At 45.1% G+C, this 72,089-nt stretch overlaps 1 protein-coding gene and 1 pseudogene across 1 annotated transcript; one reads left to right on the forward strand and one right to left on the reverse strand.

Annotated features, from left to right (window-relative positions):
- Positions 1–22,385: 22,385 nt before the first annotated feature.
- Positions 22,386–33,762, forward strand: Banf2 (BANF family member 2). Its single transcript, XM_042666562.1, has 3 exons — positions 22,386–22,528; positions 25,588–25,716; positions 33,616–33,762. Exons 2-3 carry the CDS (start codon positions 25,591–25,593, stop codon positions 33,760–33,762), a joined length of 273 nt encoding a protein of 90 aa, XP_042522496.1. The 5' UTR covers positions 22,386–22,528; positions 25,588–25,590.
- A 14,651-nt stretch (positions 33,763–48,413) lies between these two features.
- Positions 48,414–48,511, reverse strand: LOC122096155 (annotated as a pseudogene).
- Positions 48,512–72,089: the final 23,578 nt, after the last annotated feature.

Here is a 72,089-nt window from a genome sequence, read left to right on the forward strand (position 1 = left end):
TGAATCCATGAAATGTGTAGCCTACTAGTCAATAACTATTTGTTCATTCAGTCTGTAATTTGGAGGCACCTTTGGTATCCAAGGCTGGAGCTATGTTTATGAGCAAAACAGACAGAACCTCTCTAACAGAAGGGAGATTTTTGAATGGGAGGTAGACCATCAGAGCCAAACAAGCCAGGTAACTTCAGGTTCTGAATTGTCCCTTGATCAGCACTTTCGCTTTAATCATGGCCAATGGAAGTCCAAAAAAAAAAGGAAAATTGCAAAAAAAAAAAATTCATGAGTTTTAATTTGCATGTTGTTCTAAGTAGTCACATAGATAAATGAATCTCCACTTTGTGCAAAGTAGCCAAGCTGTATAGGCTACCCTCCTGCTAGTCAGAGGAGCCTGATGTCACATGGACTGCCTCAGCACCACTATGCTTGTGTTTGGGTAACCTCTGCTTAATAATGCTCTGAGCACAAGGACATTGATGCAGTGGAGGCACCTGGGTATAAAACGTGGAAAGGATATAATTGTCTCTAGTACTGTGGGATAGCATTGCTGGGCACAAAGGAAAAGACGCCATATTTATTAGAACAAGGGAGGAATGCTTCTAACTACAATAGAGAAGCGACAGAGAACCATGTGAACGTGAGGAGGTACATGCTTTAGGAGGCTTAGGCACAGTCTCAAGAGATATTGGATCTAAAATAAAAATCAGCTACAGGGAGATGTAGAAACAGGAGTCTTCCAGGTAGGAGTAATAGTGTATGCAGAGGCCCTGAGGTGGGAACATAATTGACCATTTCAGAGAACTGGATGAAAGTTGACAAGGAAGGAGTAGCAAAGAGCAATGAATGAAAGAGGCCTAAAAGAAAGGCAAAGCCTATATTTATTATATGAACACTCTATATACCACTGTGTGTTTACTAGTTTATATAAGACTTTCAACACACATCCTCAATCCAATGATCCCAACCACACCGCTGTATAAATAAGGAAACAGGGTGAGGAAATGACTTTCTCAAGGCCAGAAAACTAGGAAGTAGTAAGACAGAAATTTTGAGCAAGGACTGAAAAGATTCTCTTTACATAGCAGGAAAAATCATTCACATCAATGCTTGGAGTATAGACAGTGAGGAACCAGTGCTACTGTATAAGTAGATTTGTGCCAAATTAGACTTGTTTCCTCTAAATTATTATGCTAAAGGTGGATGGAAATATAAAGAATAAAGATTTATCCTTTGGGATGATGATGTAATTGAGTAGTTAGGCTACCATAGCCTAGCATGTGTGAAGTCCTAGGTTTTGATCACCAGAGACATAGACAGAGAGAGAAAGAAGACAAAGAAGAGAGAGAGATATAGGAGAGATCAGTCCAGTCCAGTCCCTGATGAAGACATGATGTAGTTACAAAGCAGCAAAGTATAGAAAGTTGGTGGGTGACATAACTAAGACAGGAACATTATGGCTGACTTTCTAAGGGATTCCAGTCTGCTTTGAAGTCTTAGATCAGGCGATATCCAGAAACAAATCCATAGGATTTTACCACACAGAATACACACTGAACATGTAGTATCCTGGAGACCACCATAATACCTTCTTCCCTCCACGTGCAATAAACAGGGACATTTCTCTTACTATTACATAAGAGAAGAATCATGTAGGTAGAAATTAGATAAAAGAACCATCTAGAATACCATCCATGAAACACAAACCTTTCCTACTTCAGTGTGTTTCCTTTAAGAGTTTCCCTAGATAAGCAATTTGTGTATTTGCCTGTATGTTTAATAAATAACATAATATACCGACAAACACACTTCTGTGCATGCATTTACCTTTAATAAGGTATACATTAGACTTTTAAGATTGTTTTCTTTTTTACTTTTTTCTTTTTGTCAGTTGTGGGACTTGAAACTCAAGGCCTAGGCATTGTTCTTGAGCTTTGCCCTCTCACGTCTAGTGCTTTACCACTTTGAGTCACAGGTCCACTTGTGATTTTCTGGTGGTTAGTTGGAACCACCAGTGAGTGCCTGGCTTCAATTCATCCATTTAATTGTATAGATCTGTGTTGCTGTTCACACAGCGGGACCCGGGAACTCGGTGTCTGGTAAGCAGAAAGGGACCATACCTTGCAGGTATAGACAAAGTTTATTAAAAACATCATACACTTACATAGGGCATAGGAGCAGAGAAGATTAAGTCTGTAGTCAGAGGACAGTCACAGGACAGTCACAGACAATCACAGGGCAGAAAGTAGACCTTCTTGGGGAATGTGGACAAGTAGCAACCTTTAATCGGTGATTGGAAAGAGTCCTTTAAGGTAATAAAAGAGGAAGCAAGGTGCACGTGGGCTCCATTAAATAGACAAAAGGAATCTTGAGACACTGTTCTACACAATTAACTAGGAGGAGCACCAACAGCACTTTCCCAAAACCATCACTTGAGCCTGGCAGCGGGTGCAGGACCTTTGCCCTGCATGGAGGAAGGGGCTTTCCTTCCCCCCCTCCAGGAATGCATGCCAGCATGCACCCTCATGGCACACCGGAACTCAGATGGGGTCTTACTCGTCAATGTCTCCTACAGATCTGAATATTAAGCAGGTGCTGGTGGCTCATATCTGTAATCCTAGCTACTCAGGAGGCTGAGATCTGAGGATATTTGTTCAATGCTAGCCTGGTCAGGAAAGCCCATCAGACTCTTGTCTCCAGTTGATTTCCCCAAAAAGCTGGAAGTTGAGTTGTGGCTAAAGTGATAGAGATCTAGATCTAGCCTTGAACAAAAACGCACAAAGACAGTGCCCAGGCCCCAACTGCAAGCCCCAGAACATTCATATTCTCTCTCTCTCTCTCTCTCTCTCTCTCACACACACACACACACATACACACACACACACACAATCAAGAATATTCCTTACACCCAAAGAATTACCTGTGGCAGCTTTAGCCCATCCCCCATCTCCCCCACTCCTTCAAGCAACTATTGAACTTACCTCTGTGGCCTCAGATTCTCTTGTTCTAGAACTTCCCATAAATGAAATCCTGTTGGTACTCCTTTATTTCTGCCTCTATTGCTTAGCTGGATTTGAACTCAGGGCATGACACTTGTTAGATAGTTGCTCTAGCACTTGAACCACACTTCCAGCTCTTGCTTTAGTTACTTTTCAGATAGGATCTCTCTTTTTTTCTTGCCCAGGACCAGTCTTGGATTGTGATTCTCCTAAGTATACTTCCCATGTAGCTCACATTACAGATGAACAACAATCATGCTTGTAAGGTATATTAAATAGGTAGGTTTCATTAGGTAGCTGATGAAGACAACACCATGTGCTATTCAGGGAGAAGTTTATTTACCAAACTGATGACCCGGCCATGCATGGTAGAGAAGCATGGCTGAAAAGGAAGGGGCAACCTACCCCTGGCCAGGACTTATCTAGGCCAGGGACAGGAAGAGGTGTGGCCAGGTGGGGGGAAAAGTGTGGCCACACTGGATTCGGATATGACCTCAGGGTCTGGGACCCTCCTGAGGTCAGATAGGAGGCATGTGACCAGAGGTGGCCCAAGATGTGACCTAGCAGGAGGGGAAGGTGACTGCTTCCAGGTGTGCCAGTTACCTAGGTAACAGATACTGGGCAGAAACTTAGCCAAGAGGTAGGGAGGTGTCCCTGTGCAGACCTTACAATGCTCTGTTTATTATTTTGAGATGAGGCTCGATAATTTTTCGGGGGAGGGACAGGGCCTTGAACCACAATCCTCCCTATTTCTGCCTCCTGAGTATCCTAGATTATAAGTGTGTGTCACCTTTACTGGCTTAGACTCCAACCTGAGTTCTCCAAATTGGGTCTAAGGGCTGTTGGTAGCCAGTGACCTTGTGAATCCTGGGTGTGACTGAAAGGTAGACCCAATACTCCATCACTATAAGTGTCATGCTCCCATTAGCCAGGTTGAAATGTGGGAGAAAAAAGAACCCTTGAGGTACCTTGTCCCCTAAGAATGACCTCTGAAGGTGGTCGGTCCATCAGCAATTGGGTTTGTCAGTGGCAAGTCCTTCATTTCTATGAAGTGCCTGATTGGAGAGACCTGGATTTGAATTATATTTTTCTTGCCATTTTTCTTTGAGGAGGTAAGGAGGTATTGGTGGGAGATGTGGGAGGAGTTAGGAGTAGGAGCCTGGGCCCATGGCAAAGGCAATGGAAGAGCTGCACGGATGGGGCTGTGGCTAGGTGTGAGGCTGGATGTACCGTGACATTGGCCCAGTTCTTAGGAAAGCGCCCTCTCCAAACATCTGATGCTCCCCAAAGTGTGGACAAGAGCGGAGCTCCATACATTTTGCATATGCAAGCCCCCACCCCCACCCACGAGCATTCTCTGTGGCCACCTTGATGATCCTCCAAAGGGCAGGCAGCAGAGGGCCTCCATCTGCCCCGAGACCTGGTGCTCCCCAGTGAGTCAGACATGCTCCAAATTGTGCTAAGCCAGTTTCTATGTTTCCCCTTGTAAATGTGACCTTACCAAGGGCAAGAACTAGCCCTGATTCATTGTCTTAGTTCAGTTCCCCCAAAAACAAAGCCTGAGACAAGGATTCTGGTGGCTTCAGTGTGTTTCGGGGCTGGTGCCAGCGTGAGGAGGTAGGAACTAGAGACAGGAGGAAGGCTGCAGTAGAAGGTGTGTCCTCAAGGCAGTTACCACCCAGGCCCCCTCCTCCCTACCCAGACATGAGGGGGATCCAGGAGACAGTGCAGAGCAGCTCCCTTCCCCCATTCATTTACCAGAACAGGAAGGAGCTGGTGATTGGTGCCACTGGTGAAGGACATTCCTGGGGCTTCTGTCCTAACACTTGTAACTGCCCTGCTTGTAGGCAGTGGGGGCGCCAGGAGCAGCAGAAAACCCCAAGTAGAGCACAGGGATGCTGGCAGCTGGAAGTCAGGTTGTTGACAAGAGGGTACAGGCTGGGCCCTGACAATGTCAGCAGGGGCCTCCAATGCCAATTCAGTCCCGGCAATGAATAGATACTACAGCACATTGGCTCAACCCAAAGGGCTCAGCTAGCTTTGGCCTCAAAGCCACAGCTCCTGTTTGTTCTTCAGTAACCTCAAAATACTGCCATCAGCTGGCAGGATTATTTTAGGATCAAACCCAGGATACCAGCACCCCTTCCTTCTCAAAGTATAGTCCCTGAACCAACATCGTCTCCATGGCCTAGTGACTTGTTCAAAGTGGGAATTTAGGGCTCCCATCTTAGATCCAATAATCAGGATTTCTGGGAGTGGAATGTGTTCATTTAACCACCGCTCCAAGTGACTGTAGCTTGCTCTAAAGCATGAAATCCACTGTTTAGACTCTAAAACTTAGAGTTGCCAATGTCGCTCTAAAACTTAGAGTTGCCAATGTCGCTTGGAGCGGTGGTTAAAAGAACACATTCCACTCCTAGAATACTAGGCCTCTAAAATGTTCTCGACTTTGCCATATTTAGGGAGTTTTTTTTTTTTCCTTTTAGGTGTTTTAAATATAAATTGTACCTAATTATCAATTTCCAACAGAAAAGTAACCCAGGCACATCTACTATCCGAGATAACCTATGGGACATCTGTGTTGGGTGTTTGTTTTCCTGAGCTAATATTTAAATCCTGTCTTGAGGCCAGACCAGGTGGCAGAAAGGAAAATTACATGTATTTCTCAATCAGTAGGAAAATTTAAAAAAACAAAACAAAAAAACATCCTGGAGTTTTGAATGCCTCATAGAAATGGGAAGAGTTGGGGTACCCCTTAAATCAACTGGTATGGAAAAATGTTAACAAAGATGAACTTGGGGCTGGGACTTGGTGGCTCACGCCTGTAATCATAACTACACAAGAGGCTGAGATCTGAGGATTGAGATTCAAAGCCAGCCCCAACAGACAAATACAAGAGATGCTTAACTTTTTTTTCCTTTGGTCAGTTATGGGGCTTGAACTCTGGGCCTGGGCACTGTCCCTCAACTCTTCAGCTCAAGGCTAGCACTCTACCACTTGAACCACAGCACCACTTCCTGTTTTGGGGTTTTTTTTCCTAGTGATTTATTGGCGATAAGAGTCACAAACTTTCCTGCCCAGGCTGGCTTTGAACCGAGATCCTTCAATCTCAGCCTCCTGAGTAGCTAGGATTACGGGCATGAGCCACTGACACCTGGCTAAGAGATGCTTAACTCTAATTAACCAGCAAGAAGCTGGAAGTAGAGGTGTGGCTCAAGTGGTAGAGCACAAATCTTGGTGGTGGTGGGGAGTCACGCAAGAGTACAAAGCCCTGGGTTTAAGCCCCAGTACAGGCATCAAACAAACAAACAAAAAATCATAAAGATGGTTTTGCTTTCAGGCAGGAGCAGCAGGACAGAATCGGCAATGGCTTCATCTGCCATGTCCTCTGTGTGGTAGACATTTCATTGCTTCATTTAGCAGTGTGATCAAAAATATTACACAGACTAGTCCATTTCTTCTAGAAGGACAGCCCTCCTGCCCTGCCCTGTGCCTTGATACCAACCAGTCACAGAAGACCTTCCTACAGGAACACCTCAGTGGTGTGACATCACAATGTAGTCCATTCTGAATCTTGAGACTGATTTGTCCCCTTGGGCCCAGGACATTTGCTTACCTGTAAGAGCTCCCTTCGGTTACTGAGGCAAGCTGTCTGTGCTGTCTTGTCAGATATACCTGGTAAGTACTGAACCAGTCAGAGCACTGAGGGAAGGGAGAGACAGCCACCGGCTGCTGGTTACTATGTACCATAAGATTGGATGGGGCCACGTTGGTGACTGGGAATGTGTGAGGATAAACCCCCAACTCTTCCTGGGAAAGCTGCCTAGCTCATGTATGTATCCCCTTCCTCCCAGCCTCTTCCTGCCAAGTAGCCATCCACAGGAGGCAAGACTGGAATGGCCTATAAAGCTGAATTGTCTACGTATGCCAGCACCCTGGACAAAAGTCATTTGTGGTCATAATATTTATTTTTTTTCCTTTTACTATTTTTAATGAATTTTTTTATTGTGAAAATACTCTACAGAGGGGTTACAATCACATGAGCAAGGAAATGAGTCCATTTCTTATCAAGCATTATTGCCTCCTCTGTTTTTCCCCTACCATGCCTTCCCTCCCATCTCCACAACTACATTCCTGTACCCCCTCCCCCCAAGCCTAAATTGTAAAGTTTGTTTTTCGACATAGCGTCTTATACATCTCATTGTTGCAATGGGTTAACCTGTATTCCTATTTAAACAAGTTGTTTTTTCCCTTCCCCTCCCCAAATTATACCAACATCAAATACAGTGAAAACAGGGATTATACTGTGGGGGAGGGACATACAAAGTTGATTTATGATAGTAGTTGGATTTGAACTTATACTTATTAGGTAGGTTCTCCTCCACTTGAGTCACATCTCTAGCCATCACTTAAGTTCTGTGTGTGTGTGTGTGTGTGTGTGTGTGTGTGTGTGTGTGTGTGTGTGCGCGCGCGCGCGTACCCATATTGGGACTTGAATTCAGTGCCTGGGCACTGTCCCTGAGCTTTTTCTCTTCCCCCTCAGGGCTAGCACTCTACCACTTGAGCCATGGCTCCACTTGCAGCTTTTTGGTGGTTATTTGGAGAAAGAGTCTCACGAATTTTCCTGCTTGGGTAGATCTTGAACCACAATCCTCAGATCTGTTTCCTAAGTAACTAGAATTACAGATATGAGCCACTGGTATTTTTGATAGATGCCTATGACAGAAAAATCTGGGTTCTCCCATGGCAAATCCAATAGTGTGAGCAGAGGTAGCTTTGGAGTACCAAGCTAGGGCTTCAGAGGAGTTTGATGGTAGCTGTCATCTGGAGAGGACAGAGGAAGAAAACCGTACACATACTTTGTGCCAGATGTGGTAGCAATATTACTACTTTTCATTCCACCCAGGCTCTGTAAAGTGCCTTATTCTTCTGCTTATCTCCATTCTGGACCGAATGCTTTGTTCTACACTGGGTGTGTATTAAAAGAGGAATTAGTTGAAAGCTACGTACATTCTGTGTTAACTGTCCCCAACAATAGAATACCCTGGAACTAGAAGAGGTGCCTCACATCTGGGAGAGCATTAACACGAGCCAGCATTCATCAGCACAGCTGGAGACCCAATTCTCACCACCACTCTGGTGGTAAGGATCTAGAAGATCCTTAAAGGCCATTTCCAAATCCAAGATTGTAGGAGTTTGTGTCCCAACAGTTTACTCACTTTATGATGGAACCCACATGGGCCAGGCTTTCCAGATTGGCTGAACATTGTTAAGTAGGGAGAATTGTAAGGAACCCACAATCAGCCATACCAACCTCATAGGCTCCAGATGACTCACTGAAGCACATGCTGACTAAGGTGTCCCAGGCTACAGAGTGAATTCACAGAGTTAAAATGTGTTCAGAAAATAAACAGAGGAACCAGCCTGGGCACTATTCAAATGTCTTGTGCTCATCCATTTTCCTTCCCTCCTAACAAGATTATGCTTAAGGCCTGGTATGATATTACACATCTGTACTCTTAAGCACTCGGGAAGAAGGATTAAGAGTTTGAGACCAGTCTGAACGTATACAGTAAGTTCCAGGTCAGCCTGGGCCACATAGTAAGACCTGTCACAAACATCAAATTATGATTCAGCCATCCCTGACTCAACACCTACTGTATACCAAGTATGGGTCCAGAGGTGTGTTACTTATCTATTCACTGACCCCATCAAGTGGATGTCACTGCTCATATTTCTCAGATGACAAGATAAGATGACAAGATAACCCACCTGAGGTTGTCGTACTAACTGTGTTGTTTCACAGGAGTAAATGGCAAAGCTAGTCTCTCTTGCCTGCTTGGAGGAGAGCTTGCAGGCCCACTCAGGTCAGTTGCCATTGTCTGGCTGGATTCCATGGGATAGTTTCAAGCCCCTGCTGGGTTTTGCCCTGCTTGCTTTGGGATTCCCTGTGGACCTTCCTGGTTCATCACGCAGGCCCCTGATTCTGATGGGACCAGATAAGCGAGTGGCTGTTTCCCACCAACAGATGCTCTGTGCCCAGGGAGAAAATATGCTAATAGAACCCAGCTTCGGCTAATTGTGGCAATTTCCCTTCTGCATGTCATCCTGAAATAGTAGCCAGGCTCTTTTTTTCACATCAGGGAGCCCCAAATGAGCAGCTTAGATGGAGTTGCAGGCAAGTCGGTGAGCCAGACCTCCCTGCTACCAGTTACACAGAAGAAGCCTAGATAGGGGCTTCAGTGAACGCTGGGTTCCGCTGTTGGCAAACTTGGTTTATTGCAGTGGATAATTTGGACCTGCTGTTAAGCTGGAAGAGCCTCATTTAAACCTAAGAGGAAAGTGGTACCTCAAGGCATTTAATAAAGGGCCAAACCCAAGGACATGCAGTCTGACCTTGAACTCAGATCCAGGCCTACATTTGATTTGTCCTAGAGGCAATGCTAGCCAATAGAAGAACTGTCTACAATTGTGAGAAGGTTCCACATGAATGATGTCCAGCCTGGAAACCACTAGCCTCTTATGGTGGCTGAGAAAGCAGAGTACAGGGTCTATGCAAGTTCTAGAAAGCCCATAGACCTTCTGCCCCAGGACAGCTAAAGGCATGTTCCACAGAATCCTGGCTCAAGGGATCCTTACTGATGTGAATTAAAAGTCTAGATGCTTAAGGAATGTTAGGTGATGATGGATTAGACCCAATCAGCCACTGTGCAGGACTTGTAAAGCCATAAATAGGCTGACTTAGATTTGAATCTTCAAGAGATAGGAGGGAAATTAGAGACTATTGCTTAGAAAATTATTAACCTAACTCTGTTGTGTTGGAAAACAACCTGACTGGTTTTCCTTTGCTCTCCCAGCACAACTATAACACTGAAGACGTCTGTAACCCCAAAAGGTATGGGGATTTTTTTTCCCCCACCAGCAAGCTTGCATTGTTAGCAAAATTGACCCCAATGTTCACTTCTGATGCTCTTTGCCTGAGGCGGGGGGGGGGGGGGGGAGGAGGGGGCATTGTTCTGAGGCTCCCAAAGGCCACAGATGAGGAGGTGCACAGGGCAAGGTATAAGGGAGGACCCAGAGCTTCCTTGCCTTCTTTGTGTGTACCACCTGGCAGGAGCCTCCATTATTCAGTCAGGTGGGAGCTGTCTGCAGCTTGTGCCTTGAGATGAATGGAGACTTGTTGCATAGGCATGGCTGGAGCCTGGGCAATGGTGGAGAAATGGGATTGGCACCAGAGGGTCCGATCCAAGGGTGTGGGTGTGGAAACACAGCATAGCAGTCTTATTTACATTCTTCCATGGCCCCTCTCTCTCAGCAGTATTCCTTCCTCCAGGAAATGAAGCAGTGACCCTCCAGCATTCAGAAGGTCTTAGGACAGAAAATTTCCTTATAGCCAGCTAAATGCAAGGGATGATACAAGTTTCTATGACCCATAGTTGGGGGATAATCATATACTAGCAACTTTGGTTGAAAATCAATATACTGTATTGATGACATTGTAATCCTAACTCCTGGGAAGGCAGAGATATCATGGTTTGAAGCTATCCCCAGGCAAAAAGTTAGCAAAACCCCATCTTATCCAACAAGCTTCAGGGTGCCAGTAGCATATGCCTGTCATCCTAGTTACTCAGAAGGCTGAGATCAAAGGATCATGGTTTGAAGCCAACTCGGGCATAAAATCTGTGAAACTCTTTTTTTTGGCGGGGGAGGGGGTCCAGTCGTGGGGCCTGAACTCTGGGCTTGGGCGCCGTCCCTCAACTCTTCAGCTCAAGGCTAGCACTCTACCACTTGAGCCACAGCGCCACTTCTGGCTTTTTTCTTTTTGCTTATGTGGTGCTGAGGAATCGAACCCAGGGCCTCATGCATGCAAGGCAAGTGCTCTACCACTGAGCCACCTTCCCAGCCCAAATCTGTGAAACTCTTAGTTCCAATTAGCTACCAAAAAGCTGGAAGTGGAGCTGTGGTTCTGTGGCAGAATGCCAGCCTTGAATGAAAAAGCTAAAAGATAACACCCAGGCCCTGAGATCAAATCCCAGTACCAAAAATGAAGCAAGAAACCTGGATGTGGTAATGACCACATTTGTAATTTCAGCTATGTAGGAGAAGGACCACACTCTGAGGCTGGCCCGGCAAAAATGGAAGGCCCTGTCTGAAAAAAATAATAATAAAAAGACTGGACAAAGGAGGATATGGCTCAAATGGCAGTGCCTACTTATCAAGTATGAGGCCCTGAGTATGTATGGGGAAAAACCATCATATATCAAAATATTACGTCTGCTCCACTGCTTTTATTAATAAAGAAACTGAGGCCAATAGAAGAAAAAGTGACTTGGGCAAGGCTATGTAACTAGTTCTTGCTGGGATTGCCCCATATACTGTAACAAGGTCATCCTTCATGCTGTGTAGAAGCGTCCTCAGGACAGCTAGATCCACGTATTTCTGCCCCTTCTGCCTGGAGGGTGTTTTGTTTTCTTCTCTGTAGACCCCCTTGAAGCAGCTCTGGGCTTCTTTCTATAGCAGGGTCCTGCAGGGAGTCCCCAGAGTACCCCAGCCTGGCACATGGCCCTGGGACAAGGCCCTCAACATGGCAGCAGGCCTGCAGGAAACACAGAAGAGTACAGAAGAACCTGTGGCTCTGTCTTAGGAAAACATGACCACCCAACCAGCAAGACGCCACACTGGCGAGGCTGAAGAGGCCCCTGCTTAGCTTGGCCCCAGCTGCAGGAGTTGGCGCCAGTCAGACCCTTGAGAGGGCCAGGCAGGAGGGGCCAGAGGGGAGGTGTTGTTGTTGTTGTTGCTGGAACCAGGCACTTTAAATCCAGAGAGATGGTGGTGCATCAGGGTTGTGCATGCTGACGTCAGGGTCACTGCTGTGATGACATCACTCTTGAGACTCTCCTAGGCCTGGATGTTCTGTGTGGGCTACTCAGTGACCCAGCCTAGTGATGCTATGACCACATAGATCAGAGAAAGGCAGTCCTGGATGAGTTGGCTGAACTCACAGGTGTTTGCTAAGTCTGAAGAGAGCATGCTCTGACGCATTTCCTTGCTAAGATCATGAGCATGTTGTATCCAACTGCTCCAGCTTCTGTTTCCTCATCAGGCAAACTTGGCTAGAATGAGTTCTTGCCTTGTAGCTCTGTTGTAAAGAATTAATATGATCTTTGTGAAGCAGTAAAGTTCCTTGCAGTGGCCGGAATGGAGAGGTAAGAATCAAGGTCATCCAGCAAAGGACAAATGAAGATCATACATCCAGCCATGTCCTGTTAGTGGCATCAGGGAGAAGCAAGCAGCATTCAGTGAGCAGCCAGGGATGGTGCTGGATACAGGGCTGTGCACAGGGGTGGTATATGTATCTTTTAGCCTGATCCTCTAGGGCTCAGCCAGAGTGGAGAACAATTTCCAAATGCCATCAGCACTCACAGGCCACCGGAGGGAAGCACTGGGGATAGAACCTGGCATTCAGTCAGGTTTGCACAACATCTCCATGCCAGCTTGGAGTTGCAAATCCCAGTGGGAATTTAAGGAGATTCTAGAAGTGGTACCTGGCCACTGACTGCAAGAAAGAAGGGGAGGTTTGATGGTGGTCACCTATTGGTAGATATTCTTCATGGGGAAGGGCAGAGCACATCCTGAGAAGCCTCACCCAAGACAGAACATGAAAACCAGAAGGCAAAGGTTTCCTAAGCATTGGAAAACTCTTGATTGTGCAGGTTCCTAACCTGCTGAGTGCCCCTAGACCACAATACTGGGACTTGTGGTGTCAAGTTGTATTTATATATGCAAGTGGGCATTTTTCTGGAAGGAAAGTCAGCAGCAACAGAAGTAAATGGGTGATATGATTTGTTAGAGATACACAGTGCTACAAATATGTGAATTATTGCCCAATGTTAAAGAATTAGGAACTCGATGTTGCACACTGGTGACTTGTGCCTCTGAATCCTAGCTACTCAGAAGGCTGTGGTTCAAAGAATTGAAGTCTTGGAGACGCCATCTCCAACATACCCAACAAAAAGCCCAGACAGAGGCATGGTTCAAGTGGCAGAGCCCCAGGCAAGTGAGCAAACCAAGCAAGTAGGAGGTCGTGAGTTTAAATCCTATACTTGCAAAAAAAAAAAAAAGGGAGGAAGAGGAGGAAAAAGAAGAAGAGGAGGAAGATAAAGGAAAAAGAAGAAGGAAGAGGAGGAGGAGGAGGAAGAAATAAGCCAGACACTTATTTCCCTTGCACTGTTGTTCCTCAGTGACTTGTTTCTACTTGCTTGCTTGCTCCCCGCTCAGACTTTTGTATCTGTAACTCTTTGATCTGAGATCTTCATAGATATTAAAAAGATGCCCCATTTAAAAAATAAGTTAATAAAGCTAAGATCTCTTCCAGGTTAAACTTCTTGACTAAGAATTTTGGTGTTGAGATTGACTCTCAGCAGGAGTAAAACCCACTCTTCCCAGGCCAGGCAAGTTCATTTATTCTGAGCAATGTGTCTGAGCTTTCCTAATAGTGTACATAGGAAGAGGCAAATTTAACTAGAGCTCACAAGGTATCCAGAAATGACCAGCCTCATTCCTATAGTCTAATAGGAGTGATTGCTAAATGAAAGAAATATAAATCTTTGGGAGATCCTTTCACTGTGATATCAAAAACTTGGCTTTGAGTGGAGTCCAATCAAGAAGATAGAGCTCTCCTGCAGAATCCTTTTTCTGAAGCCACTGCCAACTAGCCTAGTGATGAGAACAAAACAAAATAAAACAGGGGTAAGAAAGACTCTTAAGTAGGTCTTTGGATCAGGGAAGAAAAGTTCTGAACTGAGATGCACAGACGCACATACTCCTATCCTCACAGAGAACTGTGCTAACTGAGGCCCAGGAATCTGAGCTTCCTTGGTCCTTAGAAGGCACTGGAACTATTGTGCTGGGGGCCTCAGCAGGCTGGAGGAAGCAGTAAATGTGAGAGCAGAGGAGTAAAGGAAAATGGACCCTCATGCAAGCCGTCCTGTCTGGCAAGGAGCAAAAGGAAAACACATGAATGGAATTAATGTGGTATTAAAACACTATGAAGTTGCACTGGCCCATCTGTGCCTCAAGATGTCTCCTTGTCAGCGACTGTGGTCCCTTGTTTATATCTGCTTCCAAAGTAGAGGCATTCAATCCTTGGCTATGGAGCCCCTATGGAAAACCTTCTGAATGACTCTGTCAGTGCAAGCACAGCTATCAGCCTGTGCCATCAGTATTTAAGGGCCCACTTACTGTATCTTGTCTATGAAAATGGGAATTATGATAAAAAAAAAAAGACTTGATGGACGGATTCAATGATAGCTTGGAGCAGTGCCTAAGAACCTGGGTAACCTGTGTGAGCATTTCCTGCTTTCTTCGCTTGAGACCGAATCCCTGATTTTCCATAGCTCAACTTGACAATGGCATGACTGGTTCCATTCTGAAGAAATCATACTCAACCACTGAGTATATGCCGATACTCAGCAGATTCAGTATCCTGAAGGCATTTTGTCTTCTGGTGGATTTATTGAGCAGTGGTCCTTTTGGAAGTAGAGAAGCACCTGTGGTTGGCCTGAGGAGGACCCGTGACATGTGAAAGAGGATTAAGGAAGTGAGATAAGGTAAAGAAGGCCGGCACAAGCAGGCTACCTCCATGAGCAACTGAGGCTTATCCCCACTGGAGACATCTGGAATGTGGGAGGACACTCCAGCATTGCCCCCTCTGAGGGGATGCAACTCACATCCTTCGCTGAGTGCAGGCTGCTCCCAAGGAGGTCTTGCTTGTCCCCTGGCACTCCAGCCTTGTCCAGTCTCAGGGCAAAGAGTCATAAGTCCTTGGAATGGCTGTGGGTCCCAAGAGGACATAGTCAGGGTCAGGGAGAGCATCTTGTTCTAACTCCTAAGCTAGAGGGGAAAGAGCTGGGCTCTGAAGCTGCCCCATCCTAAACATCCACCTCACCACTGCACTGATAACCTAGGAGACTCTCTTTGTCTCTCTGGCCCTTAGTTTGCTCATCTGTCAAAGTAGAAAGAGCTCTCTGGTCTTGTCGGATTCATTCTGAAAATTAGGAGTGATGAAAGTGGCAGGGACAATGTATGTTGTAGGCATTCTGCCTGCATAAACCCTTCAGTTCACAAGTGCAATTTGGTTTTGTGTTTCCCACTTGTCCATGATCCTTCTGTTTCAATTTCCAGGGTGGGTCAGGTTGGCAATAGAGCTTTCCAGATGAGCAGGGACACCCTAACTTCCAAATTAGTGTTTGCCTCCAAGGCAACCTAAGTGATTTCTGAATGACATATTCTGCCACAGCAACCTCTCCAACCAGGCATTGCTGTGGTCTCCTTCATCCCTGAGCTCCATCAGACCCAGGGAGGGAGGAGAAAGTGCTGGACAGGGCCAAGCCAAGAGTAGAAACCCAAGAGGAAGAACTCCTTCCCCTGGGGTTCACCCCAATGCCTGGGATGCAGCAGGTTCTGGGGACTTCTGAAGGTCTAGCTGTGTGACACAGGGTTGCACGTATAAAAATGCAAATCACTTAGTTAAATTTCAGTTTAAAAAAAAAAAAAAACAAGGGCTGGGAAGGTGACTCAGTGGTAGAGCGCTTGCCTTGCATGCCTGAAGCCCTGGGTTCGATTCCTCAGCACCACATAAGCAAAAAGAAAAAAGCCAGAAGTGGCGCTGTGGCTCAAGTGGTAGAGCGCTAGCCTTGAGCTGAAGAGCTGAGGGACAGTGCCCAGGCCCAGAGTTCAAGTCCCACGGCCTGACCCTACCTGCCCCCCCCCCAAAAAAAAAACAAGGGCTGGGAAGTTGGGTCAGTGGTAGACTGCTTGCCTTGCATGCATGAGGCCCCGGGTTCGATTCCTCAGCACCACATAAGCAGAAAAAAGCTAGAAGTGGCACTGTGGCAAAAATGGTAGGGCACTAGCCTTGAGCTGAAGAGCTGAGGGACAGTGCCCAATCCTAGAGTTCAGGCCCCACTACCGACAAAAAAACATAGCTTGTCAGATCATCATACTAAAGTGTTTTGGAGTCTTCATCTGAAGTACGACTTTATACTTTTTTTGGGGGCAGGGGGTCCAGTCATGGGGCCTGAACTCTGGACCTGGGTGATGTCCCTCAGCTCTTCAGCTCAAGGCTAGTGCTCTACCACTTGAGCCACAGAGCCACTTCTGGCTTTTTTCTTTTTGCTTATGTGGTGCTGAGGAATCGGACCCAGGGCCTCAGGCATGCAAGGCAAGTACTCTACCACTGAGTCACCTTCCCAGCCCCTATTTATACTTTTATTTCTTAACTGTGGCTGTTGCTAGGTGTCCCAGGCTGGACTGGAACGTTTGATCCTCCAGCCTCCAACTCTGTGTGTGAAATTTGAATTTAATAGGTCATCTTGCAGTTTGATTTTCTAAGTCTGGAAACTTTGGACTAGAAGACCAGAACAATCTCCTAGAAGGTCTGGGTTAGAGGTCAGCCCAAGACCCCAGTGCCCAGCCCTATCAGCAAGAGAGAACACAGATGGCCATCTGCCCCCATTGGTCCAGAGCTGGCAACCTCAGCAGAGATACTTTACTTGATGACCTTGTTCAATTACACAATGGCTCATCCCCACTGTACTTACCTGTGCAAAGATTCTTAGCATCTCCACCCAAGGGGTAAGAGGCACACAGCCTAGTTAGCAAAACGTTTATGGCTTCTCAGAAACAGAGGGAGAACCAGAAATCAGGTACACATGACTCAGCGAGGGGCTCAGGGGAGGAGCTGGCCCTCTGGGGTCAGGTGGGATGACTCAGCCCTGTCTGATGGCAGAGAATGCTCTCTGGTGCCAGTGGGCCTCACCTTATTACAAGGGAACCAGACTACTGTGCTTGTGTATCTGTCATTAGCTGCCTCAGGCAGGGGCCTGGGCCTCCCAGCCTCCCCAGGACTCCAGGTGTGGCGGCTTCTGTCTCCTAGGCAACGGTTCTCAGCTGTGAGATTTGCTATGGTACCTGCTGCAGTCAGGGATCCAGACGCACCTGCCACATTGTCCCTTCAGTTTCCCACTATCTCCTTGCAGTATGAAATGTGGTCAGCTTCTTCCTCGGCTGCTGTAAAGTGTCTGCTGTGAGATGCAGTCACCTTGGAGATGGCTCTGCCCTTCTTGGATTTTCCCAAAGGAGTGATGTAGCTGTTGGGGGTGGAGGGGGGAGTAGGTGAGGACAGATGCTCATTGTGTCTTGGAGGCAGTGGGGAGAGGGTAATCTGCATACCTGTGGAGTCTGCAGGATGGTGGCTGATCCTTGAGGTAGTTTCTCTGTTCTAGACTAGAGTGCCCATCCTGTCTGCTGTGCTACTGACACTCATCACCGACTCCTGGTCCCCTGCTCTTGGTAGTAAGGTCCCCTCTCAGGACTCTATCCTCCACCCAGCATCCTCAAGGCATCGTCGTTGGCCTTGTCCTGACTGTATGCTACAAAATGCCAAAGCCACCTCTCCAGAGCCACAGTCTTCTGCTGCTCTGTCATGTCCCCACAAGCCCAGGGAAGCAAGCCACTAAGTCCCCAGACTTAGTGTCCCCAGACCCCGCCAACATCCTTGACCCTTCTTGCTTAGAATCCCAATATCTACATTTGTGTCTCACAGAGTCACAATATCAAGGACCTCGCCTCTATGGTATGCCTCCCAAATATCCATCCTCCCTCCTCTCCTATCCCTGGAAGTATGGTGTGGATAATGGGGTGAGCTTTCTCCTTTTTGGAATCCCTGGGGCAGAAAAGGTAGACTTTTGCATTCCTTTTTCCCTCTCTCTGAGACAAGAATGGCAGAGGGAAGAGGAACCAACATGCTCTAGACAGAAGACACTATATTTAGAGATTTAAAAATGTCTATTCTAGCTGGGCATCGATGGCTCATGCTTGAAAACCTCGCTGCTCAGGAGGCTGAGATCTGAGGATTCCAATTTGAAACCAGCCCCACACAAAAAGTCTTCCAGGCTCTATCTCTAATCAACCAGCACAAACGGTAGGCTGGAGACTTGGCTCAAGTGGTAGAATGGCAGTCATAAATGCAAAAGCTGAGAGAATGCCTTTGGAAGGCCTTGGTGTGCTTGCAGTCTCTTCCCACCCTTAAATTCATACAGGGGAAAAGGGATCCTTAAAAGTCAGATCCCAATGTCCTGGCAGCATTATCATCCTCCTTTCTCCATAAAGAAAGAAGAAGCTGTAGCTTTGAGGCCCAGGGCAGAGGTATAGAGAACCCCAGGAAGTGATATCAGCAGAGTCAGCGTTCCCTCAAACCTTGAAGGAGTGAGAAGTGAGTGGATGCATTGCCTCAGAAGTGAGTTAGCATTCCAGCAGGCTGTTTCCATCAATACAGCCATGCTCCGGGTCAGCACACAGAACAACAAGGGACAGTCCTAAAATTGCTCCTATCCCTGTTCTCGCTTTTCCTTGGTACCCATAGGGATGGATCCTCATTTTTCCATCAATCTGCTTGGTTTAGGAGAAATCTGAAGCTTACTCTGTATAGTAGAACAATTTTATTATTAAAGGGTGTGAGGACTCTGTATACACAAATTTAAGCTCCAAAATAAAGGTAGAAAGAGAGCTAGGCTTAGTGGCACATGCCTGTAATCCCAGCACGTAGAAGGCTGAGTAAGGATGACTGTGGCTTCAAGGTCAGCTGGGGCTGCATAGTGAGATGCTGTTTCAAAAGAAAGCATAAAAGTCAGGCATCACTGGGTCACATCTGTAATCCTAGCTACTCAGGAGGCTGAGATCTGAGGATCATGGTTCAGAGTCAGCCTGAACAGACAAATCTGACAGACTCTTGCCTACAATTAACCATCAAAAAAAAAAAAAAAAGTAGAGGAGCCGGACGCTGGTGGCTCACACCTATAATCTTAGCTATTCAGGAGGCTGAGATCTGAGAATCACAGTTCAAAGCCTGCCTGGAAAGGAAAGTCTGTGAGACTTTTATCCCCAATAAAACCACTCAGAAAACCAGAAGTGGCACTGTGGCTCAAGTGGTAGAGTGCTAGCCTTGACCTGAAGAGCAGAGGGACAGTGCCCAGGCCCAGAGTTCAAGTACCACGACTGACAAAAAAGAAAAGAAAAGACAAAAGAAAACTGGTAGAGCTCCAACTGAGAGCAAAGAAAAACAAAAACAAAACAAAAAAGATAAGCAAGAACATAAGGCTCAGAGTTCAAGTCCCAGTATACACAGACACATGCACGCGCACACACACACACACACACACACACACACACACACACACACACACAAGTCTTATCTATTATTATCCTCTTAGTTCCTTGGGTAAGCAATACTATTTGTACCCAAATAAAAAGACAACATAAAAACTATTTTCTTATTTTCTCAGAAAGAAAAATTCCTTTTATTTATTTTTTTGCCATTTAGGGATAGAGATAAAATAGTTTTCCATAGATGGCTTAATTTCATAATTTAATTATATACACTTAAATCTCAGATTATGTAAACTACTTACAGACACTTTTCCCATTCACATTTCAAGAAAATAATAGTTTTTAGAAGAGTCACCCCAGACAATTTTGAGGGAATGAAAGCTTCTCTTTGGCTAATGATGGTTTTGAGAAATGCCACTTTTTATACACTTGTATAATGTTCCCAAGAGAAGTTGTATCCCAAACCCCAAATGCCCATGCACATAGTATTGGCAGTCCCTCTACTGCCTCCTCCCCCTTTATCTGGGGCATATTTAAATTTGTGATTGTCTCCTCAAACTATCATACAGCTTTTTCTTTCTTTTTTCTTTTTTTAGTGCTATGATTTGAACTCAGAGCCTTGCTCTTGCTAGGTTGGCGCTCTACTACTTGAGCCACACTTTCAGCCTTGTTTTTTTTTTAATTTGGAGATGGAGTCTTGGGAACTTTCCTTTCAGGCTGATATTGAACCATAATCCTCTGGATCTCAGCCTCCTGAATAACTAGAATTACAGGCATGAGCCACTGGTGCCTGGCTTAATATAACAACTCTGACATCCACTTAAGAGGATGTCAGACTTGCAACCAGGAAGCCTTTCCTTTGGAAATGGGGCTTAAAAAATCCACAGACGACTTTATTCTTTAACCAGGTGTCTCACTAAGCATCTAAGACCAGAATTGATTGAGGTCACTTAATGTATGCTTCCTGAGCAGCGCTTTGTGGTCTAAAATGAAGTCCTGGAGAGAACATTCTGGAATGTGAGGCTTCTCCAGTCTGGGATTGTGCAGAGGCATCTGTCATCTCATAATTCAATGTGGTGACAGATGCCACCAACTCTGGGGTTACCAGAGAATCCAGAATGCCTTGGGATGGGTCTGTTCCCCAAGTGATAGTCTTTTGCAGGTTCCTTGAATTGTCACACCTTAGCTTTCTGACAGATAAAAGGAGAGGTTTAGGTTAGAGAGCAGCTTTTTGGTGGGGGGGAGGGGAGAAAAGGGATCCTGAAGAAATTTCATATGTCTTACCTAATTCACCAGCCAATACCGTCATTCAGCTTTGCTGAATAAATTTATTTATTTATATAAATAAATTCCAGGCAAAAATGTCCTTGGAAGTAAAGAAATCTCTTTTAATTTAAGAAAGGAAAAAAGAAGCAGGTGGTTATGAGGTGTGTCTGCTCAGAAGTTCAAAGGCATCAGGGTCATGGTTAAGTCTTGTTAGTAGAGGCTAACGAGAGTCTGGTGCACCTGCTGACTGGGGTAGACACTGCCTGGGAGCCAGGAGCCAAGCCATATGGTGTCACAGATGTACAGATCCCCCCATAAACTCCCACATAACTGCATCCCTTCATCTCAGCCAACCTGCTGCAGATCACCCAACAAGGAGACGATGGCTCAACTTTGCAAACTATTAAAATCACCACAGGCATTTAGGGGAATCTTGAGGGTTAGGCCTTTCCTAAGATAACCCCACTAAAAACTCTGGAAGAGGGACCAGAGCACCGGGAATCTATCTCCCCATGCGGGTCAAACATGCTGTCGAGTTTGAGTCAAGTACAAAATCATCTGTTGATTCCTCAAGGACTTAAAAATAAAGTTACTACCTCATGACATAGCAGTTCCAATGATCATTATACATCCAGAAGATGTGACAGCAGAGTCCCAAAAAAGAGAGTTATGTGGCCACAATCACATCAGGATTATCCATAACAGCCCAAGCAGGAAGCCACCCTATGTGTCCACCCACCTATACAGAATAAGGCTAGACTCACACCCATAATCCTAGCTACTCAGGAGGCTGACATCTGAGAATCCTGGTTCAAAGCCAGCTTGAGCAAACAAATCTGAGAGACTCTTATCTCCAATTAACCAGCAAAAACAAAAAAACAGAAGTGGATTTGTGGCTGAAATGATGAGTACTAGCTTTGAGTGGAAAAGGTAAGGGAGAATGTGAGAGACCCTAAATTCCAGCCCCAGAACCAGCACATAGAAAAGAAGAATAAGGAAAACATGGTCTCTCTACCTACAGCAGAATATTATGTAGCCTTAAAAAGGGAAGGAAGCCAGGCACCAGTAGCTTGAGCCTGTAATCTTAACTACTCAGGAGGCTGAGATCTGAGGATCAAGATTGGAAGCCAACCGGGCAGGAAAGTCTGTGAGACTCTTATCTCAATTAATGACCAAAAAGCTGGAAGTGGAGCTGTGGTTCAAATGGTAGAGTGCTAGCCTTGAACATGAAAAGCTCAGGGACAGTACCCAAGTCTTGAGTTTAAGCCCCAGGAATGATACAACCAAAAGCTGAAGGAGAGGGAGTTCTGATCTACTCTACAGCATAGACAAGTCTTCCCCTCCCCCAGTGTGACCAGCAAGAATGTCAACAGCCCTCGCCAAATCCTCTTCCCAGCTTGGGGGGGAGGGGGGGTGAGTTATGAGTCATCCATAGTTGAGAAGCACATAGTTGAGAAGTCCCCATCTCTCTCAGAGGTATTTCAAAGGTCCAAGTGAGTTTGGGATGGGAAATGTGAACTCACACAGAGTATCACCAAATCATTACCATCTTTGATGTTGTTCCAGCTTTGATAACATTGGAGTACTTTCCATTTATTCTTAGAAGATATAGTAGGCAGAGACGTTTAACGTGACAGATGGTCAGCATGGGTAGTGGGTGGAATTTTCCCTCAGCAAAGTTGGTGTGGCTTGTGAGACTTCCAGGCTTTCAGAAACCCTGGGTGCTCATGAGCCTGCCTCTGAGCTGGGCCACCAATCTGTATTGTCATTCCACAAGGCCATGGTTGCTAAGGTGCTCACCAGTCAGTGCCAGAATAAACCAAACCAAACTTCAACAAAACATGAAAAAAAGAGCAAACCCCTCCCATAGTAAAGTAGTTAGGAGTTTATGTACGTCTGTGTGCTTGACAGACAACCTCTCCTATTTTATGTCTCCCTTCCTAGGATCACAGGTACCCAGAGACTCTTCTCCTTAGGATCCCCTACTTCCTCTCAGGGCCTTTGGACCCATCTTCTTTTGAAGACTTCGGTTTCATCTAACGTTTTTCAAAACGTCCCACAAAACAAGAAGGCTCACAAGAAGGGCTCTGCTTTGCCGAAAGGTATGGAGGAAGACTGGGCAGGGAGCGGTATGAGACGAGGGGATAGGCCTTGTGACTGGATGCATCTGATCATTTAAACCAGCAAGTATTTACCATGTGCCAGGCACAGTACTGAGCACCAGGGTTAGAGGTAAGAAGCCATGAGGAGACAGCCACAGCCCTGGGAGCTTATTGGGTTGTCCTTCTAACAAAATCCTCTGTAACTACCCCAATGTGTGTCTCACCATCGCCACCACTGCAACCCAGGAGCTGTCTGAGCCTGGAGGTGTAGGACATGTGGATCAGACCATGAAGAATATTTCTGTGGGGCCTGGCACATGACAATTTGAGCTACAGAAGGTGTTTGTTGGTGGATTCTAACTAGAGATCTCTAGGTTTTCCTTTGGCAGAAGGGAGTGTGGCTTGAAATGGTAATGTAATGGTAGGATCTCGTGTGGCTTGCTCATTTCCATGAAGGATTTAAGCTGAAGATGGATGGGATGGACAAAGGAAGGCTAAATCAACAGACCAGCTGGGCAATCACACTGGAATCTTGGTCAAACTGTATTTGATTTTTTAAAAATCAGTTGTGGGGCTTGAACTCTAGGCCTGGCTCTGTCCCTCAGCTCTTCAGCTCAAGGCAAGTGCTCCACCACTTGAGCCACAGTGCCACTTCTGGCTTTTTCTGTTTATGTGATGCTAAGGAATCAAACCCAGGGCCTCATGCATGCAAGGCAAGCACTCTACCACTGAGCCACCTTCCCAGCCTTATACTTGATTTCTTGGTAGTATATACTAATAAAAAAATCTAAGAGAAGCCACTTAAAACTGGATTTTCTGTTCCTTGCATCATAAACTATATAGGTTGAAATAGACTTTGGTAACAGGCTACAATAAGCAAAATTCCCAGTGTTGGGTTGAGAAGAGACTTGTTTAGGCGGAGACCAGCAAGAATGCCTTTACTCTGCCTTGCTTGGAAAAAATGGATGACAGTCAGCCGGGCACTGGTGGCTCATGCCTGTAATCCTAGCTACTCAGGAGGCTGAGATCTGAGAATCAAGGTTCAAATACAGTTCAGGCAGAAAAATCTGTGAGACTCTTATCTCCAATTAACCACCAGAAAAGTGGAAGTGGTGCTGTAGCTTAAGTAGTAGAGCACTCACCTTGAGCTGAAAAGTTGAGGAACAGTGCCCAGGCCCAGAGTTCAAGCCTCATGACTGACAAAAAAAAAAAAAAAAAAAAAAAAGCTGACAGTGTTGGACACAGACCTTATCCTAATGGAGTCCCTGTCCTGTGGAGCTCTTATGAACAAGATACCAGCTGCCACCGGCAGTCTTCATTGAGGTCCTCAGAGACAAGCCAAGGTGGAAGTTGGCCCATTTAAAAGGGGAAATTAAGCCAATCCTGCTGGCTTGAAAAACCTGGTATTTCTAATTGGAGTTAGAAAATCACAAATGGGTGACTTAGCAATGGAGTTGCCAAAGAAAGTGATGCTTATGTCCTGAGATTTCCCAATCCCTAAACATGTACACCCTAAGAAGTAAGGTGCTAAAACAGCATCTTTCCTAGGAAGGCACCAACCCCCTACCCACTCAGATATGAATAAGAGTGGATGAGAGAGATATACGCCAGCACTTGGGGCTGCTCTATTGGCTGAACAAGAAGCTTATTTCAGCTGGGCACCAGTGTCTCATGCCTGTAATCCCAGCTACTTAGGAGGCTGAGAGCTGAGGATCGCGGTTTGGAGCCAATCTCCAGCTGACCACCAGAAAACAAGACTGGTTCTGTGGCTCAAAGTGGTAGAGTGCTAGCCTTGAGGAAAAGCTCAGGGACAGCATCCAGGTCCTGAGTTTAATCCCCACAACTGACAGAAAAAAGGAAGAGGAGGAGGAGGAGGAGGAGGAGGAAGGGGAGGAGGAGGAAGGGGAGGAAGAGGAGGAGGAAAGAAGAGGAGGAGGAGGAGCTTCCTTCACCATGTGGATGGGGAGATCCTGTGTTTCTGTCCAGCAAGGTGCTGTGCTTTATGCATTTTTGACCAACTTCAATGTGTTTCCCACCCTTCCCCTCTTTAAGGAAGCAATTCTTATTTCTGATTTATTTGATCTTTCCTTTCAACATTGCTGGCTATGGTGATGAACTTCAGGATTTAGTTCATAGAGTACCCCAGACATAATGAAGAACATGATGCCTTGCCCCTAAATATGACGTTGAATCTGAACCCACACTCACTAGCCGAGTCCTAGGAAGAGGGAGGAATAGATATTTATGATGGGCCTCTAAGGGCAGGAGGGGAGAGTACACAGATGTCAAGTGGCCAGAGGTAGATACAATGGGACACGGTGGCTATTTCCTTAACACATACCTCCTTGTCTGTGGAAAGCTATTGCGATTTTGTTCACAGCTTAATCTGCCTTTAGGGAAAGCTAAATGTACCTCTACATCCAGGACTGGAGGGTGTAGCATTTGCTTGCTACTCTTAAGCAATGAGTTCCCTCCATCCCTTCATTTGAGATGGGATGCTGGACAATAAGGGCTGTAGCAGCCAGATCACTGCCACATGAGAAGTAACCAGGGGTGAAAGCCATCTTGATTGTCCCATATCTGATCTCACCGTGGACTTGTGAGTTGTTTGAGGTTAGCATGGTGATCTGTCACCTGCAGCCAAATAACTAACCATTAGAGAGTGATAAGTGCTACAATAAAAGTATGACAAAAGGGTTGGGTGTTTGAGAGAAAGCAGGTTAATTAGCTAAGAAAGAGCAGCTGGCTTTTCAGCAGGTAGAATGGCAGGCATTGGAAAGAGACCAGCAGTTCTTAACATCAAGGACACCTTTTAGTTAGAACTGGCTTTTTCTGATTCATCTGGAGCCAGCATTATACTTCTCTCCCTTCATCCAGGTGAGCAAAGAAGTAGAAAGGACTCCTGGGACAGCACACCTGGTTCCCCATAGACATGGGATGATGGATCAAAGTCTGCCTTCTGTTGTCCCAGTCCATCAGGCTCAGGGAGCTCCCCAGACCCCCCCTCACACTGTGTAGTCAGACACCTCCTCATGCTTTCTCTTCTTCCCACATTGCAGGAGATGGAGCAAATGTCTCCCAGGCTGAGAGCCTTCCTTTCAGAGCCCATTGGTGAAAAGGATGTTGCCTGGGTGGATGGTATCAGCCGAGAGCTGGCCATCAATTTGGTCACCAAAGGTTTTAACAAGGTAATTTGTTCCCCTCTGCCACTAGCACACACACACACATCTCTTCCTAACCTCTCTTCCTCTAGTTCAGGCCAGATGGCAGCCCCTGCCACATGTCCTTATGAGGGACCATAAGAGAGCAAGGCTGGCACTTGGCAGGGCGCCACCTGCCTCAGTGCTGATGACCCCACATGCTTGAGCAGCCTCAAGGGCTTGCAGATGATGGGCAAACAGAACTGCTTCAGCTCAGAGCAGCTGGGCTGGGCATGAGTCATTCGGTCCGTGTTCAAAGGCTCAGAGCTTGGTAGAAGTGAGCCTTGCCACCAGTGTCTGGGGCAGAGCTGTCAGAATGGATGACTTGGATACACGCCCCACCCCTCGGGAAGGGGCTCATGGAACCTTGCTTGCCCCTGTCAGGATGCAAGCATTGTCAAGGCATATGACAAGCCAGCATCCTGGAATCTATACCAAGGTGAGAAGCTGACATTCCTAGCTCAAGAAAATGGCTTCAGGACTATCCAAAGCAATCTCTGAATAGATTAGTCTGTTTTCCATCGCTATAACAAAGTATTTGATGCAGAGTACTTTATAAGGAAGATACTACACTATGGTGCCTATTTCATAGCAGGAACACATAAAAAGGAGAGCTGGATCACATGGCAGAACAGGAAGCCAGAGGGTAGGGAAGAGACATCCTTACTCTTTTGTATATTCAACTTATTTAGTTTAGTGCTGGATTGATCCCATGCCTCACACATGCTAAGCATGTACTCTTCCACTGGCCAACACCTCCATGCTTCCCACCCTATTTTTCACTTTTTTATTTTTTTTTGTCTGTCACAGGGCTTGAACTCTGGGCCTGGGCATTGTCCTTCAGCTTTTCAGCTCAAGGCAAGTGCTTTACCACTTGAGCCACAGCACCACTTTGAGTGGTGCTTTTCTGCCCTGGCTGGCTTTGTACCGCAATCCTCAGATCTCAGCCACCTGAGTAGCTAGGATTACAGGCGTAACCCACCAGTGCCCAGCTTGAAGAAGTTTTATATGGATAGATGTACCCACATAGCCACCACCCTGACCCAGACACCTTTGAAATTCCAGATGGCTCCCTTGTACCTCTTTTCAGCCAATGTCATCCCCTATTCCAAGAGATAAACACTGTTCTGACATCCACCACATTTCCTTAATTGTAGGGTTTCATACTTGCCCAGCTGTGTTTATCATTTTAAAAAAATATTCTGGATTGGGGATGTAGTTTAAGTGGTAGAGTGCTTGTTTAGCAGGTACAAGGCCTCCTGGGAACAATTCCCAGTACTGCACGCAACATATGTATATATGTGGTGTTTGCTATATACAGGCACTTCCAAGCTTTCTAAGTATTTCTATCTATCTATCTATCTATCTATCTATCTATCTATCTATCTATCTATCTATCTATCTATCTATCTATCTATCATCTATCTAATTTAATTGTAAGTGAGATATACTATTTCATTTCTATTGTACTGATGTGGAAACTGGGTCAAAGAGAACACATGTGGATTGCTCAGTGTCATAGGAAATAACAGTGATGGAATCTGGGGCAGGGCAGACAAACCACAGGGCTCAAGGCCTCCAGGCTCCATTGTGCTGTATGCACCACTAGAAATACGGTGGGCTATCACCCACCCCTCACTGTTATACTCTCCAGATTCCAGGGCCTTTCCTAGACCCTCCCTTGTAATTAGCAGAAACGAACAGAGACCAAGCTCAGGACCACATGACCCCAGTGATCAGCTGCCATCTCTCATGTCACTCAAGTCCCAAGGCTTAACTACTGAGGCTCTCAGCTCCTGTCTGTTCACTCTGTTGGCACAATGCCCTACTAAATAATGTCTAGACCCTGCAAGAAGTCAATCACATGACTTTGGGGTTGCCCTGCTTTGAGCTTCTAGATAAAATACAAAGGATTTCATGAGCCTGGAATTCTGGATTTTATAGGATAAGCATGTCTCACCAGGAGACAGGGAGGAGAGAAAAGGATCAAGACCTAGTATTGGGCTGAGCATCCACACTGAAAGCACAGTGATACAAGCATGATGTGACCGGGGGACGTTGGCTTTTCAACGTTGTCATTGGTCATCAGTGAACATGCAGACCTAGGTGACGGTGTCTGCTTAGAAAAGAGAAGAGCTGAGCTGCATCATTGCGACAGAGGCCCACAGTAATGTAAGGGACATTCAGGACAGGAGCTGTGAGTCCGGTCTTAGACAGAGGGAAGTGATGGAAGCTTGAGAATGAGAAGCCAAAACAATATATGTTTATTTAACAAGGGCAGATGCCAATGTGAAGGTTCAAAACTTTAATGAGCCCAGACCAGGGCCTCCTACCTAAATGGCAGTGCCCAGTGCAAAATGAAATGGAAAGACTTAACTGTATTTAGACTTCCAAGATGGTGGCAGCAAGACAGTAGACATATGGTGGCTTACCTATGCATGGGACCCTACATACCCATGCAGATCTAAACTAAGCAAAGTCAATCTTGGTACAGATTCACATTGCCATAGTTTGGCAAGAGGTGGAGATACTCTTTGGGGAAAGCCTCTGGAGAGCTTCTCTTCTTGGCTTTTCAGTTGAGGACAAGTCTGCTCTTGTATCACCATTTTGCTGCTACAGGGAGAAATGCACTTTCTTGCCTGGTCAAGATGACCATCCACGACATCTTTTCAGGATTTCTGAACCAAATTCCTTACATCTGGGCTTCTGGGAGCCTCAGCCTTCCCTCTGATGAATGGTTTACTATCTGAAGCCACTGGAGAAACTAAATGGGCAATGAGCAGGGCCATGATGGAGTCTCATGAGGTTTCCTTCCCTTGGAAGCAAGGTGAATTCCTCACAGCTGAAGTGAGAAGGAAGGTCATCTTTCCCTCCTCACTTGCTAGAAGATGCCAGAATGAGACCAGTGGGAAAGCTGAGGATGGAACATCAGGTGGCAACTTGGCTTAGGAGTCTTGCCATGTTTCTGGAAAGTTCACCTGGATCCCACCTGTTGTGCATTCCTGGATTTCTGTCTGCTGAGCTTGGTGGCTAGAGAGGTTCAGATGACCAGATCAGCTGATTTCCATAGCTGGCCCCCAAACGGGTAGTAGATGAGTGGGAAAAAGGCAGGGGGCTCAAGCTCTCAGATTCTTAGGAGAATGGGGTGGGCAGGGTACATATGAGGACTAAAGTGTGCCATGTATCTCCAGAAGAGTGTAACCTGTCAGAGTGCTCAAATGTGCTACTTGCACCAGGTGCTGGTGGCTCACGCCTGTAATCCTTATTACTCAGGAGGCTGAGATCTGAGGATCAAGGTTCAAAGCCAGCTCAGGCAGGAAAGTCCACAAGACTCTCATCTCCAATTAACCACTCAGAAAACCAGAAATGGCACTGTGGCTCAAGTGGTAGAGTGCTTGCCTTGAGCTGAAGAGCACTGGGACAGCACCTAGGCCCAGAGTTCAAGCCCCACGCCAAAAATAAAAAAAGTGCTATTTGCTATTAGTTAAAATTATTATCACTAATGTTCCTCTCCTTGGACAAAGCTCTATGTCTCTTCATCCTAATGCATTTGCCTGGCTATTTCCATAACTACAGCACCTAGCAAATGCCAGTGTTTTAAAGCACTTAAAAACATGTTGACTTAAAAACACCACAGTAAAATCCATCAGTGAAGATGGAAGGAGACTGATAAAAAGTAAGATCATGCTAAGCAACTCTACAAAACAGAGAGAATAATTAAAGGGTGAACAAATGCAGCAGTGGTACTCAGGAGACTCTATGTTGAAAATAAACTATACAACTTATGGACGAAGTAGGAGGGAAAAACTGGGAGAGAAGGAAGGAGTAACATTGTCCGAAAAGAAATGTACTCATTACCTGACTTATAAAATAGTAACCCCTCTGTACATCATCTTTATAATAACAACTTTAAAAGATATAATAAAGCAACAAAGGTGGGGGAGAGAGATGGGAAGGGGAAACAAAGGAGGGGGCAACAATGCTTGATAAGAAATGGACTCATTACCTTGCTCGTGTAATAGCAACCCCTCTGTACAGTATTTTCACAATAAAAAAAGATTAAAAGAAGATATAATAATAACAAATCCATTTAAAAAGAATGATTAAAGTAGCAGTGTAAAATCACCATGAAGTCCTGGCGTCGTTTCTCTCTCCAACAATTAGACAATATCTAAAAGAAAAAAATCCCTAGCTAGTGATATATCTTAGCTTAGTGATAGAGTGCTTGCTTGCCTGGTGTGTACAAAGCGTTCAGTCTGATCCCCAGCACCAAAAAAATTTTTGAAGAAATCCAAACTCAAGCCAGGTTCTCATTCCTACAATTGTACAATTCTAGGTACTCAGCTGAGATCTGAAGATTGCAATTGGAAGCTAGCCCGGGCAGAAAAGCCCATGAGAACTGTCATCTCAACTAACCACCAAAAAGCCTAAAGTGGAAAAATGGTTCAAGTGGTGGAGCATTAACCTTGAGGAAAAAAAAGCTAAGAGACAGTGCCCAAGCCCTGAGTTCAAGCCTCAGTAACTAGCACAAACACACACACACACACACACACACACACACACACACACACACACACACACACACACACACACACACACACACACACACACACACACACACACACACACACACACACACACACACACACACACACACACACACACACACACACACCCTAATGCGGGTCCATTTTATGACTAGCTGTTATTTGATTTTACTTGTTAAAAAATATGTGCCTTTTAGTTAAGATGAAGTTTACTTTGTTTTATGTAACAGAAAGTCAACAGACACCAGCAGGTTTTCCTGGAAAAGGCCCAGAACTCAAAGGCGTGGGTGGATATTGGTTCTCGTTCATTCTGAACTGGAGAGCCCCCAAACCAGGCCCAAGAGACAGACATGTAATGTGACCTAAAAGCTCTAGCCTCCACCATGTAATGGCTTGGCCAGCTTATGCTCAAATAGACTTGGGAGATATCTTTCTCCACATGGTCCTTGTTCTTCCTCATCAATCATGGTATAATAAAATTGTAAAAGAGAGATGAAAACCTGTGGAAGGCACGTAGAAAACTAAAACACCCTGTAGAAACATGAGTCATGGTGCACTTAACATTTGTCTAACATGTATTGTTTAGCAAATCTATTAAAACAGACCGTTTCTATAAAACTAATAGTCCAAGAAGGTGGTGCTCCCATGGCTCAAAGATATAATCCTAGCAACCCGGAAAGTTGAGATCTAAGGATTAAGGTTCTAAGCCAGCCCAGGCAGGAACATCTGTGAGACTCTGATCTCCAACTAACCAGCAAAAAGCCAGAAGTGGAAGTATAGCTCAAGTGGTAGAGAAACAGTCTTGAGTGAAAAAGGCTAAGGGACAACCCCCAGGCTCTGAGTTCAAGCTCTAATATCTATATACACACACATAAAAATATACCAATAGAAGACTACACACACACACACACACACACACACACACACACACACACGAGTCACAAAGTTGACTCATACAAGCAGAGGCTGAATAGCTCCACAGGCTGCAGAGACAGAACTGTTGAGTCTAAGAAGTTGGAAAATACAGGATACAATAGAAGCCTATGATGTGGCCCCGGTCAGTAAAAGGCTTGGAAAAGAAGATACAGGTCTAGCATGTTTTATACTTTCAGTGCTGCTCCCACACACAGGACAGCATCTCTCTCTCAGGACAGAAAGAGGAATCTGCATTCTTTGAATGTTTTGGCATTTGGTTCACTTGATTTAATTTTCAGGGCAGGATCCATCATGAGCCTTGGGAAGGTGAACAGTGCCTTAACTTCTGCTGGTCCACACTGCGGTGCAGGTGCCTGGATCGCACAGGTGGTGTACAAAAACAAGTCGATGCTAAGATGGCCTTGGCCTGCCAGCCGCATGTGCAATACTTCTCAGCTGAGGGCGATCTTGGCACCATGGGGACATTGAGCAATGCCTGGGAAATGTTATGATTGGGAAAGTAGTGTGGGATAAGGAATGTCTATAACTCATTGATGTGCATTTCAAAGAAGTGCCTTGGCTGGGGATGTAGGTCAGTGATAGAGCATTTGCCTAGCATAGGTATATGCTAGGTCCCCTACTTAAAACATTGCCACCAGATCAACCATAGCCAGAAACATATTAGAAATAGAAAATCTCTGGGAACTAATGGCTCATACCTCTAGCTGAGATGTGAGGGCCATGGTACAAAGCCAACACTGGGCTGCAGATATATCTGAGAGACTCTTATCTCCAATTGACCCACAAAAAGCCAGGAGAAGGGGTGTGGCTCAAGTGGTAGAGTGCCAACCTTGAGCAACAAAGCTAAGTAAAAGCGTGCGGTCCTGAGTTCAAGCCCCAGTGCCAACACAACAATCAATCGATCAACCATTCAATGTAGTAGAATGGAAACTCAGGTTGGCTCACACCTGTAATCATGAACTCAGGAGATTAAGAGAATCTTGGTTTGAGGCCAGACAGGGCAGAAAAAGACTAATGTAGTGGAAAGTTGTAAAGCACCAGCCAGTTTCCCTACAAAAGGCCCAGAACTCAAAGTTAAACCAGGTTTTTAGGTCCTAGATAAAAACCCCAGAAGTTTTTCATATCAGGTCCTATATGCCAAATAAAGAGACATAACGAAGAAAGGAGGAAGGAAACTTATCACATGGAAACTACAGAAGACAGCACTTCAGTGTGTGTTTCAGTCTTGTTTAGCTGTCTTCAGGGGTAAAGGCATGGGCCTTAAGTTAATGGGGTGAATTTAGGGCAGGGAGGAAGAATGTACACATAATATATAGGTGTAGCCTGGTTGACCATTATCTCAGTGTTTGTCTCTGAAAGAGTTTCAAAGAAGTTATCACTTCATCCCTGGAGGGCAGCAGGAACAAGTCAGTCTCTGTTGCAAGGTCACTGTTCCCTGGCAGTTGATCTGTAGTTTTGAACTGTTCATTTTCCTTTGAAGCAGTTTTACCTTTTGCCACAAGATGATAAGAAGAAAGCATTGCCTGTCTGGGGGCATTTGCCTTTTGTCACAGGATGCTTATCGGTAAATCCTGTTCTTTCTGGAGGTGATTGCAAAGTGACTGCAGGAAAGAATGGCTCCTATCAAAGCACACACATAAAGCGGAGTCTGGGTGCCCAGCTTTTATCCTACTTTGCTTAATTCATGGGCCCAGCAAAGGCAGCTTTTCAGTTGACTCTAAACAAGTGGTGAGTGGATGTTGGTTCTCATTCATTCTGGGCTAGAAAATCCCCTCTAACCAGGCCCAAGAGATAGACATGTAATAGGACTTGAAATCTCTAGAGTCTGACAATAAGCTGGGCATGTAGTCCTGTCTCGTCATCCTAGCTTTGTGAGAGGTATAAATAGGAGGATCGAGGTCAGGTCAGGTCAGGTCAGCACCAACAAAAACATAAGACCCTATCTGAAAAATAACCAGAGCAAAAAGGACTAAGGGCCTGGCTTAAGTGGTGGAGCACTTGCCTAGCAAGCACAAGAGCTGGAGTTCAAAGCCCAGTAACACCACCACCACCACCACCATCATCATCATCATGGAACTCTTGATTTAGACTCTTTTGAGTCAGAAACTGCCTTTTTCCAAGATGCCAGGTGATCAGTGTGCTCCTTAAAGTGTAAGGAGCAAGCAAGCGCTTTCTGGGCTTGGCAGCCCTGGAAGATGAACAATCCATTTGGCTTACCTCTCACCAATTGTCCCCAAGCCCTGCTGGCTGTAGTCAGGGTTTCAGTGACTGACAACCTCCCTTATCTGACTCATTGCCCAACCTTTGTCACCTAGGTCCGTATGGTTGGAGGAGGAAGGAAGGGCACATCTGAGACATATTACAATAACTTTGTTTTCCTTCTTGCCTTGTCCCATTCTCCTAGGCCTACATCCTGCTGGGCCAGTTCCTTCTAATGCACAAGAATGAAGCTGAGTTTCAAAAATGGCTTATCTGCTGCTGTGGTGCCACTGAGTGTGAGGCCCAGGAGAGCTCTAAGTGTCTGAAGGAATGGTGCACCTGCTTCCTGTAGAAAACCCTTCTTGGCCCCTGGGCCAGAAATAATACCTTCTAGACCACCAGGCTCTGAGTCATTACTTGTGTATAAAGGACCCACACAAGAAAAAAAAACACCACGAATCAATTTCACAAATCATTCTCTGTAAAAATGTATATACTAGAATGGATAATTTTAGCCTTAGACAAGAACTGAATCTCAATAATGAATTACTATAAATCACAGTGCCTGAAAATAACAATATTACCAGTTAAGTATCCCTATTCCACACATACAAAGCATGGCTGGACTTTGCTGAATTATTTCTTCTTCATCAGATATGGTAATTTTCTAAATCAATTTCTTGTGAGTTTAAGAATAATAGCCAGAGCACTAGAAGTTTAGCTCAATGGTAGAGTGTTTGCCTAGCACACATGAGACCCTGGCTCAATCTTCAGCACCATAATTTTGAAAATTAAAAATTTTTTTTAAATAATTAATATGGGAGAAACAAAGATTAGGATGTTGTTTATTTTAAATTCAGTTATTGAATGATTTGCACACGTATACTGTCTCCTCATTTTTCACTGATATTAATGCTTTCAATTTATCAAGATCTATAGCAAATACATTCTTCCCATAGCACAGATATTGAAGAGTGGCTGTTCCTGTGCAGTGTAATTGTGAGGACTCCTTGCTCCTAGGCAATAGAAAGTTTTTCTGCCACTACATCTTCAATGTAGATAAAATTTTGGCCTGAATTCTTAGGATAAATTATTGGCCTCCATTCTCCACTTCTCCCTACATTCCCCACCTTTACAGTTATGTGATTTTTTTTTTCAGTCCTGCCCATTAAATGTGAGGGTAATTCCCAGTCTTGAACTGAAGAAAAAAAAAAAATCATGTGACCGTGATTTGTCTGGATGACTTGCTTTGGCCAATGATATGATATGAAGATGCAACAGGCCAGTTCTGAGTTCCTCTTGCCTCAGAGCACGCTCTGTGCTATGTTGGCATTAAGAGAACAGACATTCCCTTGGATACTTGCTGTCCTTTTGGCCTGGGCCCCTGAAGGAATTAAAGTGCAGCTGACCTGAACTCACATTGCTGCACAGACCCAAGGCCTGCTTGACCTTTTTTTTTCTTCCTGACCTTTTGTTGATGCCAAGTCACCTTCCTGCATCAGCCAACACTTAACCGACACAGATGTATTAATAAAGAGTCACTCTTTTCGGCCTCTGATGGTTGGGGCAGTTTACCCTTGAACAATAACTGATACTTACCTTCTAGTCTGAAATGTCCCTACCCTACCAACCTACCCTTGGCCACACCCAAGTCCAATCAAGCCTTCAGCCCAGGGCAGGGGAATGTATTATATCCAGACTCAATCAGATTCAAGTCTGAATGCTGTTTTTCCAGCATTCTTCCACCTCATTCTGGGTGAATTAATTTCTTTCTCCCATCTTCAGTTTTCTCATCTGTCAGGGTTAAAAAAAAAAAAGTTAACCCTGCCTCGAAAGGTAGATCGATGAGAATACCATATGTAAAGTACATGGTATAGTAAGCACTCAATAAACGACGCTGCTGTCTTTGGAGCCCTGGCCTCCCAAGCCCTTGATCCTCCCATGCCCCTTGGGAGAGAATTCACAGCTGTGAGTTGGAAGACGGCCCAGATAGCAATGTATCTAATCCAGCCTAGTTATGTCCCAGCATAGAGTAATGGACATTATATAACTCTTAGGATCCTCATACTCTTTAATGGGTAAGAGAGAGAGAACCACTGATGGCGATCGGGTTAGTTCAGATTTTGACTCTGCCCTTTTAGTCACATCAGCTCCCACAGGGCATCTGAAAAGACACATAGCTTTGCATGCATGTCCTCAGCCAGCCAGTGGTGCCTCTTCTATTTGCAAGGTAGCTGGTGGTTGATTCGAGAAAGGACTGGTGTCCAAGAACATTGATCAAATAACACAGTTTTGACCAGCATCAGAAAGGGCAGTGAGATGTATACAAGAGAGAAAAGTTGGCCAAGACTCACTAATCTGTAGTTAGGAAGTATCTTTGAGTCAGCAATTTCAGTTAGAATTTACAGTGTTTAGGTCTGCAGACATGGTTGGTGCTGTGGGAGATAAAAGTGGCGGGGAGGGAGTACTAGTTTCTCTGGTTTCTGGAAGTTACAACTTGATGAAGGGTGATTGGGAGAAGGGAGGAAACCCTAGCAGAGGTATTGAGAAGTGGGTCTACTTTAGATTCCCTTAGAAGTGAACCCTGAGACAAGAGTCCTTGTGAGAGTAGTTGATTGACAGGATATGCAGATGGAGAAGGAGCTTGAAGAGAAGGCAGCCAATGAACATGAACTACCACGGTTTCTCATCACTGTAGACAGCCTAGCTCAGTCCATCCTGCAGGGTGATTATGGAAGCCCAGTGGAGAGCAAGCACTTCAAGTGTTCCTACCCTGGATACGGTATCTCCATATCACTCATCAATGGTTTGTGGAGGGCTCTCCCACAGGAAGTTAACAACTCAGCTCCTGAGCCTGTCCCAAGGGGAAATGCACCTCACAGAGAAAGGCAAAGAGCTATGGGAACCTGCAGCTGGTGCTGGGTCAGCCCTGTCCTGAAGAGGGGACATAACAGGTTTCAACATCTCCTGCCTCGGGTGGGTTATGGAGTATGACAGGCCTGGCTTTGAAAACAGAATCCACACTTTTGCCATCAGTTTTAAGGCCTTCAGAAAGCTATCTTCTCTGTCCAGTTGCCTGACTCTAAAATTGTAGTTCACGTGTTAAGATTCAAACCCTAGGCTCCAGGGAAGAGCCAAACTCATGGTAGCTCTGGGAACTGAAATACTAAAATGGGTAGCAGTCTGTTGTCTCCTTACTGTCAGAAGGAGGTGGGTAAGGACCACAGTATTCAGGGGAGGTTCCTCAGAGAAGGTGACCTTTAAGCTCAGTATTAAAAGGAAGGTCAGAGTTTAATTGGTTGATGAGAAAAAAAGAGGGTAGGAGAAGACCGAGCAGAGCAGTAAGAGAAAGCCATGAAGGGGAAAGCACACACACCTCAATTGTCTCACTGTAGGTCTGCAGGGTATTAAAGCTCTACCTGTTTCCCCACCCCAGGTGGTGTGGATCACACCTGGTGACCTAGAGATGCTCTCAGGAAGCCAAACGTAGCATTTGCAAGGTTCAGACAGGCAGTAGAAGGGAGGAGGCGGATGGGACAGATGGCCCCAGGAAGATGCTTGTGATGGTTAAGGTGATAGCAGCTTCCTGAAGAACATCCCTCAACACACATTTACTAAGCATGCAGTATGTGTTAGCATAGGTCTAGACACAGCAGAGGAATCGAGCAGACAAAGCCCAAATCCCTCCAGAACAGACACCCCAATGGGAAGAGGCAGAGAACACGTTAATAAGTAAAATATGCATTCATTTGAACCATATGAAACTACTCTTCTTAAGATCAAATGTAGCCAAATATAAGCAAAATAATAGGGTTCAACCTAATAGAACGTTAGTTTCCTGATGGGTACTGTGAAGAGAAGAAAGCAAGGTGAGGAGGTTAAGAGAGTAAGGGTAGTCACTACAAAAATTAACTGAAAAAAATTTTTTTTTTTACTGACAAGGTGATGTACAGAGGGGTTACAGTTACATTACTTAGGTAATAAGTATATTTCTTGTCAAACTAGTTACCCCTTCCCTCATTTTTTCTCCTATGTTCCCTCTCCCCTCCCCACTCCCCTAACTGAAGTCTTAAAAGAGGTGAGACTAAAAGCCAGAGACTGGACCATTCCCGACAGAGGGAAGAGTCAGTGCAAAGGCTCTGGGTAGGGAGTCAGAGGATGCCAGGTGAGTCTGGGGTGTGAAATGAGCAAGGAAGAGAACAGATGGGTGGGATCAGAGTGTGTGGGGTCTGGCATGCCATTGATAGGACTTTTCACTCATTAAAAGGTAAATCCATTGATCAGACACGTACTCTAGAAGGATCCCTCTGGCATTAAGACAGTCTGGAAGGGAACTGAGAAACCAGTTAGAAGGCGATGGCAGTCACTCAATGAAAGATGATGGTGGTTGGGCCAGGATGGGAGCAAAAGGCTGGTGAGTTTTTAGACTCTGGATCTATTCTGAAGGGGCTGTCTCTGAGGAAAGTGAGAATGAAAGATCAGAGGATCATGGTCTGGGCCCCGGGCACCAGAAGGGACAGTGACAGAGGGTGAAGCAACCAGTAGTTAGGAGGCACTCCACGTACACACCAGGGTATGAGTTCCTCAAAGACAAGGAAGAGCAGATGCTCTCAGGAGAATGGAAGACAATTGGTGATATGTGAGAGAGGGAAGTGCTGCTGGTTCTGTGTCCACAGGCAGGAAGCAGGCCCGGTACCCAGGACACAAGAGGAAGACTGGCCTTGGCTCTGAGCATACCCATATGCACCACAAAAGGAAAGGCAGAGCAGAGGCCCTTGTGCAGGGAAACTCGCTGAGCTGGAAGATCACAGAATTTCCTTTCTGATGGCTTCTGGTTCCCTGATGCAATGAAAAGCAAGTTAGCAGGTTATGAACAAAAATGGAGACTGGAGCCAGGCACGGTGACTCGTGTCTGTTATCCTAGCTTCTAGGGAGGCTGAGATTGATAGGATCTGCCTGGGCAGAACAGTCCATACCAGTGGAAGAAGCTGGGTATGGTGGTTGAACACCTGTCATCCCAACTCGGGTGGGAAATGTAAAATAGGTGGATTGCAGTCCAGGTGCACACTTGGGCAGGAAGTAAGACCCTGTTTCAAAATAACCAGAGCAAAAAGATTGGGAGGTGTGCTTCAAACAACTATGTAGCAAGTGCGAGGTCCTGGGTTCAAACCAAAGTGCCCTAAAATAATGAACAAGGAAGACAGTGTGAAGTAGCTGTCTTGGGCCATGGGTAGATTTTAGAGAGAGAATGATTCCTTTATATAAACAAGATAGATGGATGGATAGATAAATCGATAGGTAGATAGATGATAGGTAGGTCCACTTTAGAGTATCTTACCTATCCTATGATATATGCATAGAAAAAAGCAGAGAGATACTGAATTGTCAACAGTAATACCCTTTGGTAGGATTAAAAGTTACTTTCATTATGCCGCTTATATAATATTCTATCACTTGGATTGGTTTTTAGTAGTATTTCTTGTGTCAAAAATAATCTAGACCTGCGTGTGGTCTAGTATGACTGCAATCTTTTGGGTGTGTGACAATCTCATTGGTCACCTGCATGACCAGGCTTGACCTTGTGAATTTTGCCTCTAAAAACCTAAGTATGTGGGCTGCTCGGGGTCGCAGTATCAGCTCCCGAGCCTGTGCTGCAGCCCTGGCCGGTCAGTGTAGGAACCTTCTCAATAAAGTTGCTTCTTTACTTAAAAAAAAAAAAAAAAAAAACTAGGACATTCCATTGTGGAACACGAAGAATTGGAGCTCTGAACATGAGAGAGTCTAGAGCTATAAAGCAGTGATGTGTGTAGCTAGAACCCCTTCCTGCTCCCCAGAACCTCCATATGTATTGGTCTTGCATGATGAGCTTTGCTTTCTGAGCAGAAGTACAGAATAGTGTCATATCTGCATATACTCAACCTCCTGTATACTTCTGATGGTTTCTAGATTACTCACAATACCTCATGCTATGTAAGTGCTGTGGAAGTCGTTGTCTTACTGCCTTGACACAGAACACCAAAGTCTGTATATGTTTGGTAGGTATCTAGTGTTTTTAAAAGTAATTATGATCCACAATTGATTGAACTTATGCATGTAGAATCCAGGGGTGAAAAGCTACAACTGTATAACTATCATCATGCAGAATGTGTGGCACGGTACCCTCCATTTTTGCTGTTAGATTTTTTTTATCATGATAAACAAAGCTTCTATGAGTAGTAATCCATTTACTGAATGAATGAACCAATCTCTGAAGCCTTTCCCGTATTTTTTATTCTCATTGCAACTGTTTTTTGAGAAAATTTGATCAACCAGCTGGACTGGGGCTTAAAATGAATCAGATGGCATTCCTCCTCATCTTACGCTGAACAAAATGAAGTTCTTTATGATAGCCTGGGAGGCCCTGCACCATCTGGGCTTTTCTCCTTTCTCGTTACCTCTTTTCTCTGCTCCACCAAGCTCGCTTCTCCAGCCAGATGGGCCTTCTTCATCCTTAAACACCCATCCCTGGCAGGGAAGCTGACTGGCCTCTTCAAGGCTGCCCTGTGGCCTGAGCACTCTTCCCCAGTCTCTTCCCATTTCTCTCACCTGCTCCAAGTTTCTGCCTCCATGTTCCCATCAAGGGCCTTCCATCACAATGCCATTGCCAGCCTTTTTTTTTTTTTTATCAACTCTCCCAACTGCATTTTAATTTTTTCTCCATAGTAGTTATCACCTCCTAATAGGCTGTATAATATACTTCCTTATATTATTATCTTCACCCATTTCAATTCATCATTAGAACCTGGCCAGCTGCCTAGTGCTCATAATAAAGAAGTGTTGAACTGAGTCAATGGATAGCTGTCATAAAATTGTGAGGTGGGGGCTTCCCCCCACCTACCCACCCACTTTGACCTTCTTCCTCAGAGGTCAGTGGGAAGCAGGATCTTCTAACAATTCCTGGTCAGTTCTGCTTTCTTGATTCAGCTGGGAGGCAAACTGTGAAGGCTGCAGCTGCCTTCAGGTTTGTTTGTTTTGCCCCACAATGAGCCTAGAAGAAGTTGGCCCTGCCAGATAAGCCTGCTTGAGATCGGGGAGAACAAAGGATCGTTTCTGGAACCAGTGCAAACCTTCCTAGCTTTCCCACAGTGCAAAAACTACTGGGGGAAAGCTGTAGGCTGCCCAAATTGCAGCTCCTGATTTCCCAGGAGGTAGCTCCAAGTGTTATGGCCTCATCAGAACCTTCCAGAAACTGGGTCTCCATGCCCAGACAAAACTGGCAGCTGACTGTCCTTAGACCGCAAGCAGTTTCCAGAAGTCCATGATGAAACATTGGCTTGGAGCAAGCAAGGAAGGACCCACAGGAAGCATCGAAATCCCTTCTCTGGCCAAGCCAAAGCAAATCAGCATAAAGTCCCTCAGGAACTTCCCCATTGTGCCACATTTCCGGCCAAGCTCCTGGGGTTTCCACTGCAGGCATAGGATCAAGATTCCCAAGCCCAATATGGTAATGTTTTAAAGTGCCCATAAGTCACTGGGCAAGGTTCCATTATGAGGGGTCTCAGGGGTGAGGCCTCAACAGAAAAAGAAGCAGACTCAAAGAAGGTCCAGTCATGGACTCACTCCAAGTTACCTCCACAAGAAAGCAGGCTCACCTGGGAGCTCAAGTGTTTCCCCTCTGGGACCTCTCGGGGAACACAGAGACACACTCTGGGCTGAGAACATTCTGGAACGTTCTTGAGCATGGCTGTTACAGCCTAAAATTGTTCCCCTTTGACACTCTCGGTGTGATGAATCATCTTCAAAGATCCATTTTGGGGAGCCAGTTATGGAATATGAATAAATAGAAGAATAAGTGTCAGTAGAGGTATCAATGAAGAACCTTGTGCAGTAATCCTGGCTAGAGACTGTCAGGGCTAGGACAAGAACTACATTGTGGGAAGGCCAAGAAGGAGGAGTATACTAGAACTAACAGGTCTTGTGAATGGATTTAGGGTAGAAAGCAGGAGACAAGGACAACTCTTAAGTTTTCCTATTTTTTTTTAATTTTTGTTTTACTTATTTATCTTTTGTCAGTCATGGGGCTTGAACTCAGAACCTGGGCACTGTCCCTGAGCTCTTTTACTCAAGGCTATCATTCTATCACTCTTAACCACAGCACCACTTCCAGTTTTCTGGTCATTAATTGGAGATAAGAGTCTTAGACTTTGCTACCCAGGCTGGCTTTGAGGTGTGATCCTTAGATCTCATCCTCCTGAGTAGCAAAGATGACAGGTGTGACCCACCAGCGCCCAGCCCAGCTGTCAATTTTTGAAGGTATTTCAAACACGGTAGATCCAAGTCTGTGTTGACTCTAGATTCTATTATATTTCTCCCAAGAGCCTTGATGCTTGTTTGTCTGGTTACTTGTTTTACAGAGCAATAAACTTGACTAGTCTTCATCTCTGGAGTTAGATCTTATAGTTCAGTCTCTGAGCTATGGCTGGACCCGGTCCAGCCAGATTTGAACAGAGTTAATACCAGCATTTGGGCTTTTCTCTGGCCCTTATCTTTCTAGGGTTTTCCAATCAATTCCTGGCAGATGTGATGACCCAAGCTCAGTTTTCTACTTCATCAAGGCAGAAGGTAGCTGGCAAGAATAGTTTCTTATTGTAGTTTTAGCCACTCTACATAGTACAGTCTGGAACCTGCTTTCAAATGAAAAGCTATGAAAAAGAAAACATGGGAAGCCCTCCCTCCATCTGGTTTCACTCACATTGGTTTATATTCTGGTGTCTTGAGGCAGTTCATTTGTTAGTTTATTTTTGTTAATCTTTTCTTTTGCAACAACTGTAGAATCCTAAGTGATTGTGCAAAATAATTTGATAGCACTTGTGCCCTTTTACTCAGTGCCCCCAATAGAAACATCTTACCCAACTATAGTACAACATCAAAACAAGGATATTGACATAAACACCATCAAGATACATATTTCCCATAACCACAGGGGTCTTCAGATTGCTGCTGGATAGCCACACCCACCTCCCTACCTATCCTTACCCCTTCCTTCACTCCAGGTATCCATCCACCCAGCTCAAAATGTTTCACCAGATGCTGGTAGTTCATGCCTGTAATCCTAGCTACCCAGGAGGCTAAGATCTAAGGATCAAGGTTTGAAGCCAGCCCAGGCAGGAAAGGCTATGAGATTTTTATCTCCAGTTAACCACCAGAAAATCAGAAGTAGAGCTGTGACTCAAAGTAGTAGAGTACTAGCCTTGAGCACAAAGAGTTCAGGGATAGTTCCCAGGCTCTGAGTTCAAATCCCATGACTATTACCACCAACAAAAAAATGTTGTTGCTTCAAATGGAATCGTACAGCATGTAACTTTGGGAGATGAGTTTTATTTTTTAGCAGAATTTCCTAAAGTTTCATACAAGTTGCATATAGCAATCATCCTTCTGCTTGTTTCATGCTATCAGTGATCCACAGATCAATCTTTTATTTACCTGTTGAAGGCTATCTGGAATGATGACAACTTTTAGCCATTACCCTAAAGCTGCTAAGCAATATTTGGGTATAGGTTTTTGCTTGAATGTAAGCTTTCATTTCTCTAAGAGATGTGTGTGGTTGTCTTTTTTTTTTAAATAGAAACGGCCATTCTGTTTTCCAGAGTGACTACACATTTTACATCCCGCTAGCCATGAGTGATCCAGTTTCACACCAGCATCCTCACCCGTATCCGGTGTTGTCACTACAGGTTAGTCATTCTCATACATCTGTAATGATATCTCATTGTGGTTTTAATTTGCATTTCCCTGGTGGCTAAAGATATTGAGCATCGTTTCATGTGCTTATTTGCCATCTGTAGATCCTCTTTGGTTAAATGTCTCTTCACTTCTGAGCTGCTGCTTTTTTTTTTTCTGGAAAGCAACACAACACATGTAATTCTAATGCCCATGCTCTCTGCAAGCCTTCACATCTGCAGGAGCCCCATCTTCTGCCAGCTGCGGATGATACCATCATCATTGTCAGACATCATTACGCCAGGGCTCAGCAGATGATTATGGGTCTGAATCACCCAGGCACCAGTGAGGATGGCCAGTGAGAGAGCAGGGAACAGGCAGATCCTGTGGTGTCCTTAAGCAGGGCTGTGGATGGGAGTCATTCATTCTCTTTTGTAGTTTCTTTTTTTTTGTTTTGTTTTTTTGGGGTCCGGTCATGGGGCCTGAACTCTGGGCCTGGGCGCTGTCCCTCAGCTCTTCAGCTCAAGGCTAGCACTCTACCACTTGAGCCACAGCGCCACTTCCGGCTTTTTTCTTTTTGGTTATGTGTGCTGAGGAATCGAACCCAGGGCCTCATGCATGCAAGGCAAGCGCTCTACCACTGAGCCACCTTCCCAGCCCTTCTCTTTTGTAGTTTCTACCACAATCCCCCACCTCATTTCTAATGGATGAAGCCCAGCATCCTAACCCAGGTTTTAAGGATGCCTTTCTAAGACATCTTTTCCTACCATCCCTCTCAAAGTCACAAAAAGCTGAGCCCACTGTGTTGCACATAGTAGGTACTTCATGAATATTTAGGATAAGCCAGAATTCTTAGTATGCATATAACAAAGATCCAGTTAGAGCTTGCTTATACCAGAGAGATAATTAATTGGAAGGAGTCATTTCTGAACTATATCTAGTTAGCTTTGGACAGGGTGCATGTCAGGAGCTAAAGTCCATATCCCAACCCTCTCCCTACTCTCTTTCTGCCTGTCATCTGTCTTTGACTATCAGCTTTTACGTTCTGTGGCTACAGCGTGCAACTTCCAGAATGTAGAAATGTAGTTGCCACCAGGCCTAGAATCACCCAGAAAGACAGGGCCTGAAGTTTACTTTCACTATTTCAAGCCTTGGGAGAAGGACTGATAGGCTGACCTGTGACCTAGGGGTGAGACATCATTCCGGATATCTTATTAATAAAAAAGGAATATATGCTTGAGCCAGGCAGATTGTGAATCCCTAGCTACAGATGGACCTTTCAACTTGCAGCTGACGGTTTGAGTAAGGCCACTGAGGCCGCAAAGTTCATCCTTTATTTTTGTTTTTGCTGTTGTTTGTGTAACCTTCAAAACCTAGGAAGTCTATTTGATTCCTGCTCAAATTCTACCTGATCTTCAAGAGGCCAATCGAGTCAGCCTGATATGTAGCTTTTTTCCTGGAGTTTGATTCTTGATTCCTTCCTCTGTAGATTAAGGTAATACTTGCTGCTAAAACAAATAAATCCTGCTTGATGGAGGTGAATATAAAGTAAGTTTTGTGTTTTTTCTGGTTCATTTAAAATCTAACCCCTCTCTCTGTCTCTCTGTTTGTCAGTCTCTCTGTCTTTCAGTCTCTCTGTCAGCTTCTCTCTCTCTCTCTCTTTCTCTCGTGTGTGTGTGTGTGTGTGTGTGTGTGTGTGTGTGTGTGTGTGTGTGTGATTAAAAGGCCTCACCTCCAGATACTGTTAACACAGGAGACAACTTTGAGGATTATTGAGGATTACATTTTCAACACACGAATTCTGGGGGGACAGCACAGCACAGCACCATGTAAGAAGAACCATCTCTTGGCTATCTAACCCTTGCATTTGTCCACCCATGGATGAGGATCTACCTCATTGTCTTGGATGAATATCTACGACCCTTGGAGCCCTTGCCTCCTTGCAATACCCAAGACACAGCAGGTCAGTAGATCATGAAGATAATGGCCAGCATTAACCAATATTAGATTAAACATCAAATTTGCAAGCTATGGTCTGCCAGCTAGCCACTTATTCTTATAACTTAGGTTTTGTCGAAACAAGGACAGCGACGAAGGTAGAACATGGGATGCAGGATCAAATATTTTGTTCAAGGGAGGGAACAGAATTCGAGGGGAAAAGCGTGGAAAAAATGCAGTAGTGAAGCTCACTGGACCTGGAAGCAAATGAACTATACAACTTGTGGGTAGAGATGGGAGGGAGGGACTGGGAGAGAATATAAAAGGAAATGTATAGTTCACTGTACAAAAGGAAATGCACTCTACCTGATTCATATAATTGTAACCCCTCTGTATATCACTTTTATAATAACAATAAACTAATTATAAAAAATTGTGTTCATCACTGACATTGTCTACATTTATTTTTATTTTAAAAAATACACAATGGGCTAGGAACTGGTAGTTCACTCCTGTAATCTTATATACTCAGGAGGCTGAGATTTGAGGATCACAGTTCAAAGCCAGCCCAGTCAGGAAAATCCACAAGACACTTATATCCAGTTAGCCACCAGAAAACTGGAAGAGGAGCTGTGGCTCAAGGTGGTAGAGCAATAGCCTTGAGCGAAAAAGCTCAAGGACAGCAGCCAGGTCCTGAGTTCAAGCCCCACAACTGAAATATATATGTTTATATGCAATGGAATTTTACACAGCCTTTAGAAAAAAATGCTATTATGTCATTTGCAGGGATATGAATGGACCTAGAACAAATCATGTTAAGTGAGATAAGCCAAGATCACAGAGACAAATGGCACTTATTTTCCCTCATATGCAGAAGCTAGATCTAAAATACACTGGGACATGATCAATTATATAGGACTGTAGGCATTCACACACAGTGAGACCAAAGGAGGATACTCTTAGGAGAAGACACAAAGCCAATGTGCATTTGATCATATAAAATAATAGTTATCGAAGTGAACTCCAGAAAATGGGAACAAGAAGTTTTTTTGTTAGTTGCTGTTTTTCTTTTCTTTTCTTTTTATCTTATTTGTTCATTTCTCTGTCTTTGAGAGGGTAATAGAGGGAAATAGAGAGACAAAGGTGAACAAATGCAGCAGTGGTACTCAGCAGACACTATGTTGAAAGTAAACTATACAATTTGTGGGCAGGGATGGGAGGGAAAAATTGCGAAGAGTAAGGGAAGAGTTAGGCATTGTCCAAAAAGAAATGTATTCATTACCTGACTCATGTAACTGTAACCCCTTCATACATCACTTTTATAATAACAATTAAAAAATTAAAGAGCTATATTACACCAGGAGCTAGGAGTGTAACTCAGTAGTTCAGTGCATGCTTAGAATGCCCAAGGCCCTGGGGCTGGGAAGGTGGCTCAGTGGTAGAGCGCTTGCCTTGCATGCATGAGGTCCTGGGTTTGATTCCTCAGCACCACAAAAGCAGAAAAGGCCAGAAGTGGTGCTGTGGCTCAAGTAGTAGAGCGCTAGCCTTGAGCTGAAGAGCTGAGGGACAGCACCCAGGCCCGGAGTTCAGGCCCCATGACCGACCGGAAAAAAAAAAAAAAAAGCCCAAGGCCCTGGATTCAAGTCCACAACCACTCCCCAATTACATCAAAAGTTATTTCTCTCTCTCTCTCTCTCTCTCTGTCATGGGGCTTGAGCCCTGGGCCTGGGTGCTGTCCTTGAGCTCTCCAGCTCAAAGCAAGCACTCTACCACTTGAGCCACAGCACCACTTCCAGCTTTCTGGTGGTTAATTGGAGATAAGAGTCTCACGGACTTTATTGCCTGGGCTGCCTTTGGCTTTGAACTGTGATCCTCAGATCTCAGACTCCTGAGTAGCTAGGATTACAGGTGAGCCACTGGCACCCAGCTAAGTAATTTCTCTTGAATACTGAGTTTCTTGGCACCCTTAAATGTTATACCCAAGGTGGCTCCATTGACTGACCTAACCCTGGTAAGTCTCATTTTGTTTCCTGTCATGTCTTCCTCTCTGATAACCTAGCATGCAGGTCTATATACTGCTTTTAGGGAGACCATCTCAGGAGAAAGAAGAGTAGACAGTGTGGGAGGGGGAGTGAGGAGGTGGCAGGCTGCAAATGAGGGATGCATGCTTGAGAACCGGGAATGCAGTTGGGGGCTGTAAGTCTTGTCCTTCAGAAAACATTCCAGGAGTCCTTCCCACACCCCTGAACCTGTGGGATCTGGCTGCCTCTGGAAGTCTCTGGGGATCTGAGGAGAAAGGTCCTTTCATCCCCAGAAGTCTTCTCTTTGCTTCTTCCCTGAAGTGAACCAGAATCCTCATTTCCCTGGAGCCATTTTGAATTGAACTCTGTGAGACTTTCAGATTGAAGTTCCATCTCACAATTTGGTGGCAAAACACAATTGTCACCCATGTGGAGATAAAGATTTTCCCCTTACAGCTATGTAGTTTCCCTTTGTAATCTCAAGGTTTTATTCCTTTCTGCTTTTTTCTTAATATATATTTTTTACTGTAAAGGTACTGTACAGAGGGGTTACTGTTACATGAGCAAGTAATGAGTCCATTTCCTATCAAGCATTGTTACCCCCTCCTTTGTTTTTCCCCTACCATCCCTTCCTTCTCCACCTACCCACCTCTCTCCCCCCTCCCACCCCCTACCCCCATCTCTCTGCCAAAGTTGTAAAGTTCGTTTTCAACATAATGTCTTATACATCTCATTGTTACAATGGATCAACCTGTATCCTTATTTCAGTATTTTGTTATTTCCCTTGGCTTCCTCAAATTAGAAAAATGTATCTACAAGATGCAGGGTACCAGAATCAAAGACAGTGAAAACAGGGATTATACCATGGGGAAGAACATACAAAAGAAACAAAAAAAATCACATAGTACATTATAAATATGTTTAAAAAAACAATAGCAAGAAAGCAAAAACCACTTGTGTCCCTATCTTAGGGTTCATTTCACTTAACATCATCTTATATGGTCATATGCACATAGCTTTTGACCTTTTCTGCTTGTCCTAGACATATACTAGTTATTGCAAATAAGGGAAACCATGGGACCTATGTTTCTTTGAGCCTGGCTTACTTAATATAATTTTTTCCAAGTGTTTCCATTTCTAACAAATGGAGTGATGTCATTCTTTCTGATGGAGGCATAGAATTCCATTGTATATGTATATATTATATATATACATTTTCCTTTTTTGTACATTTTTTGCTGTAAAAATACTGTACAAAGGGGTTAGCATTACATGAGCAAGGTGATGAGTACATTTCCTATCAAGCATTGTTGCCTCCTCCTGCCATCCCTTCCTTCCCACCTCCACAACTTTCACAAATTTGTGTGTCATCCTTGAGCAGGGGCCATGATAATCTTCTTTGTATCATTCCAATTTTAGTACATGTGCTGCCAAAGTGAGCACTCCTTTCTGCTTTGCAGAGGCCTTTGCCATTAGGGCTCTATCTTTTCTCTCTCTCCCATCCCTATCTCCTTCTTTCCATCATATGAATTCTGTATTTTGTCAACCAGTGACTATTTTTCTTAGTCTTTTGTCTCTGTCTCCTCCTTCTCTTCCTCTCCCTCCCCCCCCCCCCCCCCACCATTCTGGGGCCCTCTTACTTCAGCTGGACACAGACAACAAGGAACTAAATAGGACCTGAGGTTTGGCATCTCATTCTTCCCACTAAGATCCCATCTCCCTCCCCTCCAGCACTGAGAGTGTTAGGTGGCTCAGGGGAAGAAGGAATGTGGTCCCACAGGATCCAGGCTCTGCTCTGGAGGCCACAGTGGGTGGTGAACAGCTTCATTTACAATGAAAGTATTTCCCAAACTGCCTGCATATATCCCAAAAGAGAAGGACCAAAATCTTTAGGAAACCAAAGGCTTCCCCCACCCACCTCAAAAGAAAATGAACCATGTTCTATAAATTAATGGACACTGACTTAACATACATTCACCTCTCAACCCTACAGATCCCTTCTTAAGGGAATGGTATCCCTGGTACCAGTGGTTCATGCCTATAATCCTAGCTGCCCAAGAAGCTGAGACCCAAGGATCACAATTCAAAGGCAGCCATAGCAGATGAACCCAAGAGTCTCTTATTTCTAATTAACTAGCAAAACATGGTATGTGAAGGTGTGGATCAACTGGTATGGTTTTAAAAAAAGTGATACTTTAAAAGGTTTGCTGTGGCATTAGTCACAATCCCTCAAGTTAGAAACCAGCCTAGGCAGGAAAGTCCATGAGGCTCTTAATTAATCCTCAGAAAACTGGAAATGACACTGTGACTCAAAACGGTAGAGTGCTCACCTTGAGCAAAACAGTCCAGGGCCCAGGCCCTGAATTTAAGCCCCACAACTAACAAATAAACAAATATAACTAATAAATAAATAAATGGATAAATAATCTCACCCAGTGGAATATTCCCTCCAGCAATGAGAGCAATCTATAGCTGTACACAAAGACGTTGTGTTAAGCAGAAGAAGCCAAACCCAAGGAACACATGCTAGATAATTCCAGGTTACACAAAGTGCAAAAAGATCAAATAAATCTCTGCTATTTGATGATATTGGCTGCTTTAACAAGCACAGGCTAGAGAGGGGGTAGAGGGTCCTTTCAGGGCTGGTATCCTAATGTTTTTTGACCCAGATGCACATTTGTCTTTCTCTCTCTCTCTTTTCCTTCTTACCTTTTTTCTTTCTTCTTTTCTGTCTTGTTTGATTGCTTTCTTGCTTGCTCTCTCTCTCAATTTCTTTTTCTTTCTCTCTCTCTTCCTTTCTTCCTTCCTCCCTCCCTCTCTCCTTCCCTCTTCCCTTCTCTCTCTCTCCCTTCCTTCCTTCTTTCCTTTCTTTTTTTTTCTTTCTTTCTTTCTTTTCTTTCTCCCTCAGTACTAGGGCTTGAACTTAGGGCCTGAATACTGTCCCTTAGCTTTTTTACTCAAGGCTAGCACTCTACCACTTAAGCCACCACTCCATTACTGGCATTTTGGTGGTTAATTAAAGATAAGAGTTTCACAGACTTTCCTGCTCAGACTGGCTTGAAATTGAGCCACCAGTACTCAGCTTCAGATGTCCATTCCTTATGTGTGCTCAGTTTGTGAGAATTTGATATTCTGTACATAGTGGCATGTACACATTTCTGGGAATCTGTGGGAATTAAATAAGTTCAGAACAAGATAAAAAGTGGCCAGATTGCCAGGTGCCAGTGGCTCATGCCTGCAATCCTAGCTACTCAGGAGGCTGACGTCTGAGGATTACAGTTTGAAGTCAGCCCAGGCAAGAAAGCCCAGGAGACTCTTATCTCCAATAAACCACAAAAAGCCAAAAGTGGAGCTGTAGTTCAAGTGGTAGAGCATTAGCTTTAAGCACAAAAGCTCAGGGACAGCACGTAGGCCTTGAATTCAAGTCCCAGCACGTTCTCTCTCTCTCTCTCTCTCTCTCTCTCTCTCTCTCTCTCTCTCTCTCTCTCTCTCTGTCTCTGTCTCTGTCTGTCTGTCTGTCTGTCTGTCTGTCTGTCTGTCTGTCTCTCTCTCTCTCTCTCTCTCACACACACACACACACATATATATACAAAGTGGCTAGATTACTTACTAATAGGACTTCTGGACTTTCTGAGCAGTAAGAGGGCATGGGAAGAAGTGGCAGGCCCAACAGGTCCCATAGTGCTCCTCCAAAGCATCTGATGCCCCTCCAAGGAGGAAACAGCTCTTAAAGCTGCCCTATTCCCAGCATTCCTCCACTGGAATAGCTAAGTCATGTGGGATGCGATATCATTTGTATTGGTCAACTTGCTGATACTGTAACAAAAACCAGGGTAAATCAACTTAAAAAGAGACAAGGTTTATTTTAACTCACAAGTTTAGAGTTTTTAGTCCATGATCTTATGGCCCTGTTGCTTTTGATGGTTATATTTAATCCACTCATTCACACACACACACACACACACACACACACACACACACACACACACACACACACACACTCCAAAAATGTCTAACGTTTTCTGCCAAAGGTGATTATAGCAAAATGTTACACATATATACTGAGGTTATATGATCATCCTGATCAATTATGCAATTACCAAGTTATAACCAGTCTTGTGGCTTTTATACCTGACACCTTTTCCCCCTCCTGTATTGCTTGGAAACAAATCCCAATCATCAATCATTTCATCTGTAAAGATATCAGTCAAAAGTCAAAATAATACTTTCATATGAAAAAAAACAATTTAAACAAAAGTATAAGCAAATGAGAAGGTCTAAATAGTTAGCTTTCTGAAACATCATGGTGTTTTAACTGAGTCATAAACTAAAAGATAATGCTGTGGTGACTGCAATTTGAGGTATCATCTCTCCAATGGGGAAATTGGGAGGTAAGGTGTCTTGGGGAGTAGATGTGGGGGTGGTGAGTTCTATGGATGAAACTTAGGTCACAATCTACCAACTATTACCACGCTACTCATACCATTGGTTATTACCCTCAACCCCAGACATGTACAAAAAGATGTTTCAGGCTGCTTTGATTTTATCCCAATCTCTCAAATTCCAAATACAAATGCCCCCTGACCTACAATAGAATTACATCTCAAAAACCCCATTGCAAGTTGAAAACAGTGTAAGAAAGCACATTTAATCTCCTAACCTACTGAATAGCCTTGCTGGTCCATATGGCACAATTACCCAAATGACTACCAGTGGTTTTCCCTCATAACTGTGTGGCCAGTTGGGAGTTGTGCTCACTTCCACTGCCTGGCATTGCCACCACAGAGGATCATACTGTATATGGCTAGATATACATAAAAAGATCACAATTGAAAGTACCACCCAGTGCTATTGGGTCACACCTGCAATCTCAGATATTTCAGAAGTGGAGATCAAGAGGATCACAATTCAAGGGCAGCCTGGAAAAAAAAAAATTTGTAAGCCCCATCTCAACCTATTTATTTATTTATTGACAGTCGTGGGGCCTGAATTCTGGGCCTGGGTGCTGTCTCTCAGCTCTTCAGCTTAAGGCTAGCACGCTACCACTTGAGCCACAGCACCACTTCTGGCTTTTTTTGCTTATGTGGTGCTGAGAAATCAAACCCAGGGCCTCATGCATGCAAGGCAAGCACTCTACCACTGAGCTACCTTCCCAGCCCCCAACCAATTTTTTAAAAGCTAGGCATGGTCCCCCTTCACCCCAGCTACACAGGATGCTGAGATCAGGAGGCTCAAAATCCCAAACCAGACAAGGCAAAAATAATTCCACAAGTCTCCATCTCAAGAGAAAAAAAAAAAAATCAGAGCATGGTTACATATGCCTGTCATCCTAGCTTACAGATGAAAGTGTCAATAGGTCAGAGTCCAGCCAGTTTAGGCAAAAATACTATATCTCAAAAAAAAAAAAAAGTGAGGGAGAGGGAACTGGGAATGGCTTAGTGGTAGAGTGCCAGCCTTGAGCACAGAAAGGCTCAGGGACAGTGCCCAGGCCTTGCCTGAGTTCAAGCCCCAGGACTGGCAAAAAGAAAAAAGAGCAAAATTTTTTCTAAAAAGAAGGGTTAGGGATATAGTTCAAACATTAGAGTAGCTGCCTACTAAGTACCACCAAAAAATTTTAAAAGTTCGAAGTATAGTTTCTACTGAATATATCTAGATAGATAGATAGATAGATATCACTTTCTGCCCATCCTAAAGTCAAGAAGTCATTAAGCAGAAACATTGTCAGATAGAATATAAACTCACCTATAAATATATAAGTACATGCTGAGCACAATGGTGACTTACATCAGGCTCCAGTGTTTCGGGGTTTTTGTTTTGTTTTATTTTTTGGTCAGTTGTGGGGTTTGAACTTTGGGGCTGGGTATTGTCCTTGAGCTCTTTAGCTCAAGGCTAGCGCTTTACCACTTGAGCCACAGAGCCACTTCCAGTTTTCTGGTGGTTAACTGGAGATAAGAGTTTCACAACTTTCCTGCCTGGGCTGGCTTTGAACCGCCATCCTCAGATCCAGCCTCCTGAGTAGCTAGGATTACAGGCATGAGCCACCGGCGCCCAGCTCGGTCTCCAGTTTGAACTCACTAAGACCTTTCTTAGGTGAAGAGCGGAGACTAATGAGTGCTCAAGCCTGAGCCACTCTGATAACTACAGCTACTCTATGCTCTCTGGCTCCTTAGTCTACCACATGTCGCGAGGTCTCCCAACCTGCACACTGAGAAGGAAGCCCTTGGAGGCAGGATAGCCAGGGCTGTCCTCCTCCCAGGAGTGGTGTCATCCAGGAAGTTCACATTTGTGAACTTGGGAGTTCAACTTGTTTTGTTTAGCTCTTGGAGCTCTTAGAAAAGTCAGGGGTCCTTTGTCAATGCTTACCAATGAGGAGAAGTTCCATAAAATTCCCAAAGAGGCCAACACAACAGCTTCTCTTCCCACTCAGCCTCAGGCAGGACAGGCTGGAGACTCAACTCCTTCCTTGCTCCCAAGGAGCCTTGCATCAATGACAGATGGCCAGGGTATTTATTCCCTGGCTTCCTCGCCCCTCCAGGTAAGGGCAACCCTGAAGAAAGTCCAGCTCAGTCTCCCAAGGCCTCAGGGTTCTGAGTTGCCTATCAACTGCCTATCAACCCCAGGCTCCGTGCCCATCCTTGCCTACCTTCCCCCTCCCCATCTTGAAATCACCTTCTAAATAACCTACTTGAACTCAATTTGTGTCTGTTTCAGGGAGGATTCAGCTGAGAATGTAGTCCCCCAGCTCTCAGCCCAGGCTCTCCCAGTTATCAGCCCTACCCCCAGCTGGGACATGCTCATCTGAAAGGCTCCTGTGAACCAGACATTGTGCAAAGGCAGCTTGCCTCAAAGATCAAAGAAGCCTCGGCATTCTGGAAAAGACTGGGTCAAATAGCATGTCATTTCAGAAAAAGCTCTCAAGTACAGCATTTCCTGAGCTCTGCAATTACAGCCGCTTTCTGTGTTCGCTTTAAATGACCGTGTAAGCAGCTATTTACTCCCTGGCTCTGGGCACCACTAAAGGGCTCATTCTAAATATATCAGGATAGACTCATAACCCTCAGGCTACTCGAATGCATATTTGTGAGGGTTGCCACCGTGTTTGCGGTTGAGTGCCTCCCCATAAAACCCTCCGGGGTGTGCCGCGCTATTCAAAGCCAGGCAGAGCCCTGCCTCTACTTTCCCCTTCTCCCCACCCCCCACAGAAGAAGCCAGCAGGAATTTGTATGAACAAGGAAAAGCAGCAGGGCTTGGAGATTCATTGTTAGTCTGGCTCCAAAGGCAAAGCTCCATGGAGTTTAACAACAGGCCTGGCACTTAAAATATGCGCCCAATAAAGATAGTCAAATTCTGAATCCATGCGGGTAGATACTTTTACCCTTCTCTCCATCCCTCCCTGCTTCTTTCCTTTCTGATGTTTCTTTCCTTTCTGATTTCCCTTCCCTTTCTCCTTTTTTTCCTTCCTTCCTTCCTTCAGTCTTCCCTCCCTTCCTTCCTTCCTAGCTTCCTTCTTTCCTTCTTTCCTTCTTTCCTCTTTGCTCAAAGAACACACGTGCAGTCATTGCATGAACAGGCAAAATCTGCAATCATCTTTCACATTCATGGATAAGGGTGAGTTAAGTCCATTAAATGCACCTAATGGAATATTCTATGGCCTTTTCAAAGGAAGCTTTTTGTGCTCTGAGAGGCAAGTGCCTCCAAGACACAGTAAGTAGAAGCAACATGCAGAAGAGCATGTATGGGTGCTAGCGCTTGTGAAAAAGAGATGTTAGAAATGCATGAAATACGTCAAGAAGGATTAAACAAGAAGGATTAAACAAGGGTTTGCCTGTGAGGAGAAATGGGTCCTGCATAAAGGGTCCAGTGAGAGTGAAACTATACTTTTGAGTATTTTATTCACTTTTTTGACGTGCACGTAGACATATTTACAATGCAAAACTGATAAGAAGAAAAAGGAATCCCGTGTTCTGGTGTGAAGGAACTCATCACAGCTGCACAATGGGGTTCCAATCCTGTGTAACTTCCAGCCCGCAGCGTGGCTCATAGCACACAGCCCACACACCTGTCCTGAATAAGACTAGCGCTGTTCCAGCCCTCCAAAGCACACTAACAGCCTTAGAGCAGAAACAGCAGTCAAAAGAAAGAATTACACAAGAGGCCAGGTGTGGCAACAGCCATGAAAGTCCCAACTACTTGGGAGGCTGAGGCAAGAGGATCCACTTGAGCCCATAAGACGGAAGCCAACCTGGACCATACAGTTAGACTCTAAGGAGAGAAGAGAGGAGGAAAAGAGGAAGGGAGGGGGAAAGGGAGGAAGAAATGGAGGGAGGGAAGGAGGAAGGGGTGAATTCTAACAATAGCACTGAATGAATGATAACATCAATGACAGTGTACCCATAAAATCACAGGGCTACAACATTCCAGTCACCTGGAGACGTCATTGCCATTGCAATGTCAAATGTCACAGTGATGCTGGCAGGAGCCTACTGCTCAGTCAATTGTATAAAGTGCAGTAGCTCCTACGGTTACCTACAGTACATAATGCTTGATAATGATAATTAATGATGCTGTGACTGACTTATATATTTCTATAAATACTTAAATATTTGCTACAAATAAATGTTAGAGACTACTTCTACATATAAAATCCTTACTACTCAAGAAGCTGAGATCTGAGGATTGTAATTCAAAGCCAGCTTAGGCAAGAAAATCCATGAGACTCTTATCTCCAATTAACCACCTCAAATTGCAAGTGGAGCTGTGGCTCAAAGTGGTTGAGTACTAGCCTTGAGCAAAAAGAGCTCAGGGACAGAGCCCAGGCCTGAGCCCTGTGATCTGAGTTCACACACAGCAAAGTTGCCCAAAGATACACTTCCCAGAGCACCACCTCAGCTTAAGTGACACTTGACTGTGTTTGTTAAGCACCTAGGGTATGCCAGATCTGAGAATCTGGAATAAGACCCACAAAAGTCCCTATCCAGACAGGACCTGCCTTCTCCCTGGAGCAGGAGTAGACAGTCAAGTGACACAAGCCAAAGATGAAGATGTGGTATGGTAAATTGAGATAGGGAATAAGGAGGGGAAACTGCAGGAAAGGTACATAGAAGTGGAGGGGGGTCAGTTTTAGACCTGATGAGATGGACAAGGTCAAGGGAAGAGAAAACTTTGGAGGGACCACAGAGCCAGCACTGGGCACAAAACCCTACAGAAGGCCTACATGGCAGGAACAGAACCACTACCCCCTGTCTGTATAAGGGTTTGGATGTCTGAAAATCCCCCAAAGCCCCCAAAGTTCTCCATGAACCTGGACCAGTCATCAGTACTATGGGACTGGAGTGAACCCAAAGCAAGAAGAGACCAGGCCTATGTTGCTTGCCCAGGCACTCTATAGACAGAAAGATATCTTGTGGGCCTGGCTCAGATTTGAAGACAAATCAGCCTGAGGAATCAAAGCCAAAATAATGGTTCCAAGAAAACCATGACCTAAATATCCTCCTACATAGACTTCCCAGTAAGGGTTCTTCACTTAGCCCACCAAACACTTCACAGAGAATAAGGGGCACAGAGGACTGTTTAGGAATCCATCAAGGCTCCTAGAAGTGCTGAACAAGAGAATCTGCTTACTTTGTCTGGTTGTTTCCCAAATCTCTCCGATGAGGTTGACCATTATAAATATCACCAAACACTGCCAGACACTGGTGGCTCACACCTGTCATCCTAGCTACTCTAGAACCTGAGATTTGGAAGATTGTGGTTCAAATCCAGCCCAGGGAAGGAAAATCTCCAATTAACCACCAGAAAACCAGAAGCTGTACTGTGGCTCAAAGTGGTAGAATGCTAGCCTTGAACAAAAAGGGCTCAGGGACGACACTTAGGCCCTGAGTTCAATCCTCACAACCAAGAATAAATAAATAAAATTAAATTAAATCACCAGACACATTTCCCACAGAGCCTTTGAACAGAAGGTTCTGGTAGAACCATGCTTGGGGAAACCATTTCATGAATTAGAACAAGTCATTGCTTCATGGGGACCCTGTAAGAATTTCTTTGAAGAACATTACATGCACAATGGAAAAGAAATGGAAAGAGAAAGAGGAAAAGATGGAGAAGGAAGAAGAGAAAGCATAGAATCCTGACAAAACAGAAAGGAGCCCTTTCCCTCGAGCTTGGTATCTGTGTGTACCTCAGGCTGGACAATGACCATCTCGATGCAGGGACAGACCCAGGATCCTGACAGAGGCTCACTGACCAGCTGTGGGAGCATTCAGTATAAGACACACACACACACACACACACACACACACACACACACACACAACAGCAGCTATCCCTAAAGTCTTTCCTTTTGCATAAGAAAGAAGAGCAGGTGGAAGAAGACTTCCTAAAAATGAAGTCTGGAAATTGTTTCCCCAACCATGTGCCTGGCAGTATTGTGCATGAAGCCTCCTGAGAGTATTCCAAGCAGCATTATTCATAAGAGCCCAGAAATGGAGACAACCCAAGTACCTATCAGCAGGAGGATACGTAAATAACGTAAATTCACACAATAGAATACACACAATGAGAAATGGATTGGCCTCTGGACACACGGAGGCATGGACGAACTCACAGACCTAATGCTGAGCAAGGGTGTACCTGCTGCGTGGTTCCTCTTGAATAAAGGTCAAAGACAGGCATGCACCTTATGAGTAGGGTATGGTGGTATATGCCTGTAATCCAGCACTCAGGAGGTTGAGGCCAGGAGCAGGAGGATGGTAAATTCATTACATATATGCAGCAGCTGGTGACTGTTGAGCTGTTATATGAAGTGGGTGAATGTGCTATGGTTAAAATTCCTCTCTTCTTCCTTCCCTTCCTTCCATCTTCCTGTCTTTCTACCTTCTTCTTGTCTGCCTTCTGCCTTCCTTCTTCCTTTTTTGGGGGGCGAGTTGGGGGCTTGAACTCTGGGCCTGGGCGCTGTCCCTCAGCTCTTCAGCTCAAGGCTAGCGCTCTGCCACTTGAGCCACAGCACCACTTGTGGCTTTTTCTGCTTATGTGGTGCTGAGGAATCGAACCCACAGCCTCAGGCATGCAAGGCAAGCATTCTACCACTGAGCCACCTTCCCAGCCCCACTTCTTCCTTTAATACTACCTACCCTCCCACTTCTCTTTTCCTCCTTCCTTCCTTCTTCCCTCCCTTCCTCCCTCTTTCCCTTCCTTCTTCCCTTGCCTCCTTTTCTCCTACCCTCCCATTTTCCTTCCTTTCTCCCTTGCCCCTTAGACAGTCTCACTGTATTGTTCAGGCTGGCTTCAAACCCTGGGGCTCAATAAAAACCCATTGCATCATCCTATGAGCTACTTGATGGCAATTGGTGCACTTTGCCATAAGTTCCACACCAATAAAGAGGTTTATGAGTTCAAAGAAATACAACGCTAGAAAGGGGAAGGACCTGCTTGCTTTTTCTGCCCTATCAGGGGTCCCCTAAAAGCCTTAAGGAAACAGAGGCTCTTTTCTTTCCACCCTGCCTCCCTTTTAGTTCTCCTCCGCCCCTCCAAGGTGTCCCCACTGCCCCTCTTGTACCTCCCCACACCCACTGATAACCACCACCGGAGAGATCTTCACAAAGCACAAGCCTGCCCAGTCCACGTCCACAGTGGACACTTGAAGAGTGTCCTGAAGGAGTTTCCTTTTGTCTTTTGCACAAAATCTCAGCTCCTTCATCAAGTTCACAGGATCTTTCCAGATCTCAGTCCCCCACACACTCTCTCACCTTTCCCTGCCAAAGGCAACATGCTCCCCCAATACTGACCAACCTCTGCAGTGGCATCATGCTTCTCTCAGCCTGACTCCACCTCTCAGCCCTGGCACCTCCTCCTCTGAGAAGCCCTCGGTGCCCTGGTGGCACTGCCACCCAATAGCCTGTTTAGGCACCTTGATCTCCCACCAGATTGAGCCCTGGGAGGGCAGGGACTGCATCTGTCTTGCCCAGCATGGTAGCCTAGTCCTAGCCCTTGCTCTGATACAAGGAGATGCCCAATAATATATGTTAGTGGATGTGTGCCTGGACCTCTTTGGAAGAGGCTGTAGCAGATATAGATGCTCTTCTGTATTCTTCCATTTTTACCAGTCTCATCCACCCCAGTCTTTACCTAAAAGTTTCCTTGAAAGCCCAAGTACAGGGCAAGTTGGAAGGGCTGAAACCCCATCCAGCAACCCTTAATCAAAGATGGGTAGGAACTGGTGTATAAATGCCCCAGCTATCCCCCTCCCAAAAGGGTAATTCTATTTCCCAGAGTTACCCCCAGAGGAAGCTCTAGTTGACCTAGTGACCTGCTTTCTAAGACCTTGGTTCTTTCCTTCCTTGTTTCACCCCATCAATGTCTCCCAGGGTCACCTTCCAAATAAAGGGCTTTGTCCTTGGATCATTGCCCTAGCTCTGAACTTGAGCTATAACAGCAGGACTCTACTGTACCAGAAGGCATTGAATGCCTGGCACAAAACTAGATTTGAGCCTTCCAGGCCAGGCCCCAGACCTTTGCCTGGACGTCCTCTGCAGCACACATGGGGTGAATATTATTAAGTGTAATTGCCAGCAAGGATTTGAAAAAGGAGAACAGTGCCTGCCAAGCTGAAAGAAGCAGCCAGGATTCCGAGGGTAAAGGAAAATATGAGACCACAGGGTACAGTAAAGAACGGCAAAAAGTAGATCTTGAGGTTGGAATTGCAGGGACCTGATGCATGCCTAGAAGGGCCTGGGGTTCCACAGGAGGAAGGAAATGCATGCTGGAACTCACAAAAGACAGGAGAAGCCTTTTTGAAACCTTCCATTCCAGTCATGGGAAACACAGGAGTCCTACAAGTTGTCAGCAAAGCAGGAAGCTCTACTTTGCAGGGATGCTGGGAGCTCTGCTGTGCTTGGTGGAGCTGTCTAAGGGGTGCAGTGGACACTAGTGCACAATGCCAGGTTTCCTGCAGTGGAGATCCAAGCCTTAGACAGCCTGAGGGTCACAGCCTCTATTTGAGATGAGACCGAATTCTCCTGGTAGTCTTGAACTTGCAAGTGTGCTATCTTGAGTTGTGTTGCAGCTGTGGTTTGTAGATTTGTGTTTATTTTACTGCTTTGGTTTTGCAGTACTGGAGTGTAAGCCCAGGGCCTGCTAAGGAGCTCTACCACTGAAGTACAGTATACCTCAACCCTGGATCCTGAGTTAAAGATGTCTGAAGCCCTGATGTCAGAGGAGGTTGTGTGGGCATTGATGGCTAACGAGATGTTCACGGAGCATGTGTGCACCAGGATGGGGAAGCTTGAAGCCTGAGAAGGCTGGATCTTGTTAGAAGTGCAGAATCTTCTCCAGACCCACAGATGACTGGATTTCAGCCCAGCCTTTTCTTGAGGCCTCAGGAGAGCTGGGTGGGGTCTGGGCTAATCCCATTGTCTCCACCTCTCTGGCTAAGTCTGCTGAGCCTTCAGTTGGGCTTCAGTGTGTTTGTTAAGTAACTAATTCTGCCAGAAATCTAACTCAGAGCCTTATGCATGCATGCTAGGCAAGCACTTTACTATTTAGTTACACCCCAGTCCCTTAAAGCCCCTATTTGAGTGAGTTGTTTGGGCTGTAGCCAGCTGGATTTAGAATGTGCCTCATCTGTGGGGCTGCATTAATCCAGGGCACCTGTGCCATCTGGGATGGCAGCCACGAGCCACACATGACCATCGAACATCTGATGTGTTGTAAGGAAAGTGTGCATGGAGATTCCAAGACTGAGAAAGAAAAAAGAGGAAATTATCTCACCAATGTTTTATACTGACTACAGGTTGAAACGACACCTTTGCTATATTAAGTCAAATATATTGGTAAAGTAAACTCACTTTGCTTTGGGTTAAATTATGGTTCCTTCCTCCACGACCCCCCCCCAAAAGATATACTAGAATCTTAACCTCCAGTGTTGCAGAATATGAGCTTATTTGAAAATAGGGTTGTTAAAACAGGCATCAATGGCTCACACCTGTAGTCCTAGCTACTCAGAAGGCTGAGATCTGAAGACTAGGTTTGAAGCCACCCAGGTAGGAAAGTCTGTGTGATTTTGTGTGTGTGTGTGTCACTTGCAGAGCTTGAACTCAGGGCCTGGGTGCTGTCCCTGAGCTTCTCTGCACAAGGCTAGCACTCTACCACTTTGAGCCACAGCCCCACTTCTGGAAAGTCTGTGTGATTTTGTGTGTGTGTGTCACTTGCAGAGCTTGAACTCAGGGCCTGGGTGCTGTCCCCGAGCTTCTCTGCACAAGGCTAGCACTCTACCACTTTGAGCCACAGCCCCACTTCTGATTTTCTGGTGGTTAATTGAAATCTCATGGACTTTGCTGCCTGGGGATGGCTTTGAACCATCACCCTTAGATCTCAGCCTGTGAAGTAGCTAGAAATACAGACTTGAACCAAATGCTCCTGATTCTGTGAGACTCTTATTATCTCCACTAAGCCACCAAAAAAGCTGAAAGTGAAGCTGTGGCTCCACTTCCAACAATTGCTCCCTGAATACTGTACTATCTCTCTCCCTCTCCCTCTCCTCCTCTGCTCCTTTATTTATTTGTTTGTTTGTTTGTTTATTTCTAGCTCCAGAGACAGGGATCCACAGTTCCCACAGCCCAGGAAGAAATTCTAAACATATTCGGCTCTAGAGCAGCAGAGGTCCAAGTTATGCCTGGCACATAGTAAGTGTTCAATAAACACCTGGCAAATGAAGGGATAGACCCCAGGCCCATTCCAGAAGCTGGTGCAAGCACAAACAAAACACAGAAATTACCATTTAGAGAGGAAGTCACAACAAACTAATAATGAAGAGAACTCAGACACTGTGGCAGGAAGCAAATGAACAGGGATCTGTGATGGAGAGGGTCTGGATGTGGCCAAGGAAGCCTCTAAGGAGGTGACACTGAATTGAGACTGAAGGATAAAGATGCCTGCTTTGGGCAGGTGCCAAGGTATATTCCTGACAGAAATAACAAAGGAAAAGGTAAGGAGGTGTTAAGAGAAGCAAGGCATCAGTGGCTCAAGCTTGTAATTCTGGCTATTCAGAAGGCTGAGATCTGAGGAATGCAGTTCAAAGCCAATATGGGCAAGAAAGCCTGTGAGATTCTTTTTTTTTTTAGCCTGTGAGATTCTTATCTGAAATTAACTACCAAAAAACCTGGAAGTGGAGCTGTGGCTCAATTAGCAGAGCATCAGCCTTGAACAGAAGGAAAAAAAAAAGCTAAGGCATAGAATCCAGGCCATAAGCATGCTATGAAGAACAGGACATTTGCTAAGGAGCCTAGCTTTGCCACCAATTCTCCTATGCTACCTTTACTCACTCTTGCCTTTGGCCTTCTTGCTAAAGAATGAAGAGATTAGAAGATGGGTATCATGGTTCACACCTATAATCCTAGCACTTGGGAGGTAGCAACAGGAGGAGTGTACATTCCAGGCTAGCCTGGGCTACATAGTAAGACACTGTCTCAAAATGAAAGGATAGAAGAAGGAAGGAAGGAAAGAAGAAAGGAAGGAAGAAAGGAAGGAAGGAGGGAGGGAGGGAGAGAAGGAAGGAAGGAAGGAAGGAAGGAAGGAAGGAAGGAAGGAAGGAAGGAAGGAAGGAAGGAAGGAAGGAAGGAAGGAAGGAAGGAAAGATGGAAGAAAAGACGGAAGGAAGAAAGGAACAATAGACCATAATTTCCAGCCCAACCTCCATCCCTCCTTCCTTCCTTCCTTTCTTCCTCCTTCCCTCCTCCCTGTTTCCTTCCTTCCTCTCACAGGCTCACTGGCCTGTGAGAGCAGATTGTGCACAACTCTTCCCAACTCTCCTGGCTTCAGCAATGTCCTCTTGACTGATGGACATTGGCCATCCTGGGAGCAATATTTACACCACGAGGACTGGCAGACTCTACAGAACTCTTTTTTCCCCTTTGGGAGCTAGTTCACCAGAACATCATTGGGCTGGATGGGTGCTTCCCAAACTCCTCCTGATGAAGAGCAAAGTTTAGCAAAACTCCAGAGACTCTAGGATCTCAGCATTTTAGAACTGTTCTTTGTACCTATTGTAGTTGAAATTTTTCAGTCAATATTACCTTCTGCACTCTAATGTGTCTGTGCTTCTTTGTTTTTTCAAACTTGAGAAAACACATTTTTATTACATTTTAATAAAATATTTATTGTTTTATTGTCCTAAAATATACGTTGTTCACCCCAAAGGATGTTTTTTATATCAGAGGTGAGTATACACCACACACACACACACACACACACACACACACACACACACACACACACACACAGCCCTTCTTAGGTCAATGTCACCTGTGATTAAAGTTGGCATTACTCAGTCCTTCCCAATGGAAGGCCTCCCCTTTCTCACCTCTCTCCCTCCAAATCTATGGTTGCCTTATCTCAGAACTGGGCTGGCCATGGGAGGAGTTGTAAACCAGCTCTCAGAGCTGCTTCATGAAATCCAGAGTGAGATCAAACTATGCTTAAGAGTGGCTTAAGTGGTAGAGCACTAGCCTTGAGCACAAAGAGGGTCAGAGACAGCACCCAGGCCCTGAGTTCAAGCTCCAGGACCAGCAAAAAAACAAACAAACAAAAATGGGCACTAGTAGCTCACACCTGTAATCCTAACTGCTCAGGAGGTACCAGTTTGAAGCCAGCCTGGGCATAAAAGTCCCTACGAGATTTTTCTCTCCAATTAACCACTCAGAAACTGAGAGTGGCATTGTGGTTCAAAGTGATAGAACTCTAGCCTTGAGCACAAAGAGCTCAGGGGACAGCACCGGCTCTGAGTTCAAGCCCCATAACAGACAGAAAAAAAAAATAGTAAGGGACCCATTCCTGGTCTGAAGACATCTCCTCCCCTTCCTGACAGGCCCAGGGGCTCCTGGTTCCCATGAATAGCTCTCAATGCTGCCAAAGCCACAGTTCTGTCCAGTCTTGATTCCCTGCAGTCAGAGAGAAGATGTTCTTTTTTCTCCCCCTCCAGGAAGCTCATGGCTTAGGCCGTCAGAAGAGCTTAGTCTGGGAGCTCTGTTTTCCACATCCCAGACTCCAGGCCACCACAGGCTTCCTAACCCACCTTGGACAAATGCTTAAGTTTCGTCTGTGCCTCTTTTTCCACCGCCTGCTGCCACTTACCTCACTGCTGGGGGATGTTTGGTAAATGTCTGGGACAGCCTCAAAAGTGGCCAAGCATAAAGCAAGTGAATGGGCCAAGGTTCCACACCACAGAGAGAGGGGCAGTAACCCCTAGAATATTCATCATGAAAAATTCCATTAAAAAATTACATAGCCCAGAGTCAGTGGCTCCTTCCTGGAATCCTAGCTACTCAATAGACTGAGAGCTGGGGATCACAGTTTGAAGTTAGTCCTGGCAGGAAAGTCTGTGAGACTCTTATCTCCAATTAACCACCAAAAAGCTGGAAGTAGAGGTAAGGCTCAAATGGTAGAGTACTGGCTTTGAGTGGAAAAAGTTCAAGGACTGTGCCCAGGCCCTGGGTTCAAGTCCTAGTGCCAGCACACACACACACACACACACATACACACACACACACACACACACACACACACACACACACACACATTATAGCTGGAGACTGGGGGCTCATACTTGTAAGCCTAGCTACTCAGGAGGCTAAGACCTAAGGATTGCAGTTGGAAGCCAGCCCAGGCACTTAACCACCAAAAAGCTAGAAGGAGAGCTGTGGCTCAAGTGGTAGAATGCCAGCCTTGAGCAAAAAGAACTTAGGGACAAAACCTAGGCCATGAGTTAAATTCAAACCCCTGGACTGGCACCAAAAAAAATTTACAAATCAACATCAGCAGCAGCAGACTGGAGATCTTTGTGGAAAAGTGGAGACAGAACCTGAGAGTACACAAAAGTAGGCATCTTGATGTTTCAAGGACCCTCTCCTCCCCTTCTACACACTAGGCCTCCTCTCTCAGGGCTGTTTTCACCATATCACCCTGCCAAAGATTTTCACCAGATCACTCTGCCAAAGATGCATTGAACGCAGGTCATCCTTCACTTCCATGTGCTTAAAATTGTCTGTACTTGTGGCATCTTAGTTTGGGTCGCCTAAAGCAAAGGCCTGAGCCAAGGACTTGCAGGCAGATGTTACGGGGAACATTGTCTCAGGAAGCTGAGGGGAGATAAGGGAAATGCCCTCCTTGGCCCATACACTTTCACAAGACTCAGAGCGCATGCAATTTTTGTGTTTTCCAGGAAAGCTAGAGTTTGCTAAATCCTGTATCTATTAAGCAGTTATTCTCCATTGCCTGCCTTCTCACCTGATAGTATAGCTATATTATCTCTGTGGATTTTTCCATTCTGGATTTTATACATATAAACAAAGTCATATGGAATGTGACCTTGGTGCCTGGCTTGTTACACTGAGGAAAAGAAAGGATAGTTTAAGCATGCATCCATATTTAATTTCTTTGTAGAGTTGAACAATAACAATATTCTTTTCTTTTTCTTTTGATGGTCATGGGGCTTGAACTCTGGGCCTGGGCGCTGTCCCTCAGTGCTTCAGCTCAAGGCTAGTGCTCTACCACTTAAGCCACAGCGCTACTTCCAGTTTTCTGAGTGGTTTATTGGAGATAAGAGTTTCACAGACTTCCCGCCCCCCAGGTTGGCTTTGAACCACAATCCTCAGATCTCAGCCTCCTGAGTAACTAGGATTATAGATGTGAGCTTCCAGTGCCTGTCACTCAATTTTTTAATATACTCCAATTAGTTTATCTATTGGTGGTCATTAGGATTGCTTCCACAATTTAGCTATTTTAATTAGAACCTACTAAGAAGATGGACGCCTTGATGTATTTGAGCACCAGTTTTCAAACCTTTTGAGTATAAATCGAAGTATGGAATCACTGGGACCTATGGTAATTCTCTGTTGAATTATTTTTGAAATTTCAAAATTCAGTTTTGAACTTCAATTTCTCCACGCCTCATCAACATATTTTAATCACAGCATCCTAGTTAATATTAACTGGTATATTGTGTAGTTTGGGTCTACATTTCTCTCATGGCTAGTGATACTGAGCATCTGGTTATGTCCATATCTTCTATGGAGAAACATTTATTTGGTTTCTTTTCTTCAAGGCCTTTGAAATGACGTTGTCTAAATTCTCAAAAGAATTACAAAGGGACAATTAACATGAAGAAATGTTCAACATCCTCAGCCATGAAGGACAAAAACCACACAGAGAGTCCATTTCATCCCAGTCATAATGGCTAACATCAAGAGAACACACACACACACACACACACACACACACACACACACACACACACACACACACAAAATAGCCTAGCGCTGGTGGCTCAAGTCTAAATTCCTACCTACTCAGGAGGCTGACATCCAAGGATCACAGTTCAAAGTTAGCCCAGGCAGGAAAGTGTGTGAGACTCTTACCTCTAATTAACCACCAGAAAACCAGAAGTTGTGCTGTGGCTCAAAGTGGTAGAGCACTAGCCAGCCTGGAGCAAAAGATCTTGGGACAGTACTCAGGTTCCAAGTTCAAGCCCCAAGACTGATGAAAGAAGGAAAGATGGAAGGAAGGAAGGAAGGAAGGAAGGAAGGAAGGAAGGAAGGAAGGAAGGAAGGGAGGGAGGGAGGGAGGGAGGGAGGGGAAGGAAGGAAGGAAGGAAGGAAAGGACAGAGTGAAAGAAGGAAAGAGAGAAAGAAGGAAAGAGAGAAAGAAAAGAAAGAAAGAAAGAAAGAAAGAAAGAAAGAAAGAAAGAAAGAAAGAAAGAAAGAAAGAAAGAAAGAAAGAAAGAAAGAAAGCCAATGCTGGTGAGGTTGCAGAGTAGGAAGTGGAAGGAATCGTCATATGCCATTGGTGGGAGTGTAAATGAAGCGCGACACTATGGAGGTCAGAACAGATCACTGCCCTCACATATACACCCAAGCTTGCTGAGCTCTACCACTGTTCGGAAACATCTACCAGACCATGTCATTCCCTTTGTTGAAATCCTCCCAAGAGTTCCCCAGCCCATTAGAAATGAAGTTAAAATTCTATATCCAATGGATCATACCCTTCTGCAGAGACCATAAGTCCTCCAGGGTCAGTGGCTGTGACTGACACCATATCTGTGGGCAGACTGTGCTTCTGAGAACAGCCAGCCACTGAGAGCAAAGGGGGTGCTAAGTCAGGACTCACCCACCTGCCTCTCTCACCAGCCAGTTCAGCCTCAGGGCTCCCCAAGGGCTTTGCTGAACCATCCTTAGGATTCTGGATGGGGGTGGGGGTGGGGAGGGTGTATGCCTACCCAAACTCAGAGCCCAAATTCCAGCCACTCATTATCTCAACTAATGAGGAGCTGCAACTCCTGTTCTCTAATCTGACATGAGTAACAGAAAGAGCCCAGTTCCTCAAATCCTTCTCCCATACCCGGAGTACACACTGTCCAAGAGGCACGCTCCCTAGGTATAGCACAGAAACTTACTAGGATGTGCCTGGCCCAGGGAGAACTCGTCAGAGCAGGAGGGAATGGGATGTGGAGGAGGAAGGATTAAGAGGGGCTAGGCTCAGCTGAGGTCTCCATCTGAATGGCTCTACCTGATGTCCTGGCCTGATCCATATACCCTCTGAATGTACAGGGGGAACCGAACAACACCCCCCTTGCACAGATCTGTGTCCTAATCTCTGGACTTTATGAAAACATCACTTTATATGGCAAAGAGAAAGCTCGTGGATGTGCATGAATTAAGGATCTGTGAGATGGGGAGATGACCCTGGTCTGTGGAGACATGCCCAAGGTTTTGTGTCCCAGGAAAAGCATCAGGTCCAGAGAAGGAGGACAGAGATTGTGGATACAAAGGCAGAGGTTGGATGGATCCATGGGTGACTGGGGCCATGCTAAGGAAAAGACATAAAACGAATTCTCTCTGAGAGCCTTCACAAGGAAGACGACGCGGCCCACACCTTGATTGCAGATTTCTAACCTCCACAACTGGGAGATAATGTCTGTGTTCAGCCACTAAAATGGGATCATTTACCAGGTGGCAGCAGGAGCCTAACACAACAAGTACTGGAGACAGAAGTCTCCTGAGCCTCCTAAGGCAGAAGTGGCGGGAGGCCCCGCTTGGATCTCCAGCCATCTCCCCCTCACCTCCCTGACACCCTGGGGATGTGTCACGAGCCAGTTTCTCATGACTCCTGGGATCTGCTGGAGTGCAGGGCTTCCTGCCCCACCCTACCCAGCCACAGTGCAGAATGGGCCCTTCAGCAACAGAAGTGGAGAGTTTGCCCCCACTTAGAATCATCTGGATTTCCCGGCTTGGGGGGGCCATTGTTATTTTTGTTGTTGTTGTTATTCGTGACCACGTTCTGGAGAACTAGTTTTATTCTTACTTTCTATCTTACTCTTGTTTTCACCATTGGTATGAACAACAGTCTGTCTCTGTCCACGTTCTTCTGCTGTAAAAACAGAACGCTAACAAATAAGAATTGATAGCTTAGAAGTTTGCATGCCCATTAATAAAGACCTTATTTGTGATGTCAGAGAAATTAAGAGGGTTGGTTCTAGAGAGTGCTGCTGGCCAGATTTTTGTACCTGGGGAATAGTGTTCATGCACAAATAGGGCATCCCTTCTCAGTAGGAAACACTTCTCCAATCCCTCCCCTCTATCTCCTGAGCTCCACAGGGCTGGCAAATGCTGATCTCCAGCGCGTGCAAACACGTGTGCACGTACGCATGCAAGCACACACACACACACACACACACACACACACTTCCAAAGCATCCAGCTCTGCAGTTTCTCACCATCAGACTATTTCCCAGAATCTAAATGATTATGACTAATAACTGCCAGACTCCTTGTGAAATCCAATTAATCGGCAATTAATAAGCACCTGCAGCAACCAACTCTCAGCAGGACGGAGGTGGAACTTTGGGAAGAAACGCTGAAAATCTTGAGTCTTGTAAACTAAGTCTTTTTCATTTTTAAAGAATTCCCAGAATCACTCCACTTTGAAGTATGCCTCGTATCTGAACATTGAAGTTGTTTGAGCCTCAGTGCACTCAGCTGCTAACCGGAGTTAACACTTGCCTCTTGGGGCTGTTGCCATGGTAACCAGTGGCAGCAGAAGGCCACTTGTCCCAGGTCCACTCTAAGGTCATTTACAGCTTTGGTGGAGAATCCGGGCATTCCTGGGCTGCCCCCTGAGCATCTGCATCTCTTGTTTCTGAGGGTGCTCTAGATCTAGGCATACCCCCTCCCCACCACACACACACACACACAGTCTCTCCCCAGAATGCTCAGCTACACTAAGCACAGTCCTGGGCAGGGGAGGATGGGCAGGAGAGTTGGGAGCAGGGGCAGCACCTAAGCAGTGTGGACAGAGAGGAAATGGTGGGGTAAATCCCATTAACCTCACCCCTCTGTGTACAATTTTGAAGTATAGCTTGGTGGGGTCAAACCTTATATAATCCCTCTGAGGGTGACCAGGGACACAGAGCCCCACCTCGTGCTCTCATCTCCAAACCCGCTGTTGGTGTTCCTTCCTTCTCTGTCCTGCTTCTTCAGTCTCTCCAAGTGCTTCTTGAGCCATTACTCAACTAAGCTCCCTATGCCAAGTCCTGTCTGAGGGGCATCCCAAGCTGAGTGTGAACATGACTGCCCCTTCCTCTGACTCTCTGGCCATAGGAAAGAGTAAGAAGATTAAAAGTCCTGGCAGCTCCCAGGGTGTACGGGGTTCTGATTGTGCAACTAAGGGCTGTCTCATTAACAAGCAGAAGGCTGAAGTGACCAGCAAAAGACACAGCTTTTGTCTGTTCAGGATGTTCCTATCCCCCATTAACTGGCTGATCCGGGAGCTCCCATTCATGACTCAGTGGGTCCGCAAATCATGCCACCCCACTTCACCCTCATCACACCCTTGCTGTGGGGAGCCAATCAGAATGTTCCCCATCCTCTTGGACACTGTGATTGACTCCGGCAAGTCCAATCAGAATTCTCCCTTAGGCTTACTTGGGATCTCCTGAGAAGCTATAATGGAAAATTGCAAAGCAGGGTTATAAACTAGGGGGTAGGGTTGTGGATGCCTGCCATGTGAACAGAGCAGAATAAAGGTAAGAAGAAAAGATGAGATGTATATCTGCATGAGAAAAAATGAGGAAATGAGGGAGAGAGGGACAAAGAGGAAGAGAGAGGAGAGGAGAGCAGAGCAGGGACAATGCTCAAATCATCCGGGCTGCGGGAGCCAGCTGCGCCTGATGCTGGCCACCTCTGGAATCTTCTGGTTACAAGAGCCAACAAATTCCTTTTGTGCTTATTTGAGCTGGATTTTCTGTCACTTGGAGATATTTTCAACTATGCCTACTCAGAAAGGTTTTCTTTTCTTTTCCCCTTTTTCTTTTCTCTCCTTTCTTTTCTCTCCTTTCTTTCTTTCTCTCCTTTCTTTCTTTCTCTCCTTCCTTTCCTTCCTTCCTTCCTTCCTTCCTTCCTTCCTTCCTTCCTTCCTTCCTTCCTTTCTTCCTTTCTTTCTTTCTTTCTTTCTTTTCTTTCTTTCTTTCTTTCTTTCTTTCTTTCTTTCTTTCTTCTCTTTCTTTCTTTCTTTCTTTCTTTCTTTCTTTCTTTCTTTCTTTCTTTCTTTCTTTCTTTCTGTTGGTCATGTGGCTTGAAGCTCAGGGCCTGGGTGCTGTCCCCGAGCTTTTTTGCTCAAAACAAGTACTCTACCACTTAAAAAAAATATATTGTTATTATGAAGATGATGTACAGAGGACTTACAGTTATAAAAGTCAGGCAAAGAGTACATTTCTTTTTGGAAAACATCACCCCTTCTCTACTCTCTCCCAGTTTTTCCTTCCCATCCCCACCCATAAGTTGTAGTTTATTTTCAACATAGTGTCCAGTGAGTAGCATTGCTGCATTTGTACACACTCTTCACCTCCCCGTACAGTCCCAAAGACATATAAATGAACAAAAAGAAAAGGAAAAAACCCTCTTGTTTTCATTTCCTAGAGTTCATTTCAACAAATACTATTTTGCATGATCATTCATACGTGGGCATTTTGACACTTTACCAGTTTGAGCCAGAGATCCACTTCCAGCTTTTTGGTGGTTAAGTGAAGATCAGATTCACACAGACTTTTCTGCCCAGGCTGGCTTCAGATTGTGATCCTCAGATCTCAGCCTCCTGAGTAGGTAGGATTACAGGTGTGAGCCACTGGTACTTGTCTTGAAAAGTTACTTTTTATGACAAAAGCCTAGCTGTTCTGTATAATTTTTCCCCTAACAGCTTTCTACTAATGGACATAAGCAGAAAACACTGTCACTTAATTTGAGCATTACACAAAGCAGAGCAGTAGCTATTTTCTCAAGCAAAAAATAACTGCAACTATTAATAAATTGGCCAAGACTTTATTAGTGACCTTTGAACAATTGCAGAAGTGCAGACAAAGGATCTGTGAAATCAACAATTAGTGTCAAATGATGTTTTAATGCGGGATCAGACAACAAAAGAAGAGTATCTCAGGAAACCCAAAATAGATATCCATTTGCCATAAGAGAGAAGAATTTAATCAATAACATGTGGAGAGGTTGAAGCCGCACCCATGTATGTTAAGCACTCAATATCGTCATCCACTTAGTAACAAACGTTTATTTAACATCTTATCTGAAATTTCCTTGAAGCAAACCTTGAAACACTGTTTCACTTGCAAGAAGGTGGTGTCTGGTGAGTTGCTTAGGCTGGCTCTGCCACTGACTTTCTCATCTGCTCATTCCATTTGTTGTTTCAAGTGGAACTTACTTAGCCACAGTAACAGGATGCCCAAGTTATAGTGGCCTGAGCAAATAAAGACATGGTTATTTCATGAAATAGGAATGCTGTGGAAGTAACAGTTTTGATGTTGCGGAAAGAAGGATCATGGTATCTCCACACGCCCCCCAAATACACACGTGCACACACACACACAATTTTGTCACCACCAACTTCAATGTGTTAGTTTGACATCACGTATGGTCACAAGATAGCTGCCAAACACTGCTTGTCTGCTCCAAGATACATAAATCTTTCT

This window comes from Dipodomys spectabilis, unplaced genomic scaffold, assembly GCF_019054845.1.
Source record: "Dipodomys spectabilis isolate Male_0828 unplaced genomic scaffold, ASM1905484v1 ptg000365l, whole genome shotgun sequence".
Classification (NCBI taxonomy): domain Eukaryota; kingdom Metazoa; phylum Chordata; class Mammalia; order Rodentia; family Heteromyidae; genus Dipodomys; species Dipodomys spectabilis.

Bases quoted from the DNA above. Each gene is read 5' to 3' on its own strand.
- Banf2 (XM_042666562.1), top strand. From the start codon at position 25,591: ATGGAGCAAATGTCTCCCAGGCTGAGAGCCTTCCTTTCAGAGCCCATT. The intron at 25,717-33,615 runs GTAATTTGTTCC...CCATTCTCCTAG, and splicing joins TCACCAAAGGTTTTAACAAG to GCCTACATCCTGCTGGGCCA.